Here is a 61,363-nt window from a genome sequence, read left to right as displayed (position 1 = left end):
CCTCCCTAAACAGTGAGGCTGAAACAGTGGAATCCAGGTGCATTTTTGGTTGAAGTTAGTAATCGAGGATTGAAATGATAATACTGTTGTTATTTATTGCTTGTGACACAGTGTTGCCAGACAGCAGCAAAGTCTTTTAGTAATGCTTTCAAAGCAAGTATTGATTTTAATGCCGTTCCGAAAGCTCATGTGTGTTTAACACCTGGGGTGGTGGTGGGGGAGGGGGTAGTTATGTTCACCCAGCCCACATGTACATGGATACACATCAACATTCGCTTCATAGAGAAGCTGCCAGGCTGGAACTATGTACAGTTGTCAAGGTGGGTGGGGGGGTGGTGAGAAGAGAGCTTTCTTTGGGGTGGTGTTGGGGAGAAATGGCCGACTTTGGCCTTTGGGCTCAACATGAGAGCAGCCTTTAGGTGTAAAAGAAAAACCCATTTACTGTGCCCCCTCAACCCCTCCTCAATGGTTTTTATTCTGGTGCTGTTGTGAATCATTGGCAACTCGGGATGGTTACCTGGAGGAAGGTACATGGGCTGTGGTGCTGGCAGAGGGGTCTGTTGTGGACAAGCAGCCCAACTATGCCAGTGTGGTGCACGTATCCCACAGCAACAGATGCCCTCACACCCAGAATCTAGAGCACAAACGAACTTTGTTCCTCTCGCACCTCTCCGGAAAGATGGAGAATTATTTTGAGTTTTCCCAGACAGGAAGAGACGAGGTTTGGTTGCCCTATTCTCCACCTGCTCAGAGCGAGGCCAGCGGGGAGTCTCCAGGCAACAGTACACACCTCCCTCCCATCCATCGCCCGACATCAGGGCAGGGACACCCTGAGGACCACTCAGTCGCCTTCCCCTGACATCGATGGTGACACCGAGGCCCACAGCAGCTCCCACACTCATTGTAATGAGCTGGCGATGGTCTAAATGGTATTAATCACTGGACTGTTATTCCAGAGATGAACAGCGTGGTGCTGCAAAAGCACAGCCGGTCAGGCAGCATCCGAGGACCTGGAGAATCGACATTTCTGGCATTAGCCCTTCACCAGCTTGAAATGTCGATTCTCCTGCTCCTTGGATGCTGCCTGACCGGCTGTGCTTTTCCAGCATCACACTTTTCGGACTCTGATCTCCAGCGCTCACTTTCTCCCTGTCAGTCCAGAGACCCAGGTAACGTCCCAGGGACCCAGGTTCAAATCCTGTCACTGCAGGTGGTGGAATTTTAATATTACATGTGACTCCAGACCCCCAGTGACGTGGGTGACTCAAATGCCTTCTGGGCAATAAATGCCAGCCTAGCCAACTATGTCCATGTCATACAAAATGACTTTTTTTTTTAAAATGCTGGAGCAGCAGGAGCACTGACAGGTTAATTCTCTCCGCACCAGGGGCGGAGAGTAAATAAAGGTGATTCCACCTGAACTGGGCAGAGGTATCAAAGAAATACAATGCGTCAAAGGAGCCCCCAAGAGCACTTACCTCAGATATCCTCTCACACACACACACTGCGAATACAAAATTTTTGCAGATAATACTTGCCTCGATGATTGCATTAAAATAAAATGCAAGAATGAAAACACAGGTAAGGGATTCACTCTACACTGGACGAGAACTGGGACTGCGAAGCAGATAACTGGCAGATTGTGGAACTTTCAGAGGAATTTGGCGGATGGTTCAGAGGTAGTACTGTAGCGTATTCAGGAAGAGCCCCGAAATGGGGAAATCCATGTTTTGGTCAGTGTTGGTTGGCAAGCCGGTGGTCCTCGGGGAGTATGAGTATCGAACAGTGAGGAATAGTCCAGTTGGATGTCCTGTCTCTTTCTCTCTCCCTCTCTGGGTCACATTCATCCTCAGAAGAGCTGGATCATGGATTCCCGGGCCTGGCCTATTCCAATCCATTTAAACTGTCAGGGTAAAAGAGGGGACGGAGGTTAAAACGGGGTTGGGGTAAACACACACAATTCTTCTGACACCAGAGCGAAAATGAGTGGAGAGCGAACCCATGCCCAACAACTCAAACTAATCACCTCAAACACAAGAGAAATCCACATTCTCAAACTGCTTCCCCTCACCACACCCCACAAATCTCTGTAACCAGAAAGAATGCCAGTTAGTGTCTCTCCTTGGCCTCAGAACACCTCCTTGGTGTAACTCAGGCCCCCGGTGAGTCATCAGAGTGTTGGGGGGGAAAAAATAAATCAATCACTCCCTCAGCCCGCACACTCCACCCCGAAACTCACTCGGCACCCCGACATGCTCCTCGATGAAGTGCACGTAACCCCTGGCGTTCTCAGACAGCTCAGTGAAACTCCCCGCCTCCTTCGTGCTGCTCTTCCACCCGGCCAGGGTCACACACTCAACCTGCACTTAGTGCAGCACCTCCTGGTTGGCTGCGGAGAGAAAAACAAGGTGGGAGGTCAGGGAGAGAGCAGCTCAGAGCTTCAGCCAGAAAGAGGACAGTCTCACAGACATCGGTTTCCTCCCACAGTCCAAAGATGTGCAGGTCAGGGTGAATTGGCCATGCTAAATTGCCCGTAGTGTTAGGTAAGGGGTAAATGTAGGGGTATGGGTGGGTTGCGCTTCGGCAGGTCAGTGTGGACTTGTTGGGCCGAAGGGCCTGTTTCCACACTGTAATGTAATCTAATCGCACATAAATACGGTACACACACATGCCATATACCTCCCCTTCACTGACTGACACATACACCCCGCCCCCCCCGCCTCAGACACTGCCTCTCTCCAACACACACACCCCTGTCACAGAGACACACCGGCCCTCCCCTCACAGAGGCCTCCCACTCAGACTCCGCCCCTCCCCTCCCCTCAGACACCCCCTTCCCCACTCAGACTCCGCCCCTCCCCTCCCCTCAGACACCCCCTTCCCCACTCAGACTCCGCCCCTCCCCTCCCCTCAGACACCCCCTTCCCCACTCAGACTCCGCCCCTCCCCTCCCCTCAGACACCCCCTTCCCCACTCAGACTCCGCCCCTCCCCTCCCCTCAGACACCCCCTTCCCCACTCAGACTCCGCCCCTCCCCTCCCCTCAGACACCCCCTTCCCCACTCAGACTCCGCCCCTCCCCTCCCCTCAGACACCCCCTTCCCCACTCAGACTCCGCCCCTCCCCTCCCCTCAGACACCCCCTTCCCCACTCAGACTCCGCCCCTCCCCTCCCCTCAGACACCCCCTTCCCCACTCAGACTCCGCCCCTCCCCTCCCCTCAGACACCCCCTTCCCCACACAGACTCCGCCCCTCCCCTCCCCTCAGACACCCCCTTCCCCACACAGACTCCGCCCCTCCCCTCCCCTCAGACACCCCCTTCCCCACACAGACTCCGCCCCTCCCCTCCCCTCAGACACCCCCTTCCCCACACAGACTCCGCCCCTCCCCTCCCCTCAGACACCCCCTTCCCCACACAGACTCCGCCCCTCCCCTCCCCTCAGACACCCCCTTCCCCACACAGACTCCGCCCCTCCCCTCCCCTCAGACACCCCCTTCCCCACACAGACTCCGCCCCTCCCCTCCCCTCAGACACCCCCTTCCCCACACAGACTCCGCCCCTCCCCTCCCCTCAGACACCCCCTTCCCCACACAGACTCCGCCCCTCCCCTCCCCTCAGACACCCCCTTCCCCACACAGACTCCGCCCCTCCCCTCCCCTCAGACACCCCCTTCCCCACACAGACTCCGCCCCTCCCCTCCCCTCAGACACCCCCTTCCCCACACAGACTCCGCCCCTCCCCTCCCCTCAGACACCCCCTTCCCCACACAGACTCCGCCCCTCCCCTCCCCTCAGACACCCCCTTCCCCACACAGACTCCGCCCCTCCCCTCCCCTCAGACACCCCCTTCCCCACACAGACTCCGCCCCTCCCCTCCCCTCAGACACCCCCTTCCCCACACAGACTCCGCCCCTCCCCTCCCCTCAGACACCCCCTTCCCCACACAGACTCCGCCCCTCCCCTCCCCTCAGACACCCCCTTCCCCACACAGACTCCGCCCCTCCCCTCCCCTCAGACACCCCCTTCCCCACACAGACTCCGCCCCTCCCCTCCCCTCAGACACCCCCTTCCCCACACAGACTCCGCCCCTCCCCTCCCCTCAGACACCCCCTTCCCCACACAGACTCCGCCCCTCCCCTCCCCTCAGACACCCCCGTCCCCACACAGACTCCGCCCCTCCCCTCCCCTCAGACACCCCCGTCCCCACACAGACTCCGCCCCTCCCCTCCCCTCAGACACCCCCTTCCCCACACAGACTCCGCCCCTCCCCTCCCCTCAGACACCCCCTTCCCCACACAGACTCCGCCCCTCCCCTCCCCTCAGACACCCCCTTCCCCACACAGACTCCGCCCCTCCCCTCCCCTCAGACACCCCCTTCCCCACACAGACTCCGCCCCTCCCCTCCCCTCAGACACCCCCTTCCCCACACAGACTCCGCCCCTCCCCTCCCCTCAGACACCCCCTTCCCCACACAGACTCCGCCCCTCCCCTCCCCTCAGACACCCCCTTCCCCACACAGACTCCGCCCCTCCCCTCCCCTCAGACACCCCCTTCCCCACACAGACTCCGCCCCTCCCCTCCCCTCAGACACCCCCTTCCCCACACAGACTCCGCCCCACCCCTCCCCTCAGACACCCCCTTCCCCACACAGACTCCGCCCCACCCCTCCCCTCAGACACCCCCTTCCCCACACAGACTCCGCCCCACCCCTCCCCTCAGACACCCCCTTCCCCACACAGACTCCGCCCCACCCCTCCCCTCAGACACCCCCTTCCCCACACAGACTCCGCCCCACCCCTCCCCTCAGACACCCCCTTCCCCACACAGACTCCGCCCCACCCCTCCCCTCAGACACCCCCTTCCCCACACAGACTCCGCCCCACCCCTCCCCTCAGACACCCCCTTCCCCACACAGACTCCGCCCCACCCCTCCCCTCAGACACCCCCTTCCCCACACAGACTCCGCCCCACCCCTCCCCTCAGACACCCCCTTCCCCACACAGACTCCGCCCCACCCCTCCCCTCAGACACCCCCTTCCCCACTCAGACTCCGCCCCACCCCTCCCCTCACACAGGCCCCACCCCTCCACTCAGACTCCGCCCCACCCCTCCCCTCACACAGGCCCCACCCCTCCCCTCACACAGACTCCACCCCTCCCCTCACACAGACTCCACCCCTCCCCTCACACAGACTCCACCCCTCCCCTCACACAGACTCCACCCCTCCCCTCACACAGACTCCACCCCTCCCCTCACACAGACTCCACCCCTCCCCTCACACAGACTCCACCCCTCCCCTCACACAGACTCCACCCCTCCCCTCACACAGACTCCACCCCTCCCCTCACACAGACTCCACCCCTCCCCTCACACAGACTCCACCCCTCCCCTCACACAGACTCCACCCCTCCCCTCACACAGACTCCACCCCTCCCCTCACACAGACTCCACCCCTCCCCTCAGACACCCCCCTCCCCTCACACAGACTCCTAATTTCAGCTTCTCAAGTATTGAGAACAATACAGTACAGGAACAGGCCCTTCGGCCCTCCAAGCCTGTGCTGACCCATTTTGCCTTTCCATACTGAAACTGTCTTCTCTTACAGGATCCGTATCCCTCTATTCCCTTCCTGTCCATGTATTTATCCAGGTGTTTCCTGAACACTGTTATTGTATCTGCTTCCATCACCGCCCTCTGGCAGCGTGTTCCAGGCACCCACCACCTTTTGTGTGAGAAACCTCGCCTCACACGTCTCCTTTACACCCCACCACCCCCTCACCCCCTGAACCTGTGTCCCCTAGTGAATGACCCCTCCACCCTGGGAAATCGCCTCACACTTTCCACTCTAACCATTGCCGTTCACAATCTTATAAACTTCTACCAGGTCACCCCTCAACCTCCTGTGAGAACTAATCCAGTCTATCTGACCTTGCTACGTCACTTAAAATCCCCCCATATCAGGCAACATCCTGGCAAACCTTATCTGTACGCTCTCCAAAGCATCCACATCCTTCTGGTAGGGTGGTGCCTAGAACAGTACACACTCTGGATCCCCTCTCTGAATACCTCTTACTTCCTTTCTTTAAAACCCTCCCTTACATTTGGTACACATCCCTAATATCTCCTGATGTGGCTTGGGGTCAGATCTTTCTTTTTTTTAAGATTACATTACAGTGTGGAAACAGGCCCTTCGGCCAAACAAGTCCACACCGACCCGCCGAAGCGAAACCCACCCATAACCCTACATTTACCCCTTACCTAACACTATGTGCAATTTAGTATGGCCAATTCACCTGACCCTGCACATCTTTGGACTGTGGGAGGAAACCGGAGCACCCGGAGGAAACCCACGCAGACATGGGGAGGAAGTTAGGAGGACAGAGACCGGGAGGGGGTGACAGAGACTGGGAGGGGGTGTAGGGGCAGCAGGAATTTAGAGTTATAGAAGATACAACCTAAGAGACCAGGGCTGGGCGAGACGGAGGGATGGAGAGGAGAATGAAAAGCAGTCAGGGCCACGCGCTGAACCGAACACCGACGCTGATCTAGCGCGACACAGAGGCCCTGCCAAGTACTCACGCTGTGAAGCCATTAATCATGCAAGCGTATTTCACCAACACCAGATCCAGCTAGCCACATCGCCTCCTCCGGCCCGTGGTGACACCAAACTCATGGCCTCGCCGCTGCAGCAGCTCACCCAGCTCCTGGGAAACAACAGGCAGCACAGTGAGGGGTCAGGGAGTGACAGGGAGGTGGGAGTGAGGAAACCCGGGGTAGCAGGGACACTGACGCGACAGGCCAACCCCAGCTTTCAGTCAGACACGTCCCGGCAATAGGGCAATACACTTCAAACAGCCAGGAGGAGCGACCAGAGGACAGTGGGTACTCACGTTATCCTGTTCTGTGGGAAAGGCACCCACTCCCACCCTGGTGAGATATGCTTTCACAACACCATAAACCTCACCGATGTTGTGAGGGGGTATCCCCAGTCCAGTGCACACCCCACCCACAGTGCAGTTCGAGGAGGTCACAAAAGGATAGGTACCTAGAACAGAATACAGACAATGCATGGCTTGGTCACACCGAACTTAGCAAACCAGTGAAAAACAAGAGATGCCAGGTCGAACAGATCTATCTCACAGGCGTCAGGACTGAGCTGCAAGAAAACCAACTTCAGAAAAATCAAAGAACAATTTAAGTCAGTCAACACAGGGAGTGTATTGACTTTTCCCACTCTTGATGCTGCCTGCCTTGTTGTGTTCCCCCAGCCTCCTGCCTGTCCCTCCTGACACTGCCTGCCTTGCTGTGTTCCTCCAGCCTCCTGCCTGTCCCTCCTGACGCTGCCTGCCTTGTTGTGGTCCCCCAGCCTCCTGACGCTGCCTGCCTTGCTGTGTTCCTCCAGCCTCCTGCCTGTATCTCCTGATGCTGCCTGCCTTGCTGCGTTCCCCCAGCCTCCTGCCTGTCCCTCCTGATGCTGCCTGCCTTGCTGTGTTCCCCCAGCCTCCTGCCTGTCCCTCCTGATGCTGCCTGCCTTGCTGTGTTCCCCCAGCCTCCTGCCTGTCCCTCCTGACGCTGCCTGCCTTGTTGTGGTCCCCCAGCCTCCTGACGCTGCCTGCCTTGCTGTGTTCCCCCAGCCTCCTGCCTGTCCCTCCTGACGCTGCCTGCCTTGCTGTGTTCCCCCAGCCTCCTGCCTGTCCCTCCTGATGCTGCCTGCCTTGCTGTGTTCCCCCAGCCTCCTGCCTGTCCCTCCTGACGCTGCCTGTCTTGCTGCGTTCCCCCAGCCTCCTGCCTGCCTTGCTGCGTTCCCCCAGCCTCCTGCCTGTCTCACCTTGGATTCCAGCATCTGCAGTTATTGCCTCTCTGACCTGGTGACCCAGCAGGAGCTGATAGCCCTCAATCCTGGTTAACTGATTCGATTCACATCAGGTCAGCCAACCCAGACTGGTCAGGGGGCATTGCTGGTGGAGATGCTCAGGAATTGGCTATCTCCATAACTGCGGCCTCAGTGAAAATGATGAAACGTCAGTGGGAGAATGTAATGGTTTTGGAAGGGTTAATGTTGGGAGACTGTGTTAAGCTCCACCCAGTACTGATGACATTGCGAGGGTGGAGAAAAAGAACCAGTTCAGAGTCATAGAGATGTACAGCATGGATCTTAGAGTCAGAGTCATAGAGAGTAGAAACAGGCCCTTTGGCCCATCAGGTATGTCAACCAATAAACACCAAGTTATACTAGTCCCATTTACCTGTACTAGGTCCACAACCGATAGTGCCTTTGTGTTTTAAGTGCTCATCCAGCTGCTTCTTAAATGTTGCAAGTGTAGCTGTTTCCATCGTGCTCTCGGACAGTACGTCTCATATTTCTACTCCCCCCAGATGTCCTCTAAACTTAACCCCCCCCCCACCAACATAAACTTATGCCCTCTGATCTTAGACGTGGGGAAAACAATCTACCCAGTCTATACCTCTTATTATTTTGTATACCTCAGTCAGATGTCCCACACCCCCAACCTCCTCTGCTGCAAGGAAAGCGGCCTATCCAGTCTCAGACTTCCTGGTGAGTCCCCTCTGCATCCTCTCCTGACAGTGTGGTGACCAGCATATCCCATCTGTGGCCTAACCAATCTTGTACGGTCAGGACCCGTTTCCTCATGAGTATCTATCCTGCTCACATAGCTTGTGCCCGATCACTATCGCACAATAAACGACAAAGGTCCCTTCTCTTGAAGGCTCATTGGGTAGGGGAAAAAAACAAAAGCTGACAGTGCTTTGTTGCTTAATCTTAGATCAGAACACAATCCAGGTTTCCAATGAACTCAGGAGCAGAGAATTCCTGTAGACCCAGGAGCAGGAGTGGATACTTGCAGCTCTGAAGAATGTCAAGTTTTAACCAGCTCTCAAACAGTTAGCAGCTGAACAGTCAGTCAAACAGCCTGCAGACAGAGCTGTGGTAAAAATCAACCATGGAGGAACAGCCCTTTCACCTCAGACCTGGTAAGAGAAACGCGGGAGCAAGCGCCAACCAGAGGTCAGTCACACCTGGCAGTTACAGACTCAGTCGGGAAGTGAGAATCTGTAGGAGTAATCCAATTTAGGGGATCAACTAGGAAACAAACAGGCATCAGAGCTCTGTGTAAAGTTAGATATCCCTGTTGGACGAGGGGAAAAATCTCTAAATATTTTGACAAAAATTCATTGACAGGATGAGGGCGTCGTCATCTAGGCCCAGCACTTATTATCCATTCCTATTTGCTCAGGGGGCAGTTAAGACTGAACCACATTGTTGTGGGGGTCTGGAGACCAGGTGAGGGTGGCAGTTTCCTTCCCTAAATGACATTTGTGAATCAGATGGGTTTTCCCAACAATCGACAATGGGTTCATGGTCATCGTTAGATTCTAAATTCCAGCCTTTTTTTTTCCAAACTGAATTCAAAAGTTCATTGCCTGCCATGGTTGGATTTGAACCCGAGGACCCCGGGTCTCTGGATTAACAGTCCAACAGTAATACACTACACCGTCGCCATACTAGGGGCTGAAGTCCAACAATTAAGAAGGAACCCTTGTCACTCACGAACGTTGCCCCCACAGCTAGAGGACACCATGACACGCAGCTACACAGGGTAAGTCAACTGCACAAAAGTAATTTAAACTGAGATTGCAGCACCGGCAAAGTCACCACACCAGAACTGAACAGATTGCAGCACCATTAACAGCACAGAGCCAGAATTAAGCCGCAATTTAGAAGCCCTGAGGGTATCGGGTCCAACAAAAGAATACAGGCAGTTGACTGAGGCCACATTAAGAGGATATCTATAGTTTAAAACCTTGGTTTACTAAGGGAACAGACATCAGGCTTTACTTTGGCAAATCATGCAATGTAATAGGTATTTTTATTAGGCTGTGTAATCCAATTTGCCTGAAAAAAAATCTCAGTTAATCAACACAGATACAGAATCGTATAAACCAGTGGTACTATACTGAAGAGTTTAAAACCCTTCAAAGATAAGGAAAACACTATCTTCGTATTTTAAATACAGCATTATATCCGTGCTGTTTTAAGTACCTATTTAGAAAGAGATTAAAGCAACATCGATATATTGCAATATTAAAAGCCAGATAGAAAAGCAACATTGAGACACTGCAAAATGAAAACACTTTGAAGTGAGAATAATCAATAACGACATTAGGAAGATATGGCAGAAGGAATATTGCCTGGATGATTTAATATCAGGGTCAAAAGAAAACATCTCAGACATCTTGGAGAGAACTGCTCCAAAGATACAGAATTGCTTCCCACGTTTAGACACTAAATCACATGGTTAACAAGTAAGCTCACTATTATATTCAATAATTCCTAGATCTTATCATGTTCTGATGTCAAGACTTTAAAGAAGATACCAATACAGAAGAAAGTGCTTGACCACGGGGGACACATTTGTTCTGAAGAATTAAAGATATCTGTCAATGGATTGGTGTAAGGTGATAATGTGTGTGTGAGAGACACCCAAAACGAGAGCGAGACATTTTGTAGCTCAATGACACTGGGCATGTTAGCAGAGCAAGATTACCTCATGACCTTTTCCACATAGTTTAGACTCGTCTCTTGTCATGATGTACTGTTAAAATGGAAGACTGATGGAAAAAGGTAATTATTGGCCTTGGAATTCTGAATTCCTAACAGAACTGCTGTTGAAATTATTGATGAAGCTTTGTCAGATTTATTACAGTCCAAAGACAAATGTGACTTTGAAGAAAATTATCCAGATTATGAAGAAAGCAAAAACAATCTCGAGAGGAGGTAAACACCTTGGGGTGGGGGTGAGAGGGTGAGGAACTGTGGTCAGCTGCAAGGGGTGGGACTGGCACACAGACGGGGCAGTGACACAGCTTTGCTCTCCTCAGAATAGGAACGGTTGAACGTAGCTCAGAGTTTACTGCGGGCCTGCGGCGCGATTGGAGAGTGCAGCGCCCGCATTTTGGCTTCTTACCGAAGTCGATGTCCGGCAGCGTGGCGTTGGCACCCTCCACAAGGATCTCCTTGGGTGGTCCGCGGAGGGTCTTGTACATGAAATAAACCCCATCCTTCACCAGGGGGCGGATCCGCTCAGAGTATTCCTGCAGAGGAAGTGGGGAGGCACGGTTAATAAAACAACCCGACTCTCCCCTACCCTACGTGGTATAACACTCCGTACTTTCACCCTCTCACCTTCCGCTGCATTTTGGTAACGGAGAGGATTCCACTGGCGTGGAGCATGGCCTCTCCTCAGCTCTGCGCCAAAACATTCCAGCTCCACTTTTCAAAATGATACAACACCCCCTCCCCCCAGCCATGACTCCATTCTCAATCCCCTTTGCTCCCACACCAGCAGCAACCCCTCCCCCAACCCAAGAAATACTCTCTCTAGTTCAAACCCATCAAATCATCTTGATATTTCAAACACTTTGATCGGGTCACAGAGTCATACAGCGTGGAAACAGACCCTTCGGCCCAACCAGTCCATGCTGACCACATTCCCAAACTAAACTAGTCCCAGCTGCCTGCATGTGGCTCATATCCCTCCAAACCTTTCCTACTCGTGTACCTGTCGAAATGTCTTAAGCATTTTAAGTGTACCTGCATCTACCACTTCCTCTGGCAGTTCATTCCATGCACGAAACACTAAAAAAAAAAGTTGCCCCTCATCAATAATGGCCAGGTGCTGGCAAATGGGGTTGGGATATCTGGTCGGCATGGACGGGTTGGACCGAAGGGTCTGTTTCCATGCTGTACGTCTCTATGACTATGTCCTTTATAAAATCTTTCTCCTCTCACCTTAAAAATACATTCCTTCGTCTTGAGCTCCTTTACCAGAGGGAAAAGACCCTCATGAGTCACCTGATCAATGTCCCTCATGATTTTATTAACCTCTAGAAGGTTCTCCGCCCCCCCCCCACCCCGTGATGTAAAGTCCCAGTCTAAATTTTATATCTCAAACCTTCCCTTTTGCAGCAACACTCAGGGTCTTCGAGGTGGGGAATGTAGGTAGGGCAAGTTTAAGCTGTCCAAAGGCCAAATCGAGGGGGAAGGAAGCAAGGTATGAGGGTTACATGGAGGGCCCAGGCCATTCTACACCCCAACGGGAAACTGGGGAAGGAGAAACAGACCTCCAATACGTCCCAGGACTGACCAGGAGCGTGCAACCAACCCAACGAAGCCACAAGTACAAACTAGAGTTGAAACTTTATTGCTGGAACAGCACAGCAGGTCAGGCAGCATCCAGGGAACAGGAGATTCGACGTTTCGGGCACAGGCCCTTCTTCAGGAATCGGGCACAGGCCATTCCTGAAGAAGGGCCTGTGCCCGAAACGTCGAATCTCCTGTTCCCTGGATGCTGCCTGACCTGCTGTGCTGTTCCAGCAATAAAGTTTCAACTTTGATCTCCAGCATCTGCAGACCTCACTTTCTCCAGTACAAACTAGACCCAAGTTACCTTCAGTTTATCCAACTCTCCTTCAATATCGATGTGCAGCATTGGGTACATGCTTTTATATTGACGGGCAAGCCCTCTGAAGCTGGGGTGGAGGGGAAGAAAGGGAATGGAGGGAAGGGAGGGAGGGAGTGTAAGGTGGGGGTAGTGGGGGAGATGGAGGGGAGACAGGAGGTGGTGGGGAAAATGGAGGGAGGGAAAGAGTGGGAGTAAGATGAAAGGGGAAAGATGAGGGGAGGGGGAAAGGTAGGAGAAAGAGTGAGAGAAGTTAATGAGGGTTTAATACTTTGCAACGAATGAGCACATTTGACATAGCAAACCACCCTGAAGACCCTCACAGTTCAACGATTTCCACACCACAACAACCCAGTGAGGTTACCACACCTCTTCCAGACACCACGGGTGTGAGAGAGAGAGAGAGAGAGAGAGAGAGAGCTCCTGAGTGGAGTCTGGATCGTGAAAAGGTCGTGAACGAAACGGAGGAATGTCAGAGAACTCTCTCCCGGGCAGCGGTTCCAATTTAAATGCACCTCGTTACAGGTAGCTACCCCTTCAGTGCCAGGACAGAGATACCCAGAATTTGCTTCAATCCATTCCTGGGGAAGAGGGGGGAAGATCCGGGTCTTTGCGGGAAAGGCCTGGATCGGATTGCTGAGGACTTCCTTTCCGTCTGGTGCAGGACTCGTTGGAATTTTTACACCTTTCCCTCACTTTCTCCCCCACCCCACTTGGGCAGCCAGCTTTCCAAGCCCACCCATAACCATCCCCTGAACGGAGTGGGTCACTTGGGCCATTTTTCAGGGTGGTCGAGAGTCAACCCCGCATTGCTGAGAGTCTGGAGTCACATTGTAGAATAGAATGCCTACAGTGTGTGGAAACAGGCCCTTTGGCCCAACAAGTCCACACTGACCCTCTGAAGAGTAACCCATGCAGACCCATTCCCCTAAATTTATACCTGACTCTTAACCTAGCTATCCCCGAACATTATGAGCAATTTATTACGGCCAATGCTAAATTTAGCATGAACTGCTAATTGTGGGAGGAAACCAGAGCACCCAGAGATTGACGCGAGGAGAATGGGCCAAATCCACACAGTTGCCCGAGACGAGAATCGAACCCGGGTTCCCTGGCGCTGGGAGGCAGCAGCGCTAACCACCGAGCCACGGTGCTGCCCAGGCCAGATCAGGTATGGATGGCGGATTTCCTTCCCCGGATGGGAACGTGTATTCAGTACAGAAAGGAAACCTGTGATGGGTGGATGAACCACTTGAGATGGGTGATGAACCACTGAACATGTTTCAAGGCAGTGAGATCAGCAGTGGAATTACTAAGGTCAGGTGAGAAGGCGGAGTTTGAGGCTGTAACCAGCTCAACCCGGATATTACAGAATGGTGCAGCAGGATTCAGGGGCTGAATGGCCCACTCCAATTTTGCACGCACCTCGAGACATAGATGTTTGGTTTTGCGAGAACAGGTAGGATCTCAGTAACGACACCAGGGTTTTTTTTTAAAAAAACAGAAGGGGATATCCTCCCCTGTTTGTTACCTCTGCTAGAAGGCAGAAAGTAAGCGCTGATTCCTTACCATTTTGAAAACTCTTCAAAGTCCAACAGCAAGTCGCAGATACGGAGGCCGGTGCGAGAGGCTTTCGATGCGTACACTGGTCCGATGCCTTTCCTAGTGGTCCCCAGGCTGACAGGGATGAGAGAGAGAGAGAGAGACAGAGAGAGAGAGAGAGACAGACAGAGAGAGAGAGAGAGAGACAGAGAGAGAGAGAGAGAGACAGAGAGAGAGAGAGAGAGACAGAGAGAGAGAGAGAGAGACAGAGAGAGAGAGAGAGAGACAGAGAGAGAGAGAGAGACAGAGAGAGAGAGAGAGACAGAGAGAGAGAGAGAGACAGAGACAGAGAGAGAGAGAGACAGAGAGAGAGAGAGACAGAGAGAGAGAGAGAGAGAGACAGAGAGAGAGAGAGAGACAGAGAGAGAGAGAGAGAGAGACAGAGAGAGAGAGAGAGAGAGAGAGAGAGAGAGAGAGAGAGAGAGAGAGAGAGAGAGAGACAGAGAGAGAGAGAGAGAGACAGAGAGAGAGAGAGAGAGAGACAGAGAGAGAGAGAGAGAGAGATGAGAACAGGTCAAAGATGGGCCGGTCACCTCTGAACACTGACGCCCCGCAAATACGGCCCACCTCCCTCCAGTCTCAGCGAGGCGTGGTCCGGCACACTCACTTTTTCCCGGCCACCTTCTGACCTTGCTGCTCCTGCACACCATCCACTGCCTGATGGAAATCAAACACTGGAAACAAGAGGAGAACAGTCAAGTAGACTTACTATCAGTGACTACGCAGCACAGAACCAAGCCATTGGGTCCATCAGCTCTATGCCAGGCATCTATGCTTTCTCGTTCTGCTGGAGAAGTACAAGCAGCTGTCTCCCTCAGAAAGTTCAAGACTCTGAAGGGGTTTGACAAAGTAACTGGGGGGGAAAAAAAAGTGAAATCGTCCATTTTGGCAGGGAACGGTAAAATCCAAGGATTTTACGTAAACAGAGAGAGCCGGGTGCTTTAATCGCAAAATATGAGGATTCAGGGACAGAAGTAATTCCGAAAGCTCAGAATATTATGGTTTATTGAGGGGGGAATGGAATGTGAGCAATGTCATGCAGACGCTGGAATCTGTACTGAAAACGTAAAAATGCTGGAAATCACAGCAGGTCAGGCAGCATCCGTGGAGACAATAAGCTAACATTTAGAGTGGAGGTGAGCTCAGACGGCGAGTGGCCTACTCCAGGTTCCATCACTGAAAGGCATGGAGGTAAACACTGTAGCACAATGAGCACCTTACAGACAAAGGACACACTCCTGGAGAGAGACGGGTACACACAGAGGAAGCCAGTCAAGTGCAAGCCATCCCTCACCCTCCAGCATCTCAAACACACCACCAACTCACCGATGTGGGCTCTGTCCGATATCACCGACCGCGACTCCCAGCCTTCCAAACCTGCACGCGCGGGAGAGAGAGAGAGAGACAAGTGACAGAATTTGTCATCACGTTCCACAACGGATGATACTCTGGGCTAACACCACCCCCTCCCAAATAACAGCGGTATAGTCAATTGGGAGGGGGGGAACAAAAGAGGTGAGGAGAGATAGACAGAATGGGGGGGGGGGAGACAGATGAAAAATAGAAAGAGCGAGAGAGACAGACAGACTGGAATTAGTGAGTGCGCACATATATGCAAATTACTGGAGACATGCATACAAAGATAGTGAGAGACTCCGATAGAGCTCCGATTGGGCGGCACGGTGGCACAGTGGTTAGCACTGCTGCCTCACAGCGCCAGGGACCTGGGTTCAATTCCCGCCTCAGGCGACTGACTGTGTGGAGTTTGCACGTTCTCCCCGTGTCTGTGTGGGTTTTCTCCGGGTGCTCCGGTTTCCTCCCACAGTCCAAAGATGTGCAGGTTAGGTGAATTGGCCATGCTAAATTGCCCGTAGTGTTAGGTAAGGGGTAAATATAGGGGTATGGGTGGGTTGCGCTTCGGAGGGGCGGTGTGGACTTGTTGGGCCGAAGGGCCTGTTTCCACACTGTAAGTAATCTAATCTAATCTAATCTAAACTGCAATTCCTCATGACTTCAAAGTGAACAGCAAAGAGGCCTCATTGAAGACCAAGCAACTGCTGGGTTCTCAGAGAAAGCCCATCTGGTTCACTCATATCCTTCAGGGAATCCAGACCCACAATTACGTAGCTGCCTCTGAACTACCCGCTGGAGGGGCCAAACGTGACACTCGGTTGGATTGAATCGCTGGGAGGGTCCCTTCAGCATGTGCTTCAGAGGAGCTCAAAGGCCAGCTCAGGACGGACAATAAAACACTGGGCCAAAGTGAGGGCTGCAGATCAGAGTCGAGAGTGGGGTGCTGGAAAAGCACAGCCGGTCAAGCAGCATCTGAGGAGCAGGAGAATCGACGTTTCGGGCAAAAGCCCTTCATCAGGAAACATTAGACCAGACTCAGCCGGCAGTGCTGACCTCCGAAAAATAAGCAGGGGAGTAAAGGTACATAGAATCCCTACTGTGTGGAAACAGGCCATTTGGCCCAACCCATCCACACTGACCCTCCAAAGGGTGACCCATTCCCTTATCCTATTACTCTACGTTTACTCCCTAATTGATGCACCTAACCGACACATCCCTGGACACTGTGGAGCACTTTAGCACAGCCAATCCACCCTAACCTGCACATCTTTGGACTGTGGGAGGAAACCGGAGCACCCGGAGGAAACTGCACGCAGACACGGGGAGAATGTGCAAACTCCACACAGACAGTCGCCCGAGGGTGGGATCGAACCTGGGTCCCTGGTGTTGGGAGGCAGCAGTGCTCACCACTGAGACGTCCCAGAGCAGGGGCAGAGACCAGGTGGAAGACAACATAGGAGCGTTCAGACAACTGGTCTCCTCCAAACTCTCCAGGATCTCTCGCAAGAACTACAAACATCAGTCCACAGGGAGGTATAGCAGCACAGATAGAGTAGTCTAGGAAGCAGGGGTCGGAGGATAGGCAGGGGTCAGAGGATAGGCAGACATCGCTGGAGGTTAAGAGAACGAAAGACGATTTTACTGACCCATGTCAGCTCCTGAGAGGACTCGACAGGGGGCAAGTGGTAAACAATTTTCTGTTTTGCCGAAGACGGTGAGAGATTGTGGAACATACTCTTCCCCAGACAGCAGAGGAGGCTGGGTCATTAAACTCAGCCTCGAATATAGTCATGGAGAGATTTTCTGGATGGATTGGTGATGGAGTCAAGAGTTATTGCGGGGGGCAGATAGGAAATTGGAGCGGAGACCAGAAGCAGATTGGCTGTGATCTTATTGTATAGTAGCACAGGCTGGAGGGGCTGAATGGCCTACACCTGCTCATCAAGTCTGATGTCCCACTGTTTCCTGCGAGCTGCACAGCCGCACTAGAGGACTCTGTGCAGACACATTTGACATCTGCGTCTAGAAGTCATTCCAGAAACTGCTGACAACCTGGAAATAAAATTAGGGGGAAAAATGCTGCTACCTTCCTTCGGTGAAGGCGGCAAAATAACTACTCAGCAGGTTTAGTCCAGCTAACAATGTCCACCGGTGAACAAACATACAAAGCTGCATTTATATACCGCCTTTCACATTGCAGAATGTAACAAGACACTTTACTGGAACATTAACAAACAGCACATAGGAAGGAAATGCAACCAAACACTGGATTAAAGAGCTCAGTTTTATTGAACGATTTAAAGGAGAGATGACGAGCCAAGGTTTAAGGAGGCAATGGTTGAAGGACTGCAATGATCTTACAGACTTAAGGGATTGGAGGGGGTGATAGAGATAGGGAGGGGGCATAGGTGGTGACAGGGATAGGGAGAGGGCGTAGGGGTTGAAGGTGGTGACAGGGGTAGGAAGGGGTGTTGGGGCTAGAGGGGGTTACAGAGATTGGGGGGGGGGGGGGGGTGTGTGTAGAGTCTGGAGGAGAGACAGATAGGGAGGAGGCGTAGGGTCTGGAGAAGGAGGGGGAGATAGGGAGGGGGCATAGGGTCTGGAGAAGGAGGGGGAGATAGGGAGGGGGCATAGGGTCTGGAGAAGGAGAGGGAGATAGGGAGGGGGCATAGGGTCTGGAGAAGGAGGGGGAGATAGGGAGGGGGCATAGGGTCTGGAGAAGGAGGGGGAGATAGGGAGGGGGCATAGGGTCTGGAGAAGGAGAGGGAGATAGGGAGGGGGCATAGGGTCTGGAGAAGGAGGGGGAGATAGGGAGGGAGCATAGGGTCTGGAGAAGGAGGGGGAGATAGGGAGGGGGAAGATCGTAGAGAGATTTGAAAACAGTAAAGAAACATGTAAATGTGGATAGAGACTGACAGACCGTCTGTGCAGGCTCCCGGTCAGCACCCTCTCAGCTTTCTCGAAGAGTCCTGGGATGTGAATAACCACCCCATTGCCTGGAGATACAAGAGCTGCAGTCAACAGCTGCCTACAAAACCACTCAGCCCATTCAAACCTCACGGGCCTTTCCCACCCCTTTTGTCTCCCACAGGCACTGGCCTAGGTGGACGAAGATGGAGGTGGGGGTGGGCGAGTTTGTAAACTTGCAGACAATGTCAAAGGTTGATGGAGCTGTGGACAGTGTAGAAGGTTGTCAAAGGGTACAGTGGGATATAGATCTGATATGGCCAGAGAAATAGCAGATGGAGTTTAATCCAGGCAAGTGAGAGGAGCTGCACTTTAAACAGTTAAACAAAAGTGTACAATTAATGGCAGTACCCTGAACATACTGACATACAGAGGGACCTTGGGATCAAGTCCATAGCTGCCTGAAAGTGGCCATGCAAACAGATTGAGGTGGGAAAGGCAGCTTGCCTTTATTGGTCAGGGATACAAGAGTCACGATGCCGTGTTGCAGCTTTGCAAGCCTTTGGTTAGGCCGCACTTCGAGTATTGCGTTCAATTCTGGTCACCACGTTACGGGAAGGATGTGGAGGCTTTGGAGAGGGTGCAGAAGAGGTTGACCCGAATGCTGCCTGGATTAGAGGGCGTGAGCTACAAGGAGAGGCTGGAGAGGTTGTTTTCTTTGGAGGCTGAGGGAAGACTTGATAGTGGTCTAGATTAGATTAGATTACTTACAGTGTGGAAACGGGCCCTTCGGCCCAACAAGTCCACACCGACCCGCCGAAGCGCAACCCACCCATAACCCCTACATTTACCCCTTTAACCTAACACTACGGGCAATTTAGCATGGCCAATTCACCTGACCTGCACATCTTTGGACTGTGGGAGGAAACCGGAGCACCCGGAGGAAACCCACGCAGACACAGGGGGAGAATGTGCAAACTCCACACAGTCAGTCGCCTGAGGCGGGAATTGAACCCGGGTCTCTGGCGCTGGGAGGCAACAGTGCTAACCACTGTGCCGCCCAAATTATGAGATCGTAGATCGGGAAAAATATTCTGACCGTCAACCCGGAGTTGAAATGTCTAAACTGGGAGGCATGCATTTAAAGTAAGAGGGGGAAAAGTTCAAAGGAGGTGTGAGGGGGCAATTTTTTTTTTTTGAAAACAATAGAAGAAGTCTGGAATGCGCTGCTGGGGTAGTGTTGGAGGCAGGTATGATTGGGGCATTTAAGGGGCTTTTAGATAAGCACATGAATATGTAAGGAACGGGGGGATACGGAGCAAAGGCAGGCGGAAGATTTTAGTTTAACTTGGCAAAAAACAGAACTGCAGATGCTATAAATCAGAAACAAAAACAAATTACTGGAAAAGCTCCGCAGGTCTGGCAGCACCTGGGGAGAGAAACGAGAGTTAACCGTTTCGGGGTCGAATGACCTTTCCTCAGAAGAACCGCAGTTCTGAGGAAAGATGATTCGACCTGAAATGTTACCTCTGATTTTCTCCACAGTTGAATTTGGCGTCCTAATGGACAACACTGTGGGCTGAAGGGCCTGCTGCTGGACTGTTCAGTGACCGTCTTGGGCGGGGGGGGGGGGGGCGGGGGGGGGGGGGGGGGGGGGGGGGGGGAGGGTGTCAAACCCCAGACAGCTCACTGACATTGGCTGATCAACACCTCCTCTCCCCCCCCTCCCCCACACGGCCTGCATCCTTATCACCAGTTAGCAGATTGTAGACAAATACCCATATGTGAGTCCAGATATTATCATCTCAGAGACCTTGTATTTAAAAAGGCTGATCCTGAGAAACAGACAGACACAGTCAGGACCAGGCTCCTTGCACAGATTGTTAACTCAATCCCCGGCCAGAATGAATTTCTTCCTGAAAGCCACATTTTGGAAACGTGCGCAGTTTGACTAACAGCTGCCAAGCTGAGCGGATTGTCCAGCAGTCTCAGAGAGCACAGTTCCTCACACAGAGGAACTTAAATCTAAATCTCGTTTCCCCCCACCCGCAAGGAAGCTGCTGAGACTGCATGGGAGCACAGAGCGGGGGGATAACTGAGGGCAAAATAAAAATCAGTTGAAACAACAAAAAAAAAGGCAAGAACAGCCTGTACAAGGGGATAGCATGAATGTAAAGGGTGAAAGCCGAATAGCCCACAGTTTGGAAAATTGAGAGACTGCAAACACACACATAGGACAGGTGTCTGAGAGCAGGAACTGGAACGCCAAAAGAACAGGCTTTTCCCCTCTGATAAAGTGACCAGCAGTGAAGGAAAAGGAGAACCTGACTCTGTAATTTGTTGAGATAAGGTGCAATCAGGTGTACGGGATTCACAAAGATAAGGTGGCGTCTCCACGTGGCTTTGGGTCAGAAATCAAAACCAGTTACGGTTTTGTTGCAAGGGATCTTTGTACCTTGCTTTAAGGACTGTAATGCTGACCTTTACTTTTCCATTCTTCTGATCTATACCTAGGATTTCTTCTCGATGTATCTTTGTGCCTAAGATGGTGCCAGAAATGGCGATTTTCTACAGTTTTTGCTGTACTTACGTACTGCAACAATAAACTCAAATATGCAGCTCCAGGTCACTGACTGAGATAACTCTGGTCAAATCCCTGAGGTGGGGGGGTGGGGTCAAGTATACATCTACTAACCAATCAGGGTATTACATGGGTGGTACAGTAACTCAGTGGTTTGCACTGCTGCCGCACAGCGCCAGGGACTCGGGTTTGATTCCACCCTCAGGTGATTGTCTGTGTGGAGTTTGCACATTCTCCCCCGCGTCTGCGTGGGTTTGCTCTGGGCGCTCCGCTTTCCTCCCACAGTCCAAAGATGTGTCGGTTTGGATGGATTTAGTGCCCAGGTTAGGATGGATTGGCCGTGCTAAATTGCCCCACAGTGCCCAGGGATGGATAGGAGACAGCAGATAACACTTCAAGTTCGGGGATGACCGTCATTCAGAATTGCAGATCTGAAGAGTCATCCCAGACGTGAAGCATTAGTGCTGCTCCTGTCTCCACAGATGCTGCCCAGTTTCTTCAGCATTCTCAGTGTTTGTTTCTGGGGGGGGGGCGGTGTCAGCAGTGAGGTAGCAGCGACTCATGGCTCTGGGAACGGAGGCCCACGTACCTTATGGAGACGTGGCTTTAAGACACAGACGTTTCCCTTCCTTCTTCACTCGGTTCCTTCTATTTCCGCTTTCTATATATTTTTTTAAAATTCTGCTTTTTGTAGCTAAACTAGTTGTTTTGGTTTTGTTTCTATCTGTTACTATAGATTCTGGTTTTTTGCACCAGAGACTGAGCCAGGGAACAGAGGAACCTCGATTATCCGAAGGACGCGGGCGGGGAGTTATTTAGTTTGGTTAAATCGAATTTCGGATAATCGAATGCCAGATAACAGCTCAGCCAAGCGTCAGGACCTTATGATCTTGCCAGATAATCTGATATTCGGACAAATGAATGCAGATAATCGAGATTCCTCTGTACGCTTTTCACTTACTTTTGTTCCCTTGTACTCGAATACGTCTGACAATAAAATCTAACTAGGAGAAAGTGAGGACTGCAGATGCTGGAGATCAGAGCTGAAAATGTGTTGCTGGAAAAGCGCAGCAGGTCAGGCAGCATCCAAGGAGCAGGAGAATCGACGTTTCGGGCATGAGCCCTTCTTCAGGAATGAGGAGAGTGTGCCAAGCAGGCTAAGATAAAAGGTAGGGAGGAGGGACTTGGGGGAGGGGTGTTGGAAATGCGATAGGTGGAAGGAGGTTAAGGTGAGGGTGATAGGCCGGAGTGGGGGCGGGGAGGTCAGGAAGAAGATTGCAGGTTAGGAAGGTGGTGCTGAGTTCGAGCGTTGGGACTTTCTTGGCAGAGGAGATGACCTGGGGTGTGCAGTGAGAGAGGGACTCGCTGAAATCCTTATAGAGGGAGGAAGAGAGCTTCTTCAAGTCTTTTTCTGGGCAGAGGAGATGACCTGGGGTGTGTTTTTTCTAACTCTAACTCTAATTCTAAGTTGGAAAAGTGGGAGATTTGTTTGAGCTGGCACAAATGCCAGTGGAAAAGCTGTAAAGATTGTGCCTTTTTACTTTTTGTTATTTTACAACTATAGACTGAAATGAAAACAAACAGTTCTCTGTTTGTTTGAAAGGATGGTTGCTAGGTTTGAAAGTACATAACCTGAAACTTGTGGCAAGCATCATTAGTAGCTGTTTGAACAAGCAAATTGAAGTGGTTGCAGATAAACCAGAACTGAGGGATTTTTTTTATTCTGATGCAGATTTGGTTGGCAACATAAATTCAACCGGTCTACGGACTAGTGACCAGTTATCGATGACAAAGGCCTCCTGCCGGCTGAAACCTGTGATTGGTTCTCAGGTAAGTGAACGCCTTGGGGCTGACCACAAGATATGACGGGGAGGGGGGGTGGGGAGAAAAAAAAAAGTGTTTTGCTCTCCACCTGCACAGTCTCTGTTCTCTGCAGAGAAAATCTACTTTAATCACCTTCCCTTGGGTAGTTGTTCTAGGCTGAGGGTACAAGCAAACTAGCCACCTTGTATTTCTTGCAAAAAAGTGGCAGCATCTGGAAAAAGCAACTAAAAAGCAACATTCTGACCAGCAAAAGGGTCATCTCAGCAACCCGTGAATACAAACAACTGATGCCGCTCCAGCTTTTCTGCAAACATAACACTTTTCCTGTTTCCTTGTCTAAGAGTGTGTGTATGTTTAGGTTTATAAGGGGATTAGACTTTTAATTGGTACTGTTATATGGTTGGTACATGTAGGTACAGTCTAATTCCTTGTAATAAACAGTAATTCTTGTTAAATAGAGAAACCTGGTCCATGCTCTCTGTCACCCTCAGTCTGAGTCTAGAGTCAAATTAGGAAATTCTAAGTACTTACTTAAAAATCTCGAATCTTTGTGACATCACTAGGAATAATGGGGCTCAATTTTCGATGTGCCGCCCAGTGAGGTGTAACAGAGCCAATGGCGTTAACACAGGGCCCTGCAGGCAACTACTACCCACTTGTAATCCTGCAATAATCTCTCTCCAGAACTACAATGCCAGTACCCTGTTGTGGATACACAAGCAGCATTGGGAGCTGCACAGGTCAAGTGAAGAGAGTGGGGATAGCGTCCAAACATCTGTACTTCATTGTCTGCCATTTCATAATGGATGCCTTTGTGCTTTAAAGGGTATAACTTCAGTCAGATAAACGCAATTTTTTTTGCTGATTGGTTTAGAAAGCTCTGCTTACAGTAAATACAGTATTCTTACAGGTGAAGTTACTTCCGTCCTAAACAGCAGGAAAGAAGATTATCTCAGTGGTTTCAACACAGTGGTACCACCCCAGGGGTAATTGGTCTTTTGAAGCAGTTTATGGATTAATGTGGCTTGGTTATCAGGTTGCACACCAACAGTTTGCAATTGTTTTACCTGTGACTGAAATCTACTCATTTATAACAAAGGTTCTGCCAACTAACAATTTTTACAAATTGAGACAGGGCACCCAAGGAAGGATCTATTTGTCTTGGAGGGAGTACAGTGGAGCTTCACCAGACTGATCCATGGGATGACAGGACTATCCCTTGACGAGAGACCGAGACTGGGCTTGTATTTCCTGCAGTTTAAGCATGAGAGCTAATGCAACTGAAGAATAGAGAATTCTTACAGGGCTCGATATGTTGAAACACAGAAAGGAAGCTTCCCCCAAGAGTGTGTGTGGTGGAGGTAAGGAACTAGCACAGAGTGTCTCAGGATAAGAGGCTGGCCCTTCAGGACTCTCAGAAGGAGGTATTTCTTCACTCAGAGCATGGGAAATCTTTGGAATTCTCTACCCCAGAGGGCAATGGAAGCTCAGTCAGTACGTTCAAGACAGAGATTGCCAGATAAGAAAGATATCAAGGAATAGAGTGAGAAAACGGTATTGAGGTAATGATCAGCAATGGTCCTGCAGAATGGCAGAGCAGAGACTGAATGGATTATTCTTGCTCCCAGTTCCTGTTCAAGAAAGCTCACCTCAAACTGTTAACGTCTCAATGTTACAAACTGTTTTACAAATCAGTGTGCTGCACCACGAAGGGCACTCACCAATGAAGGATGTGGCATTCTTTGTTGATTACTCCACTGGGCAAGAGGTGGAAGTTGTACTCGACAGAATCCACCACAACGGTGTGCCCTGCATTGTTCCCACCCTGGGAAGGGGACAAAGCAGAAGAGAATTTTTATAGTCAGACAGGAGTTATCACATCTGGGAATAGGGAGTGATCACTCATCCTACAGCAAGATTCCTGTATTTCATATAAGTTAGTTTAAGGAGCACTGGTTGTTCGATCACCCTAATCTCTTCCCCTCCCTCTCTGCAGCCACTTACTTGATCCTTCTCCAGGTTGAGGGTTTCAGCATGGAATGGTGACGTCCCAACAGGAGCTGTTACCAATTCTGCTCTGGGGAGCAACACTGGATAGTTACAGACAAAGTACATATACATCATTCTCACAACTGATGATGCGTCGATGAGATCTGCTCCAGCTCTTTAGTCGGATCACCACTGACAGGGCCACTGCCTGCCCTCCCAGACCAGGAGAATATCCCCAGAGTTGCTGAACTAGGCACTGCTCAGGCAAAGTGTTTGGGGGGGGGAGGTTTCCCAGGTGGCAAATGCTACCAGTGCACAGACACATGGGGAATGACCTATCATTGGCAGTGAATCAACCATGAGCAATATTGCAGCCAGATTCTAACCCTGCTGCTCTGATCCCCTTCTAATACAAGAGTACCCAGGTGATCTCTTTTTTGATGAGGTGGTCTGAGGGAGAGAGGTGACAAACCCTGCTGCTCAACATCCCTGACAAAGAGCCTGTCCGTGGGATTAACTGTGACCAGACAAGACAAGGCCCCATCACCCAAAAGGGAGAAGGGCTGCCTTGTATAGACGATGCAAAGGACGTAATGACCTTGCAATACTTTCTACATATATTATGCAAAGGAGGTGATGACCTTCAATGCCCTCTGCATAAATTACACAAATAAGGTGACCTCACAACATCACTACATATATTATACAAATTAGGCAATAACCTCACAATGCATTCTACATAACTTATGCAAAGACGGTATCGTACTGACAGATCTTTTATGCAAATTTATGATTCCTCACAATGCTTTCTGCATACATTATGCAAACAAGGTGACCACTTGACAATACAAAAACTACAAGATGCTGCAAATCAGAAACAAAAACAGGAATTGCTTTGAAAACCCAGCGGGTCGGGAAGCGTCTGCGGACAGAAAGCAGAGTAAGTGAAGTAAATGCTTAAAAATGTGTTGCTGGAAAAGCGCAGCAGGTCAGGCAGCATCAAAGGAGCAGGAGAGTCGACGCTGCCTGACCTGCTGCGCTTTTCCAGCAACACATATTTAAGCTCTGATCTCCAGCATCTGCAGTCCTCACTTTCTCCTAAGTGAAGTAAACGGCCTTACAAAACCCTCTGTGCGTATTAGGACACTTTCAAAGTTGCAGCTCAGGGCGCACCAGGCACTGCTGCTGCAAAGACGCTTCAAGTTAGAGCATGTTGCAGAGCAGTGCAGCACAGGAACGTGCCCTTCGGCCCATCACGTGTGCGCAGACCATTCTAATGGACCGGCCTGCACATGGTGTGGGGGAGGGTTCTGCACCGCCCTCTATTCCCTGCCCATTGAGGTGTCTGTATAAATGCGTCTGGGTCCAGCTTCCCCCCCGTCTCACCTGGCAGCGGCAAACCAGCTCGGCGTCCTGCGCCAGCAGATCCACCACCTTCCCCTTGCCCTCATCCCCCCACTGGGCGCCCAGCACCACCGTCACCCGGTTACCGAGCGGCTCGGGACTCGGCGGAGCCACCGGCCATCAGCGCCATTCATCGCCTGGGGAGGTAGGTGGTAGAAGCGAGTCAGTGCGCATGCTCCATCCGAACCCCCGCCCCTCTACAGGTGTCGAAGTCAGTGCGCATGCTCCATCCGAACCCCCCCGCCCCTCTACAGGTGTCGAAGAGTCAGTGCGCATGCTCCATCCGACCTCCCCGCCCCTCTACAGGTGTCGAAGAGTCAGTGCGCATGCTCAATCCGACCCGGTCAAAAGCCCCGCCCCTCTACAGGTGGCGAAGGGAGTCGGTGCGCATGCTCCATCCGACCCGGTCAAAAGCCCCGCCCCTCTACAGGTGGCGAAGGGAGTCGGTGCGCATGCTCCATCCGACCCGGTCAAAAGCCCGGCCCCTCCTTCCCCACGGCTCTTGCCGAAGAGAGTCAGTGCGCATGTTCCGTCACCTTCCCGGCCGGGAAGCCCCCGCCCTTCCTTTTCCAGAGCGGCGGTCGATGTGAATCAGTGCGCATGCTCCGCCAAGACCAAGCAAGCCCCGTCCCTCGACTCACGGCGAGAGACGAAGGGACTCAGTGCGCAGACTCGGCCGCGGACACGGGAACCCCGCCCTCTCCCTTGACACCGGCGGCGGTCGAAGAGACTCCGCCTCCCCCTCGAATCACGTGCATGGTGGAGGAGTGAGTCAGTGCGCATGCCACGCCCCACCCTTTGCACCGCGGCAGCCGAAGGGAGTCAATGCGCATGCTCCACCAGGGGCCGAGACAGCCCGCCCCTCCCTTTAGACAGAGGGAGTCAGGGCTGGGGTTTATCGATTGCTCTCCCTGCAGTGTGGGAACAGGCTCTCGGCCCAACTAGTCTACCCCTACTCTATATTTACCCCTGACTAATACACCCCTGACCTGCACATCCCTGGGCACTATGGGACAATTTAGCACGGCCAACCCACCCTAACCTGCACATCCCTGGGCACTATGGGACAATTTAGCACGGCCAATCCACCCTAACCTGCACATCCCTGGGCACTATGGGACAATTTAGCACGGCCAATCCACCCTAACCCGCACATCCCTGGGCACTATGGGACAATTTAGCACGGCCAACCCACCCTAACCTGCACATCCCTGGGCACTATGGGACAATTTCCCACGGCCAAACCACCCTAACCTGCACATCCCTGGGCACTATGGGACAATTTAGCACGGCCATTCCACCCTAACCTGCACATCCCTGGACACTATGGGACAATTTAGCACGGCCAATCCACCCTAACCTGCACATCCCCGGGCACTATGGGACAATTTAGCACGACCAATCCACCCTAACCTGCACATCTCTGGGCACTATGGGACAATTTAGCACGGCCAATCCACCCTAACCTGCACATCCCTGGGCACTACGGGACAATTTCCCACGGCCAAACCACCCTAACCTGCACATCCCTGGACACTATGGGACAATTTAGCACGGCCAATCCACCCTAACCTGCACATCCCCGGGCACTATGGGACAATTTAGCACGACCAATCCACCCTAACCTGCACATCCCTGGGCACTATGGGACAATTTAGCACGGCCAATCCACCCTAACCTGCACATCCCTGGGCACTACGGGACAATTTAGCACGGCCAATCCACCCTAACCTGCACATCCCTGGGCACTATGGGACAATTTAGCACGGCCAATCCACCCTTCCCTGCACATCCCTGGGCACTATGGGGCAATTTAGCACGGCCAATCCACCCTAACCTGCACATCCCTGGGCACTATGGGGCAATTTAGCACGGCCAATCCACCCTAACGTGCACATCCCTGGGCACTATGGGACAATTTAGCACGGCCAATCCACCCTAACGTGCACATCCCTGGGCACTATGGGACAATTTAGCACGGCCAATCCACCCTAACCTGCACATCCCTGGGCACTATGGGACAATTTAGCACGGCCAATCCACCCTAACCTGCACATCCCCGGACACTGTGGGGCAATTTAGCATGGCCAATCCACCCTAACCTGCACATCCCCGGGCACTATAGGACAGTTTAGCACAGCCAATCCACCCTAACCTGCACATCCCTGGGCACTATGGGACAATTTAGCACGGCCAATCCACCCTAACCTGCACATCCCTGGGCACTATGGGACAATTTAGCATGGCCAATCCACCCTAACCTGCACATCCCTGGGCACTATGGGACAATTTAGCATGTTCAATCCACCCTAACCTGCACATCCCTGGGCACTATGGGACAATTTAGCACGGCCAATCCACCCTAACCTACACATCCCTGGGCACTATGGGACAATTTAGCACGGCCAATCCACCCTAACCTGCACATTCCTGGGCACTATAGGACAATTTAGCACGGCCTATCCATCCTAACCTACACATCCCTGGGCACTATGGGACAATTTAGCACGGCCAATCCACCCTAACCTGCGCATCCCTGGGCACTATGGGACAATTTAGCACGGCCAATCCACCCTAACCTGCACACCCCTGGACACTATGGGACAATTTAGCACGGCCAATCCATCCTAACCTACACATCCCTGGGCACTATGGGACAATTTAGCACGGTCAATCCACCCTAACCTGCACATCCCTGGACACTATGGTGCAATTTATCATAGCCATTCCATTCTAACCTGCACATCCCTGGGCACTACGGGACAATTTAGCACGGCCAATCCACCCTAACCTGCAAATCTTTAGACTATGGTAGGAAACCCATGCAGATACAGGGAGAATGTGCAAACTCCATACAGACAGTTGCCTGAGGCTGGAATCAAAGCAGAGTCTCCGGTGCTGGGAGACAGTAGTGCTAACCACTGAGCCACCATTTATTTGATTTATTGACCGTCCTCCTGAAGGGGGTGGTGGTATATGCTGAGTGTTTTGGTTGTGGGCCCTCCTTGGCTACAACTAACTGTCAGTTCACCACTTCCTTGCCTGGTGGGTGGGGCCCGGGGGTAGAAGTGTCTCTAAATCACCCCCCAAAAAGAAAGAATTCTTCCTCTCTCCCTCAGAGGACACACAGTTGACATGACTGTCCCATAAAACGTACACAAAGACAGATTAGGCTGTGGGAATGTCGTGCCTGAAGATATGGGGCGGGGGTGTTTGGGGGTAAGTTCAATTAGACATTCAAGATGGTTATTTAGATAGAAACTGGGTGTGTGTGCAAGGAGATTTTGGCTGTGGGCAACAATAAATGTTTGAAGAGCTGGTGCCAAGGGGGTCAACTTCCCAGGGTTTCCCTACCACACCCTTCATCCTCCTTTACAACCTTCTGCACTTGAAATAACTGCAAAGAGGCTGGTATCCCACCACCAAGTCACCCTTTATTTACTTGTACGCACTGGCCATAGCTATCTTGCTGGGAGTCAGGTCCCTGAACTGAGGAGATTCTAAATTTTCTGGTTGTATTTTATTAAGTCATTTATTGCCATTCCACACTTTATTGAAGGTTGCAACATCAACAGATTGTACATAATCCTCAAATGCAACAACAGATTCTTCCAGCCTATCTGTGCCCACATTGTCACCTTCAACTACACATTGCATCTGTAGCTCTTTGATTTTTTTTTTCCCCAGCACCCATGGTGTGTGTGTGTGCAGGTGTGGGACACAGTGAAAGACACAAAGTGCACGAATCTTTATTCAAATTTCCACCACCAGGATGATAGGAAAACACCCGGGTGGCCAGTGACAAGCACTGCCCTTCACATCAGAGGGCAGTGCTGTGTGATCAAAACAGTGAAGGGGAGGGTAGGGACTAAATCAAAATAGAGTTGGAGGGAGAAATGATGCACTCCACTCCCTGCGGCGCCCACCTCTCCCTGAACAACTCCAGGGTGTTGGTGGACACCGCGTGCTCCTTCTCCAAGGACACCCGGGCTCTAACGTAACCGCGGAAGAGGGGCAGGCAGTCGGCCCTAACGACGCCCTCCACGGCCCGCTGCCTGGACCTGTTGATGGCCAGTTTGGCCAGGCCCAGGAGCAGAACCACGAGGAGATCTTCAGACCTGCCCTCCTTCCTCCGTACCGGGTGCCCAAAGATCAGGAGCGTGGGACTGAAGTGCAGCCAGAAACAGAGGAGAAGGTTTTTCAGGAAATCAAAAAGGGAGTGCAAACGCCCACACCCAATATACACGTGGTCCACGGACTCCACAGCCTGTAGCTCTTTGATTTTTTTTTTTTTATATATTTTTTTTTTAACCCCCCCCACACTACCACCTAAGTGCGGTAGTGTTTATTTTTTTCCCCAGCACCCATGGTGTGTGTGTGCAGGTGTGGGACACAGTGAAAGACACAAAGTGCACGAATCTGTATTCAAATTCCACCACCAGGAAGATAGGAAAACACCCGGGTGGCCAGTGACAAACACTGCCCTTCACATCAAAGGGCAGTGTTGTGTGATCAAAACAGTGAAGGGGAGGGTAGGGACTAAATCAAAATAGAGTTGGAGGGAGAAATGATGCACTCCACTCCCTGCGGCGCCCACCTCTCCCTGAACAACTCCAGGGTGTTGGTGGACACCGCGTGCTCCTTCTCCAAGGACACCCGGGCCCTAACGTAACTGCGGAAGAGGAGCAGGCAGTCGGCTGTAGCTCTTTGATTTTTTTTTCTCTCTCTTTTTTTTGTTTCTTTTTTTTCTCTTTTTTTTCCCCCTTTTTAACCCCCACACTACCACCTAAGTGCGGTAGTGCTTATTTTATTCCCAGCACCCATGGTGTGTGTGCGTGTGTGCAGGTGTGAGACACAGTGAAAGACACAAAGTGCACCAATCTTTATTCAATTTCCACCACCAGGAAGATAGGAAAACACCCGGGTGGCCAGTGACAAACACTGCCCTTCACATCAAGGGACAGTGCTGTGTGATCAAAACAGTGAAGGGGAGGGTAGGGACTAAATCAAAATAGAATTGGAGGGAGAAATGATGCACTCCACTCCCTGCGGCGCCCACCTCTCCCTGAACAACTCCAGGGTGTTGGTCGACACCGCGTGCTCCTTCTCCAAGGACACCCGGGCCCTAACGGAAGAGGGGCAGGCAGTCGGCCCTAACGACCCCCTCCACGGCCCGCTGCCTGGACCTGTTGATGGCCAGTTTGGCCAGGCCCAGGAGCAGACCCACGAGGAGGTCTTCAGACCTGCCGTCCTTCCTCCGTACTGGGTGCCCAAAGATCAGGAGCGTGGGACTGAAGTGCAGCCAAAAACAGAGGAGAAGGTTTTTCAGGAAATCAGAAAGGGAGTGCAAACGCCCACACCCAATATATACATGGTCCACGGACTCCACAGCGCCACAGAACAAGCAGTTGGCTGTATCTCTTTGATTTTTTTTTTATTTTATTAAACAAATTACAAAACAGTTTACAAAAAACATTGACAGCTGTACACAAAAGACAGCAATTTTACAAGGGAGAGGAGCAGCAAAGCTAGGCCCCGAACCATACCGTTCAACCATTTTACAGGGAGAGGAGGACAAACCTCAAATCCCAGTTCCACGTATGACAAGACAGTGACAATGACATTTGTACATTAGACAATACCGTTACATACAAAAGTGCAGACAATACAGACCCAGCAAGCCCCCGCCCCTCCCACCTTCCGACCACTAAGGCAGCCCGCCCCTACCCACCTTCCGGTTCTCGGTCCACCCCATGCCCCTTCCAGTTCTCGGTCCGCCCTGACACACCTTTCGACCACCTCTAGGACAGCCCGCCCTGGTACCCGCCCAGGGTGACAGCAGTCAGGACGGCCTATCCCTGTAGCTCTTTGATTTTTTTTTTCCACGGACTGTATTCACATTTCATTTTTTTTTTCTTTTTTTTTCTTTTTAACCCCCACACTACCACCTAAGTGCGGTAGTGCTTATTTTCCTGTAGCTCTTTGATCAAAATAGAGTTGGAGGGAGGAATGATGCACTCCACTCCTGTTTATTTTTTTTTTATTTTTTTTTAAACCCCCACACTACCACCTAAGTGCAGTAGTGTTTATTTTAATCTCCTGTTAATTTTTTTCTTTTTTTTCTTGTTTATATTTTTTTTCCAATTTTTTTTTCCTTATTCCCTGACAACTACCTTAGTCCCCGTTTTTTCTTTTTTTTCTTTTTTTTCCCCCACACTACCACCTAAGTGCAGTCGTGTTTATTTTAATCTCCTGTTAATTTTTTCTTTTTTTTTCATTTTTTTAAACTGTTGTTTATTTTTTTTTGTTTTTTTGCACACATTGCTGCAAAGGGCTGGAGAGCCCAAGGCACTGAGTGTATTTAATTTTTTTTTTTTCTTTTTAACCCCCACACTACCACCTAAGTGCGGTAGTGCTTATTTTCCTGTAGCTCTTTGATTTTTTTTTATTTTATTAAACAAGTTACAAAACAGTTTACAAAAAACATTGACAGCTGTACACAAAAGACAGCAGTTTTACAAGGGAGGGGAGCAGCAAAGCTAGGCCCCGAACCCTACCGTTCAACCATTTTACAGGGAGAGGAGGACAAACCTCAAATCCCAGTTCCACGTGTGACAAGACAGTGACAATGACATTTATACATTAGACATACAAAAGTGCAGACAATATTGACCCAGCAAGCCCCCGCCCCTCCCACCTTCCGACCGCTCTAAGGCAGCCCGCCCCTACCCACCTTCCGGTTCTCGGTCCACCCCATGCCCCTTCCAGTTCTCGGTCCGCCCTGACACACCTTTCGACCACCTCTAGGACAGCCCGCCCTGGTACCCGCCCAGGGTGACAGCAGTCAGGACGGCCTATCCCTGTAGCTCTTTGATTTTTTTTTTCCACGGACTGTATTCACATTTCATTTTTTTTTTCTTTTTAACCCCCACACTACCACCTAAGTGCGGTAGTGCTTATTTTCCTGTAGCTCTTTGATCAAAATAGAGTTGGAGGGAGGAATGATGCACTCCACTCCTGTTTATTTTTTTTTTATTATTTTTTTAAACCCCCACACTACCACCTAAGTGCAGTAGTGTTTATTTTAATCTCCTGTTAATTTTTTTTCTTTTTTTTCTTGTTTATATTTTTTTTCCAATTTTTTTTTTCCTTATTCCCTGACAACTACCTTAGTCCCCGTTTTTTCTATTTTTTCTTTTTTTCCCCCACACTACCACCTAAGTGCAGTCGTGTTTATTTTAATCTCCTGTTAATTTTTTCTTTTTTTTCATTTTTTTAAACTGTTGTTTATTTTTTTTTGTTTTTTTGCACACATTGCTGCAAAGGGCTGGAGAGCCCAAGGCACTGAGTGTATTTAATTTTTTTTTTTTTTCTTTTTAACCCCCACACTACCACCTAAGTGCGGTAGTGCTTATTTTCCTGTAGCTCTTTGATTTTTTTTTTTTTTTTTCCCCTTTAACCCCCACACTACCACCTAAGTGCGGTAGTGCTTATTTTCCTGTAGCTCTTTGATGCCATAGCCAGGGCTTTCCTGATTGGTCCAGGCTTAAAACCCCAAACAAGGATCTCGTAGTCAACAAGATCCACCTGATTCCAATCACTACACTGCCATAACTTGATTAGTAAGGGGATCAAGGTTAACGGGGGAAGCAAGCAAATGGGGTTGAGAAACATCAACGGTTGGTGGGGGCGGGGAAGGAGTTGAGTTATGACAGTGCATTAAGTATAGGAGTTGGAACATCATGTTGCAGCTGAACTGGACATTGGTTAGGCCACTTTTAGAATACTGCATTCAGTTCTGGTCTCCTTGCTTTAGGAAGGATGTCGTGACATTTGAAAGGGTTCAGAAAAGATTTACAAGTACGTTGCCAGAGTTGGAGGTTTAAGCTATAGGGAGAGGCTGAATAAGCTGGGGGTGCTTTTCCCTGGAGCTTTGGAGGCTGAGGGGTGACCCTGTAGAATTTTCTTTAAAAGTACAGGACATTGGTTAGGCTATTGTTGGAATATTGCGTGCAATTCTGGTCTCCTCCCTATCGGAAAGATGTTGAGAAACTTGAAAGGGTTCAGAAAAGATATACAAGGATGTTGCCAGGGTTGGAGGGTTTGAGCTATAGGGAGAGGCTGAACAGGCTGGGGCTGTTTTCCCTGGAGTGTCGGAGGCTGAGCGGTGACCTTATAGAGGTTTACAAAATTATGAGGGGCATGGATATGATAAATAGACAAAGTCTTTTCCCTGGGATCAGGGAGTCCAGAACTAGAGGGGCATAGGTTTAGGGTGAGAGGGGAAAGATATAAAAGAGACCTAAGGGGCAACTTTTTCCTGCAGAGGGGGGTACGAGTATGGCATGAGCTGCCAGAGGAAGTGGTGGAGGCTGGTACAATTGCAACATTGAAGAGGCATTTGGATGGGTATATGAATAGGAAGGGTTTGGAGGGATATGGGCCGGGTGCTGGTGGGACTAGATTGGGTTAGGATATCTGGTCGGCATAGACAGGTTGGACCGAAGGGTCTGTTTCCATGCTGTACATCTCTATGACCTGTGGGGCATGGATAGGGTGAATAGCCAAGGTCTTTTCCCCAAGATAGGGGAGTCCAAAATTAGGGGGCATAGGAAAGATTTGAAAGGGATCTAAGAGGAAACTTTTTCATGCAGAGGGTGATGCATGTATGGATTGAACTGCCAGAGGAAATGGTGGAGGCTGGTATAATTACATCTAAAAGGCATCTGGATGGGTATATGAATAGGAAGGGTTTAGTGGGATGGGGGCCAAATGCTGGCAAATGGGACTAGATTAGGCTATCTGGTCAGCATGGAAGGGTTTGTTTCCATGTTGTACAATGGCAGAGCAGACTTGCTGGGCAAAATGGCCTAATTCTGCTCCTAAGTGTTATTGTCTAACACTTGTGTCATTCTAGGTTAATTACCAAGGTAAAAAAAACAATGACTACAGATGCTGGAAACCAGAGTCCAGATTAGAATGGTGCTGGAAAAGCACAGCAGTTCAGGCAGCATCCGAGGCTGCCTGAACTGCTGTGCTTTTCCAGCACCATTCTAATCTAGGTTAATTACCAGCATGGGTGGCACAGTGGTTAGCACTGCAGCCTCACAGCGCCAGAGACCCGGGTTCAATTCCCACCTCAGGTAACTGTCTGTGTGGAGTTTGCACATTCTCCCCGTGTCTGCGTGGGTTTCCTCCCACAGTCCAAAATTGTGCAGGTTAGGTGAATTGGCCAGGCTAAATTGCCTGTAGTGGTAGGTGAAGGGGTAAACGTAGGGGAATGGGTCTGGGTGGGTTGCTCTTCGGAGGATCGGTGTGGACTTGGTGGGCCGAAGAGCCTGTTTCCACACTGTAAGTAATCTAATCATGAGATAAACTGCTCTGCTTGCCAGGACGTAAAGAACTTTCCCAGAGAAGAGTTCACCTTTCCTCTACACACGTCCACATTGGTGCATATATGGGAACAGACTCCACCCTTTCAGCCTGCTCCACCATACAGTAAGGTCACAGCTGATGGTTTAACTCTGGCACGCACAGCCCAAGAGTTGGTTGGGTGGTTGGGGGAGAGCGGTTCATCTGGGGCTTTCCAGAATGGGCAGCTGGAACAGCTAAGTCATTCTTGCAGAGAGCCAGCAAGTACGTGTTTAAAAACAATCGCCTCCTTCTACAGGGCAACGATTCTGTGAGGAGCACTTCCAGTCTTTAAATATGTTCCCGGGCAATATGTCTCCTCTTCCAACAGCAGTCAACAACTCCCTCAAACCCAGTCTTTGCTTTGTCTGATCGCCCCTGTTGTAGGAAGGCTATTGTTAAACAGGAGAGGGTTCAGAAGAGATTTACCAAGATGTTGACGGGTACGGAGTGTTTGAGTTATAAGGAGAGGCTGGGGACCTTTTTCACTGGAGCGCAGGAGGTTGAGGGGTGACCGTATTGAGGTTTATAAAATAATGAGGGGGGTATAGGTCAGGTGAGTCTTTTCCCTAGGGTGGGGGATTTCAAGACGAGGGGAAATATTTTTAAAGTGAGAGGGGAAGATTTAAAGAAGACGTGAGGGGTGGTTCATGTGTGGAACAAATATAACGTTGAAAAGATATTTGGATAAGTACTCAAGTAAGAAGTGTTTGGAGAGATATGGGGCAAGGCGTAGGCAGAGAGGACTAGTTTTGTTTGGGAATTAGGGTCTGTTTGTGTGCTGTATGTTTCTATAATTCCATAGGAGCTGGTTATAAAAACCACCATGGAAACTAGGGAAGGATTTTTTTTAAAAATCAGAAGGGGACCATTCTGCGCCAGTGTGCCTATGTAGCGACAAGTTCCTACTTCTGGTAGGAACCTTTTGGTTTTTACTAACAGTGTCACGTCTCTCAGAAATGACTCACTTTAATCACAGATCTGTTGCTGTGCAGAGTCAGAAGTAAAAATGATAACCATTTAGTACAACAATCAGAACTTGTATTTGCATAGCACCCTAAATGTAGCAAAACCATCCAAAGGCCCTTCACAGAGCATAATAAAACAAAGTGTGACATCGAGACCCCTCAGAAAATATGAGAAAGAGGTGGGTCGTAAGAGGTATCTGAAACGAGACCCAACAAGGTGGAGAGGTATGGGGAGGAATTCCAGAGCTCAAGGCCCCAGGCAGGAGGTTACAGAGATAAGGAAGAGTGGTAGGGGCTAGCAGAGGTTAATGTAGGGCCTGGAAGAAGTTACAGAGATGAGGAGGGTTTGTAGGATCTGGAAGAGGATATGAGGATAAGGAGGGTCCAGAGGGTGAAGGAGGTTACAAAGAGAGTGGGGACCAGGGGCTGACAGAGGTTGCATAGATAGGGATAGGTGGAGGGGCTGGCAGAGGTCACAGAGATAAGTCTGTAGGGTTGAAGAGCTTTGAAAAATAGGGAGGGCTAATCCCAATGATGGTCACCGTGACAATTGTCATCAATTGTAATTAGACTTCTCTGGTACACTAATGTCCTTTAGGGAAGAAAATCTGTTGTCTTTACCCAGTCTGGCATACCAGCGATCGCAGGCTCAGAATAACGTGTTGAAGTTTTAACTGGCTTATGAAATGGCCCTTGTGAGACATTCTGTTCAAGGGCAATTAGGGATGGGCGATATCCCCTGCCAGCGAATCCTACCTCATTCAATGTATAAATAAAATAAAAAGGCTGAATAAAGATTCGTGCACTTTGTGTCTCTCACTGTGTCTCCCACCTGCACACACACACACCATGGGTGCTGGGGATAAAATAAGCACTACCGCACTTAGGTGGTAGTGTGGGGGTTAAATTTAAACAAAAAATGAAAGTAAAAAAAAAAGAAAAATTAAAAAAAAAATAAACAGGGGATTGCCTGCCCAGGAAAAAAAAGGGAAAAAAAAAATAAAAAGGCTACCTGAAAGAATGCAAAGCAAGGGAGGTGATTGTTTGATTCTTAATGTCTCATGGTGTTGCCATGTATCTGCTACTGTCGTTCTTGACGGTGGAGGTCCGGCTGTCTAAGGAGCCTGGGCGAGTTGCTACAGTGCATCTTGTAAATGGTAGGCACTGCCACAACTGAATAACAGTGGTGGATGGACAGTCGGGCTGCTTTGTCCTGGACGGTGTTGAGATTCTTCAGTGTTGTGGGATCCGTCCTCCTCCAGGCCAGTGCAGAGCATTCCATCACACTGCTGCATACATGATGGACAGGCTTCGGGGAGTCAGTACTCACTGCAGGCTTCCCAGCCTCAGACCTGCTCTTGCAGCCACTGTACTCACATGACTGTTATCTTTTGTAATTTAAATAAAACTCAATTCCACTTCCTCTTAGAGTCTTCTGTTTTAATGGAACCATTCCCAGTCTCTGAGGAGTAGACGAATGACTCTACTTCCCCTAGACCCCAGTGGGATGTGACATGTAAAATACTCTCTCCTGTTTTGACTCCTGCCAGTGAAAATTTGCATCGTATTACTTCTTTCACTGCTCTAAAACATCCGAAAGTGCTTCTTGAAGTGATCACAGCAGCCAATTCATGCGAAGCAAGGTCCCCACAAGCAGCATTTGCAATAATGACTCAGGTCACCTGCTTGTGGTGGTGTTGGTCGATATAAATATTGGTGTCAAGGAACCGGGAGAACTCCTCCGCCACCCATCACCTTCTTTCAACAGCGCCACGGGGTCTTTCACACTCACTTGGTAAAGGAATTCGGTCAGCCTTGGTCTAATATCTCACCTGAACTGAACGACAGCACCTCCGGCAGTGCCTCACCACCGGCATCAGCCTCGGTGCCCCTTCAGTGATCAAAGTGTCCCATGAGAGTGTGGGAGCATCGGGGTGTAGCTGGGGAAATGGCCAAGGTGAACTGTGAGGCCACCCTCAGTCGCACAGCAGTGGGATGTGAACCCTGCAGTGTTCAGGACCAGAATGCTTTATTAAAATAGGAAACCGGGCGTTGCTACCTCGCAACTGAATGCTCATAGTTACATCTGATTTACAGTATAGCAGCAGGCCATTCAGCCCATCACCTCTGTGCCATACTCCTACCAGGACTTCACCCTACTCTCTATTCCTTTCTCCCTCGTGTCGAATCCAACTTGACCCTTAAATGCATCCACACTGTTCCCCTCAACCCCTCTCTGTGGGGACAAGTCTCACATTCTCCTCATTGTCTGCCGGAAGACTTTTCTCCTGAATTCCCCATTCGATTTATTAGGGGCAGTCTCACATTCATGGATCACCCCAGACTGATCTCAACTGTAATTGGAAATATCTTCACTACATCGATCCTGTCCCCTTCCTCATTTTTTTGAAGGTCTCACCCTACGCCAGCCTTCCCTCTTGGAGAGAAAAGAGCCTGGTTTGTTCAGTCTTTCCTGACGGGGTATAACCTCCCAGGTCTGGGATCTTCCCTGACAATTTGATGGAGATGATTGGGAAGGGTCAGGAGTCAAAGGCCGCCGAATGAGAAGTGTTTCGCTGAAGAAGCAAAGGGTGACATGAGAAAGAACGTTTGTCACTCAGCCAGTGGCTCGGGTCTGGGATAAATTGCCTGAGTGTGTCAAGGGTGGTTTTCAGAAGAGAAAATAATCAGAGAGGCTGCAGGGAAAACGTGGGGGGAGCAGGACTGGGTGAGGCGCTCATGAAGAGGGGCTAGCACAGTCAAAGGGGAGCTGAATGGCCTCCTGTGTTACTGTAACCGTTCGCAGTCTTAATTTCAGTACCTCCACAAAGTGGAGTCTAAGCAAGGGACCTTCAGGGAGGCAGTGCGTTCTGAAGGGCTGGGGGACATCTGTTAAATACAATGTGCCACTTGACTTCTTGAAGGGAGACAAAGGGTTAAAGACCCAGTCAGCAGATGTGGGCCAGACTGTGGGGAGAGGGAACACCCAGCTGAGAATTGAATCTTTGCCTGTCAGTGTTGTAGACGAGATTGGGGAAGGGAGGGAGACAGAGTGAGAGAGAGAGAGAGAGAGAGAGAGAACGATGGAGATTTCAAATAAACTGCTTTCCACACAGTGCTGCTCCTACGTACTGGCTCTGCTCTTCTCCCTGTTTGTGGTGGTGCCCCTGGCAGAGAATGGACGAGAATTCAAAGGGAGGTGCCTGCTCTTCAGCCGGGCCTTCTGGAGGGAGGAGAACAGCACTGGCTCACTCATCAATCGCTTCGTGGTGGAGGAGTGGGGGCCTACGGCTGCCTGTCAGTTCTGCACCTTTGTGGGATTCTTCACCCTCATCTTCTGCGCTGTGCAGGCCTGGCGGACCCTGTTCTACCTCTGCAAGGGGCACGATGAGTAAGTCTGAGCCCTCTCCCACTTTGGGTATGGTTCTTGCTCTCCTCCCCCCCCCCCCCCCCATCTCTTCCCCCCACCCCCTTCCCTAGCCCATGCTCCCTCCTTCCCCCCACCGCTACCATCTCTCCTTCCTTCCCCACCTCTTTCCTATTGTCTCTCCCCCTCCCCCTGTCTGTCTCTTGCCCCTCTCTTGTCCTCCTTCACACTCTCTATTCATTCCTCCCCTTCACTCTCTACCTCCCAATCTCTGTTTCACCATCCTTCCTGCCCTCTCTCCTTTCGTGCTCTCTCTCTCTCCCCCTCCTTCCCTCCCACCCTTCCCTCTCTTTCCCTTCTGCTCTCTCACATCCACCATACCCCCCTCCTGTTCTCTCCCTCCACCCTTCCTCACATTTCTCTTACACTTTCTTTCTCTCTCCCTCCTTTCTTCTTTTTGTATCCCTCCTTCCTTCTCTCTCTACCCCTCTTGCCTTCTCTCTATTCTCTGCCCTCGCCCCTCTCTCTGTCTCTCCATCCCTTCTCCTCCTCTCTTTCTCTCTCTCCTCCTTCTCGCTAACCCTCTCCCCTTCTCTCTTTCTCCATCTCTTTCTCCCTCACTCTCTCTCTCCATCCCTCCTCCTCCTCCTCTCTTTCTCTCGCTCTCTGTCCCTCCTCCTCCGTCTGCCACTCCTTCCCTATCTCCATCCTCCCAGATTTTCTTGGGTGTGAGCCCAGTGTGCTGTGATTGCCCCCATACCCAGGGCCTGACAGTGCTCTACCAGCCAGGTGCATCCATCAGGTAAAGGCAAACTCACAGTCAAGTCCGATCCTAGCCACTGCGTTTCCTCATCGGACACTCGCCTTTTCCGGGGAAGGTAGTCAGAGAGGGGAAGGAATGGGGATAGAGTGTGATACCTCCCAACTAGCCCCAGATCAACTAACCCAGTCAGGGCCGGATTGGAGAGGGCATTAGAAGCCCAGTCTCTGTGACCTGACCTCCCACAGTGACATTCGGAATGATTTTATTTCCATTTGTTCTGGAGGTCATTCAGCCCCCTCAGACTTCATTCAGCCAGATTAGACTACCTCTCGGTTAAAACCTCATGTTGCCCTTAACCCAAATCTAACCGGCTCCATCTTTAAAGCTCCGATTGAGCTACCTCTGTGTGCTTCCCAGTCTCGACTGCTTATTTTCATTGGGGGAAGGAGGTGGATGTCGAGATTCAAGATTTCTGCTCCTCCTTGACATGAGGAAGTGCCTCTGGGACTTTACCTCTGAATGGCCTGACTCAGCTTCTTCCCTTCCCTGCCCTCCTTTTGGTCCAGGATCCTAGCTGTCAACAAGAGAAACAGCTTCTCTATCTCTCTCTCTATCTCTGTCTATCTCTTTCTGTTTCTCTGTCTCTCTCTATGTCACTGTCTATCTCTCTCTCTCTATCTATGTCTCCATGTCTCTGTCTCTCTCTCTGTCTCTATCTCTCTGTGTGTCTCTCTCTTTCTATGTTTATCTCTCTATCTCCTTATCTCTCTCTCTATCTATGTCTCCATGTCTGTCTATCTCTCTCTCTCTTTATGTGTGTCTCTCTCTTTCTATGTTTATCTCTCTATCTCTATCTCCTTATCTCTCTCTCTATCCATGTCTCCATGTCTCTGTCTATCTCTCTCTGTATCTCTATCTCTCTCTATGTCTCTATCTCTGTCTGTCTCTCTTTCTATGTATATCTCTCTCTTTCTCTCTCTCTATCTCTCTCTTCCTCTATCCCTCTCTCTCTGTCTCTCTCTATATCTCTCTTTCTCTATCCCTCTATCCTTCTATCCCTCTATCCTTCTATCTCTCTGTCTGTCTGTCTGTCTCTCTCTCTCTCTTTGCCTTCCATTTCAAATCCTTTTCAAGGCCAGGGATGTAGTGATCAGATGGTCACATGAAATAGGATCAGGAGTAAGTTTTGTCACCCAGTAAGATCTGAGTCTGTGTTAAATTCCTCGTTTCCCCAATGACCTGTGATGACCCCCTGCCTAGCACAAATCTATATACCTTGTTTTAAAAAATATTCAGTGCCCCCCACCCCCCACACCACCGGCAGCATCTTCCGAGACAGAGAGTTTCAAAGTAAAACTGTCATCTGAGAGAAAATGGGAAAAAAAAACGTTCTGTCTGTCCTGAAAGGGAGACGGCTAATTTTAATACATTGTCCCTTTATTCTGGACTGACCCAGGTCTTGTCAAGATCGTTCAGAATCTAATGCTCTTCCATGAAGTCACCCCTCACTCCATTGGGAGCAAGCCCAATTGGTCCAATCCATCCTCATAAGACAACCCATTCATTCCAGGTATCGATCCAGTACACCACCTCTGAACTTGATTGCACTAACATCTTGCAATGTCACTGTGCTGGTAATCGGGAGTCCCGGGGGGGGGGGGGGGGGGGGGGCCGAACACAGGTTCAAATCTCATAACGGGCAGACGACAGAATCTTAATTTAATGAATCAAATTTGGAAGTGGAAGCTTGTAATACAGACTGTGAAAATTATCGTCAATTGCTTTTAAAAAAAAAACTCCATCTGGTTCCCTAATGCCCTTTACAGAAAGAAATCTGCTGTCTTCACGGGATCTGACCTACACGTGACTCCAATCCCACTGTAATGTGATTGGCTCTCAATTGCCCATCTGAACGCTCCATGATAGGTGATTAAGAAGGTACATGGGTCACTTGCCCTTATTAGTCGAGAGTGCGGTGCTGGAAAAGCACAGCAGGTCAGGCAGCATCCGAGGAGCAGGGAAAATCGACCTGTCGTGCATAAGCTGTTTTCCTGATGAAGACCGTATGATCAAAACGTCGACTCTCCTGCTCCTCGGATGCTGCCTGACCTGCTGTGCTTTTCCGGCACCACACTCTTCAAGCGAGGAGGCTAAGACGGAACACGCAAAAACAGAAATTGCTGGAGAAACTCAGCAGGTCTGGCAGCATCTGTAGAGAGAGAAACAGGGACGTTTCGACCACAGCGACACTCCCCCTCTCCCCCTCCCCCCCCTCCCCGCAACGCCTTTTCACGGACTTCAAACATTATCTCTGTTTCTTCTTCCAGAGATGCTTCCAGACCTGCTGAGTTTCTCCAGCGATTTCTGTTTCTGTGTGTTTCAGATCTCCAGCATCCACAGTTCCTTGATCTAATTGAGAGGTTGGTTAGAGTGGAGTTGTGAATAACATTTAGTTAGGCCAGGGCAGCAATATTGTGTGCAGTGCTGGTCACCTCACTATCAAAAGGATGCAATTGCACGAGAGAGGGTGCAGAAGCGACAGGTGATCATACCGGACCCAGCCAAATATGCCTGTGTCCCATAGTTGGATAGAATAAAATCTTTCATCCCGAGACTTACAAATTCCTTCATGGGAGTTGGGTATCACAAGCTATCCAGGTATTTGATTCCACATTTATTTCATTGAATTTGTATTCAAATCCATGTCCATGAGAGTATCATCTAGTGCCTCTGAATGACTAGTCCAGTGACATTACCACTACACCAACAAGGCACCTCAGTGACAAAGAGTTATCTAGTCTCGAAGCATTAGCCTGCCATCTCTCCACGGAAGCTGCCTGACTCACTGTGACTCCAGCATTTGTTGTTTTCACCTCAATGACAGCACTGAGGCGTTCCCACGTCAGCAACAGGGAAGATGGGAGACAATCGGTAAAAGGTGACAGGGCTACACAAATTATCCTTAGCTGCGTCGCGCAGTTCCTATCAGATCACCTAGGACTGCCAACTACCTGTCCCATCTTCATTCAAGCCCTGGTGAACATTGACAGGGAGTATGCAACATCCATCAATGCTCTTGATGCCTTTAGGCTGAGCTGGGCGCTGTGGGGATCCAGCGCTTTCAGGCCCCCTCCAGCTCCATTTTCATTGAGTCCCTTCCCTCTCATCTTTGATGGTTTGGATTCCCTGAAAAATGTGTTGCTGGAAAAGCGCAGCAGGTCAGGCAACATCCAAGGAGCAGGAGAATCGACGTTTCGGGCATAAGTGGATTCCCCACAACGGACTTTGCTTGTACATATTCAGTTGGCTACTGGCAGTGGTTACGAGTTTTAAAAGAAGCAGAAAAAAAAAAGAAAATCACGGTGATTTTGGTGGTGGGAAAGTCGTTAGGTTGTGCGTAGAGGAAAAGCGAAAAGTAGAATCATCCAGGGAGGGTGCTTGTGGTAGTGTTCCCACCTCTGAGACAGGATTTCAAGTCCCACCTGCTCCAGAGGTGTGTGTCGTAACATCCCTGATCAGGTTAGAATCATAGAGTCCTACAGCTTGGAGACTGGCCCTTCGGCCCAAACTGGTCCATGCTGACCACAATGTCCATCCACACTAACCCCATCTCCCTGCACTTGGGCCTACATCCTTCTAAACCTTTCCTAGCCGTATGTTGATTAGGAAAATAGCTGGAATTATCTGTGCCAGAGGTCACTACATCAAACCTGAGCTGGTCGCTTTGCCAAACTGTCCACCCCCCACAAACTCTGTGGTCTTGCCCTGCAAAGTGCTGATCCTGGGAGCACAGACGTTCCAGAATAAGAGAGTCCTTGTTTAAGGAGGACTCTCATCTCTCAGAGAGCCAGAGGGAATTCTCCCTCCCCTGAGAGAGCAATAGAGGCTGGGCTATTGAATGTACTCAAGCTTGTGTTAGACAATTATAAAAGGCGTTGGGGGTGAGACCACAGCTGGGGTGTTGCGTCCAGTCTTGATCTCCGCACTTGAGGGGGGATGTGGTGGCAGTTGAGAGGAGGTTCCCAAGGTTGATACCAGAGCTGGCGTACGAGGAGCAGTTGGATAGTTTGCGTTTGTACTCATTGGAGTTCCGAAGAATGAGGGGGAGACCTGACTGACGTGTATAAAATGCGAAAGGGGATTGATAAAGTGGACGTTGTTCCCTCACGTGGGACAGTCTCAAAGAAGAGGTCATGCATGTAGAGGCAGAGGAGGTAGGTTCAAAACCGAGGAGAGGAGCAACTATTTCTCTCAGAGGGTTGTGAATCTGCGAGTCACTGCCCCCCAGGGTGCAGCAGAGGCAGAATCAATCAATAGATTCAGGAAATAGATATGGCAGCAAGGTGGCTCAGTGGTTAGCCCTGCTGCCTCACAGCTCCAGGGACCAGGGTTCGATTCCAGCCTTGGATGACTGTCTATCTGTGTGGAGTTTGCATGTTCTCCCCGTGTCTGCGTGGGTTTCCTCCGGGTGCTCCGGTTTCCTCCCACAATCCAAAGATGTGCAGGTGAGGGTGAATTGGCCATGCTAAGTTGTCCCATGTGTCCTAGGGTGTGTAGGTTAGGTGCATTAGTCAGAGATAAATGTAGGATAATAGGGTGGGGGAATGGGTCTGGCTGGGTTACTCTTCGGAGGGCCAGTGTGGACTTGTTGGGCCGAAGGGCCTGTTTCCACACTGTAGGGATTCTATGTGTTTCTGGTGAAAAGCAGGATAAAGGGCAATGGGGAGCAGGCAGGAGAGTGGAGTTGAGACCAGGGTAAGATCAGCCATGGTCATGTTAAATGGCGGAATGGGCTCAAAGGGCTGAATTGCCTACTCCCCCCACCTCTTAATTCCTACGACAAGAGCTTTGGCCGATGAGGGGCTGGAGGGCTACTGGGGAAGGGGCCAAGGGAACTGAGATCCCAGTCTATTTTGGGTATGATTGAATTGACTGGCGGGGAGCAGGTTTGAGGCATCCTCACATGACGTGCTCCCTCTGGGGTTAAGGGTGGGAGACTGTAGGCAGAGACTGCTTGTTCCCACCCAGGAAGGGTGAGTGTTTGGGGCAGCTGCTTAATGACTGCAGGGATCTCCGCTGCCTGATCTATTGGATTATCATGACTTGCATACAGGCACAGCTGATTAAATCACAGGCTCAGCCGAATTGTCTGCCTGGACATAAATTCTCATTCCAACCAGGAAGTGAGTGGCTTATTAATGAGCCTGTTCCCCTCCCTCCCTCAGAGTCTGGTTTTTTTTTTATTGTTTTGGCTTCTGTCGCATCTCCTTTGGCCTCATCCACCATTTGTTGTCAATACAGGTCGGTACTACCCATAGCACCAGCTCTCTCGATCTCTCCGATACCTGGTGACTGACCCAGTCGTACAGGATAGAATGGACTGTCCCTCGGGAACAATGGGAAGACATTGGATTCGGTCCCTGCTCCAAACCCACTCCCCGCTCCCTGGTAACAGTCTGAGGTTGAATTGTTTGTTCACAACCTCCAGGTCACTATCCAGCCCAAGATCAGCTACCAACCTCATATTCACACCGTCTCCAACCCCTACACCCCCTCTCTATTCCTGTATCCTGCTCCATTCCCTGCACTCCCCCCTATCTCTGGAACCCCTTCCAGCCCCTACACCCCTCCCTATCTCTGTCACCCCCTCCAGCCCCTACACCCCCTCCCTATCTCTGTCACCCCCTCCATATCTCTGTCACCCCCTCCAGCCCCTACACCCCCTCCCTATCTCTGTCACCCCCTCCAGCCCCTACACCCCCTCCCTATCTCTGTAACCCCCTCCAGCCCCTACATCCCCTCCCTATCTCTGTAACCTTCTCCAGCCCCTACATCCCCTCCCTATCTCTGTAATCCCCTCCTGATCTCTGCAACTCCCCTCCAGCCCCTACACCTTCTCCCTATCTCTATAACCCCCTCCAACCCCTACATCCCCTCCCTATCTCTGTAACCTCCTCCAGCCCCTACACCCCCTCCCTATCTCTGTAACCCCCTCCAACCCCTCCCTATCTCTGTAACCTCCTCCAGCCCCTACACCCTCTCCCTATCTCTATAACCCCCTTCAACCCCTACATCCCCTCCCTATCTCTGTAACCTCCTCCAGCCACTACATCCCCTCCCTATCTCTGTAATCCCCTCCTGATCTCTGTAACCCCCCTCCAGCCCCTACACCTTCTCCCTATCTCTATAACCCCCTCCAGCCCATACACCCCCTCCCTATCTCTGTAACCCCCTCCAGCCCCTACACCCCCTCCCTATCTCTGTAACCCCCTCCAGCCCCTACATCCCCTCCCTATCTCTGTAACCTTCTCCAGCCCCTACATCCCCTCCCTATCTCTGTAATCCCCTCCTGATCTCTGCAACTCCCCTCCAGCCCCTACACCTTCTCCCTATCTCTATAACCCCCTCCAACCCCTACATCCCCTCCCTATCTCTGTAACCTCCTCCAGCCCCTACACCCCCTCCCTATCTCTGTAGCCCCCTCCAACCCCTCCCTATCTCTGTAACCTCCTCCAGCCCCTACACCCTCTCCCTATCTCTATAACCCCCTTCAACCCCTACATCCCCTCCCTATCTCTGTAACCTCCTCCAGCCACTACATCCCCTCCCTATCTCTGTAATCCCCTCCTGATCTCTGTAACCCCCCTCCAGCCCCTACACCTTCTCCCTATCTCTATAACCCCCTCCAGCCCATACACCCCCTCCCTATCTCTGTAACCCCCTCCAGCCCCTACACCCCCTCCCTATCTCTGTAACCTCCTCCAGCCCCTACACCCTCTCCCTATCTCTATAACCCCCTTCAACCCCTACACCCCCTCCCTATCTCTGTAACCCCCTCCAGCCCCTACACCCCCTCCCTATCTCTGTAACCCCCTCCGGCCCCTACACCCTCTCCCTATCTCTGTAACCCCCTCCAGCCCCTACACCCCCTCCCTATCTCTGTAACTCCCTCCAGGCCCTACACCCCCTCCCTATATCTGTCACCTCCTCCAGCCCCTACATCCCCTCCCTGCATCTATCGGAGAGTGGTGAGCTCGCCACTTTGGCCTATCGGGGTGGAGGTGTTGGAATTGGTAATGGGTGGGCCCGGTTAGCACCAGACTGGGAGGGGGACCGGGGTCCAGTCTTTGGTCTGCACAGGGGAGAGGGTCTGCTCTGTGTCGGGGAGAGGCTTCACCACGATGGTAATGACAGAGTGCCTGTGCTTTTGTCTGCTCTTTCAGTACGTTCTTCTCCGCCTTCCTGAACCTGGTGCTGAGCTGCTCGGTGTTGTTCCTCACCATCGTCGCCTGTGTGATGATCAGCGTGGGCTTCAACATCTGGTGTGATGTGGTCACTGACCATGGCAACATGCCCATGAGGTGAGTCTGTGATTTGAAATCCAGGTTTACCGTCAAAGTTCCCACACCGCCAATGACCAGCAGCGACTAGCCTCCTCCTCCCCACAGAACAGGAAGAGGCCATTCAGCCCTCGTGTCTGCGCTATGTAAAACAGTCCCATTTCCCAGCAGCCCAGGCTCCATAGCCTTGCAGGCTCCAGCTTTTCGGGGACAGACTCATTTTAAATGAGTCGAGGGGTTCCTTGCCTCCAATACCAGTTGCAGGTACCCACCAGCCTCTGGGTGAAAAAGCTTTTCCCTCATATCCCTTCTTGTCCTTCTGCCGGCCATTGCAAATGGCCTCTCTGCTTGAAGAACAGGTCTCCCCTGTTTGCACCACCCAAGCCCCTCATTATTTCTTGATTAAGCCACCTTTCGGCCTCCTCTGTTCGAAGAAGACAATCCGAACCTATCCAATCTTTCCTCATAGCTTCGGTTTTCAAACCCTGGCAACAGGAGGGGAGACAACGGCCTAGTGATGTCCGAACCGGGCTTGTCAATCTGGGGAGAAAGTGAGCCCTGCAGATGCTGGAGATCAGAGTTGAGAGCGTGGTGCTGGAAAAGCACAGCAGGTCAGGCAGCATCCGAGGAGCAGGAGAGTCGACGTTTTGGGCAAGAGCTCTTCATCAGGAATCCAGGCTCTTGCCCGAAACGTCTATTCTCCTGCTCCTTGAATGCTGACTGACCTGCTGTGTCTTTCCAGCACCGCACTCTTGTCAATCTGGGGACCCCAGGTAATGCTCTGGGATCTCTTTGTAATCTCAGATAACCTCCTTCACTGTCCACTATCCCACCAATTTTGGTGTCATCCTCAAACGGACTAACCATGCTTTCTATATTCTCATCTCAATCATTTATATAAATGACAAACAAAAAATGGACGCAGCACTGATACCTTTGGAAAACTGCTGATCACAGGCCTCTGATCCGGAAAACAACCACTCTCTTGTCGCCCGCTGTTGAGCCAATTTTGTATCCATTTGGCAAGCTCATTCTGAATCCCACAGTAAGCCTTCTTTGGATTGTTTCCAATGCAGTTACATCACAAGGAGATGATCCCCTTGAACCAACTCTACCATTCTCTCCCTCGCGAACACTGTGCAGTCTGTGTGAGCTTGCTGTTCACAAACAGCTGCAACCTTTGCAACATCACGACTGTAAAGAAAAAAATATTTCCTGTCGACTGAAAATCGTTTTGTGTGTGTGTGTGTGTGTGAGAGAGGCATGATGACTCAGTAGTTAGCACTGCTGCCTCGCAGCGTCAGGGACCCAGGTTTGATTCCAGCCTCGGGCGGCTGTCTGTGTGGAGTTTGCACGTTTTCCCTGTGTCGGTGTGGATTTCCTCCGGGTGCTCCGGTTTCTTCCCACAGTCCAGGGATGTGCGGGTTAGGGTGGATTGGCCATGCTAAATTGCCCCATAGTATCCAGGGATGTGCAGGTGAGGGTGGATTGGCCGTGCTAAATTGTCCCATAGTGCCCAGGGATGTGCAGGTTAGGGTGGATTGGCCGTACTAAATTGTCCCATAGTGCCCAGGGATGTGCAGGTTAGGGTGGATTGGCCATGCTAAATTGTCCCATAGTGTCCAGGGATGTGCAGGTGAGGGTGGATTGACAATGGGAAATTGTCCCATAGTGTCCAGGGATGTGCAGGTCAGGGTGGATTGGCCATGCTAAATTGTCCCATAGTGCCCAGGGATGTGTAGGTTAGGGTAGATTGGCCGTGCTAAATTGTCCCATAGTGCCCAGGGATGTGCAGGTCAGGGTGGATTGGCCGTGCTAAATTGTCCCATAGTGCCCAGGGATGTGTAGGTTAGGGTGGATTGGCCATGGGAAATTGTCCCATAGTGTCCAGGGATGTGCAGGTCAGGGTGGATTGGCCATGCTAAATTGTCCCATAGTGCCCAGGGATGTGTAGGTTAGGGTGGATTGGCCATGCTAAATTGTCCCATAGTGCCCAAGGACGTGCAGGTCAGGGTGGATTGGCTGTGGGAAATTGTCCCATAGTGCCCAGGGATGTGCAGGTCAGGGTGGATTGGCTGTGCTAAATTGTCCCATAGTGTCCAGGGATGTGCAGGTCAGGGTGGATTGGCCATGCTAAATTGTCCCATAGTGCCCAGGGATGTGTAGGTTAGGGTGGATTGGCCGTGCTAAATTGTCCCATAGTGCCTAGGGATGTGCAGGTTAGGGTGGATTGGCTGTGCTAAATTGTCCCATAGTGCCCAGGGACGTGCAGGTTAGGGTGGATTGGCCATGCTAAATTGTCCCATAGTGCCCAGGGATGTGCAGGTTAGGGTGGATTGGCCGTGCTAAATTGTCCCATAGTGCCCAGGGATGTGCAGGTTAGGGTGGATTGGTCGTGCTAAATTGTCCCATAGTGCCCAGGGATGTGCAGGTTAGGGTGGATTGGCCGTGCTAAATTGTCCCATAGTGCCCAGGAATGTGCAGGTTAGGGTGGATTGGCCGTGCTAAATTGTCCCATAGTGCCCAGGGATGTGCAGGTTAGGGTGGATTGACCGTGCTAAATTGTCCCATAGTGCCCAGGGATGTGCAGGTTAGGGTGGATTGGCCGTGCTAAATTGTCCCATAGTGCCCAGGGATGTGCAGGTTAGGGTGGATTGACCGTGCTAAATTGTCCCATAGTGCCCAGGGATGTGCAGGTTAGGGTGGATTGGCCGTGCTAAATTGTCCCATAGTGCCCAGGGATGTGCAGGTTAGGGTGGATTGGCCGTGCTAAATTGTCCCATAGTGCCCAGGGATGTGCAGGTTAGGGTGGATTGGCCGTGCTAAATTGTCCCATAGTGCCCAGGGATGTGCAGGTTAGGGTGGATTGGCCGTGCTAAATTGTCCCATAGTGCCCAGGGATGTGCAGGTTAGGTGGGTTATCCACATTAAAACCATTAATGGGGTGACGGGGTGCTGGATGCTGCTCGGAGGGTCGGTGCAGATTCAGTGGGCTGAATGGCCTGTTCCTGCATTGAACAGACTCTTTGAATCACTTTGGTGGGAAAAGGCGGTTGGGGGGGGTTACAGCCTTGAACGGAACAGAGAAATCAGGACAGGTCTTCTCACAGGACAGCAAGGATTCTGGAACATTCTTTCTCAAGAAACAAGGCTGGTGCTTGAGCAAGGTTTCACCAACTGAGGGTGGGAATGGTGCAGCAGCGATGGCCTACAGGGCAGGCTCAGATTCTCAATGCTTCCAGCCACACACCCACCCCCATTGCTCCCAGAATTTAATTTGAGCTCTTCCCCTTTCTCCGCTTGGCAGCTGTGAGGAGATCCAGTCGGTGAACCTGCACCTCGACGTAGACACATCCACCTTTTATGTCCACTTCAGGATTGCACAGGTGAGCGTCACCGAGAGATACCACCAGGGAATGCGCGGCGGTGAGAGGAGGGTTCGGCCTACCCGCCACATACCGCTAGCCCTGTACCCAGATACGGCTCACTGCCGGGTGAAAGAGTGCGGTCAGGTGGACTCAGGTCTAGCGCATGTGGCTCAGAACCAATGATGGGTCAGCACTGAGGAGACTCATTACTGAGGGTGCGCCGCACTGTCGGAGGGTCAGTACTGAGGGAGTGGGCACTGTTGGAGGGTCAGTGCTGAGGGAGCACTGCACTGTCGGAGGGTCAGTGCTGAGGGAGTGGGCACTGTCGGAGGGTCAGCGCTGAGAGAGTGGACACGGTCGGAGGGTCAGCGCTGAGGGAGTGGGCACTGTCGGAGGGTCAGTGCTGAGGGAGTGGGCACTGTCGGAGGGTCAGTGCTGAGGGAGTGGGCACGGTCGGAGGGTCAGTGCTGAGGGAGTGGGCACTGTCGGAGGGTCAGTGCTGAGGGAGCGCCGCACAGTTGGAGGGTCAGTGCTGAGGGAGTGCCGCACTGTCGGAGGGTCAGTGCTGAGGGAGGGTGTCACTGTGGGAGGGTCAGTGCTGAGGGAGGGGGCACTGTCGGAGGGTCAGTGCTGAGGGAGGGGGCACTGTCGAAGGGTCAGTGCTGAGGGAGTGCCGCACTGTCGGAGGGTCAGTGCTGAGGGAGTGCCGCACTGTCAGAGGGTCAGTGCTGAGGGAGGGGGCACTGTCGGAGGGTCAGTCCTGAGGGAGGGGGCACTGTCGGAGGGGCAGTGCTGAGGGAGCGCGCACTGTCGGAGGGTCAGTGCTGAGGGAGCGGGCACTGTCGGAGGGTCACTGCTGAGGGAGTGCCGCACTGTCAGTGTCTGTCAAAGACCAGATGGTGATTATTGGCAGGGCAGGGAGGATCTTTCCACTATTGACATGTGGGAGCTTGCTGTGCGTTTGCGTTTGTGACATTGAAACGTGACGAGAAGTTTATGCGCCGTCCCCGTAATAAGTTGGGGTTCCGGGAATTGCGAGTCTTACCCAGGCGGGACAGAAGAGGTGCCCTCTCCTTGAATCTGTGGTTGAATTCTCTGCCTGACTTTTGTCTGTAGTTCGGCCTGTGGAGTATTTGGACCATTTGGGTGCTGCTGGGCGTGCTTGCCTTCCTGAAGGTTTACCGAAATTACAAACGCAAAGAGCTGGCTCGCTGCCTGTCCCGGGAAAAGGAGCTCCTGCTTGACCGTTCGCTGCACAGCCGGCCCTTGTCCGAGGAGCAGGCCGACCTCCCCAGCGTCTTCATCTGAGGTGACCGCTCCCCCGTGGGTCAATACCGGGCACAGATGCAAACTCTGCAGACCAATGCACCCCTAGGCGAGCCTGGAGCCTCGGGCCTATATAAATAGCCTTTAGTGGGAATAGACAAGTCAGTGACCCCTGCCCTGTTCAGGCACGAGGGGTCTGGGAGTTAACCACTCAGATATTTTTGTTTGGAGTTTGCTTCGTGGGCCGCTCCAGAATTCTGCCTTGCCTGGCCCCTACACTGTATCAGCTTGTCATCAGCAGTTTGGTTTCATCACCTTCCGATTTTATTACCCCCATCCCACGGCCTCTCTGTGCTCCCACCGCCCGTGAGGTCAGGTCAGTGATTGTGAAGTTCGACCGTGAACGGCGTCACGGTTTCTGACCCCCCCCCCCACTTTCTCTGGTAGAAAGTGAGGACTGCAGACGCTGGAGATCAGAGTCGAAAGAGCGGTGCTGGAAAAGCACAGCAGGTCAGGCAGCATCAGAGGAGCTGGAGAGTCGACGTTTCGGGCATGAGCCCATCTTCGTTTCTCCTGCTCCTCGGCTGCTGCCCGACCTGCTGCGCTTTTCCAGCACTACAACCCCCCCTCCCCCCCCCTCAGTCTGGGTTTGGCAGGGGGAGGTGTTGGCTTTGTCATCTTAAATCCCCAGGGCCAGGACAACTTGTAGCTCCACCACTTCTCCCTTTCCCACACCAATGCCCCTCAGGGCCTGATGGGGTGAAGGGAGGAACGGGAGGGAGGGGGCAATCGTGGGGCAGGAGGCAGTCCAAGGGTGTGCCCAATCCAGTGAACCCCACCCCAGGACAGACCTGCGCCTGGGCTGTGGAACAGGGTTCGCAGTCAAGCGATTGATGCCATAGCTGAACCGCCCCAGGCTGGGTCCCTGGAACCTTTGGCCTGGGAAGGGAGGGGCGGTAGTTTGTGGTTCGGACAGGGACAGATATCCTGCTTTCAACCTCTGATTGGATTCGGAGCTTATTTAGGAAAACAACGAGGGTGTGTGGGAATAAAATTCAGGAGAGATGCAAAACTAACTCCCTGTAGCAGGCTCATGGATAAAAGTCCAGCTCTATCCTGTGTGTTATTCACTTGAGTTTTTTTAAGTTATTTTCATTGTAAACAGTATTCCAGTATTTGTTCATCAATCTATTACCGATCTGTTTGTATTTATTAAGCAACAATAAATATGAGACTGTGTTCTGTGGTTATTTCTTCAACTTTTCTACATTATTACACCTTCAAAGTCTCTCCTGTGGTTCTGAGAAGCCCATCTCTATCTATTTTTCGATCTCACTTTCCAATCTTTCTCTGTACTCACTCCTCACCCTCCATCCCTTCTCCCTCTTTCTGTCTTCCCTTTTTTTGTCTCAGTGCCTCCCCTCTCTCTCTCTGTTCCTCTTTCTCTCACTGTTTCTATTTCTCTTTGCCTCTCTGTCTCCCTCCCTCAACCCTGGCCTCAACCCTTCTCTCTTTCTACCCCTCTCTTTCTGCTTCTCACTTCTCTCTGCCTCTCTCCCTTTCTCCCGCTGCCCCCCTCTCTCTCTCTGTACCCCTCCCTCTCTTTCTCCCTATTTCTCTGTCCTTGTCCCTCCCTCTCTTTCTCCCACTGTCTCTCTCTCCCTATCCCTCTCTGTCCTTCTCTCCCTGCCCCTCTCTTCATAACCCTCCCTCTCTCTGTGTCCTCTCTCTCCCTGTCTCTCTCTCTGTCTTGATCCCTTCCTTTTTCTCCCTCTGTCTCTCTCTCTCCCTTTTTCTCCCTCTATCCCTCTCTCACTGTCCTCTTTCTCTTTGCCCTCTCCTTCTCTCTCTTTCTCCCTCTCTGCCCTCTCTTTCTCTCTGCCCTCTTTATTCAGCCTCCTTCCCTCCCCCACCCCACCTCTCTCTGTCTCGGTGACCTTCCAGGCCCCAGGGGACTGAAGAGAAAACCCAAACTCAGGCAGTGGCTGGGAGTCCATCTGGGGGTTTCCTTGACAACTGAGGCCCAGGAGAGCCAGGCCTCATCTGTTAAAGTGTGAGGGCCCGAGGTGGGGGCTGGGTCGTAGAGCATTCGGGAAAACCGTGTGGAATTTAATGAAGGACCCCTTTGACTGACAAGCTGTCAGAGGTCAACCTGCCTGAGCAGCTGTTTATCGGGGACGGAGTAGCAATTAACATCCCTGCTCTCCTTTCCAGGGAGACTTCCTTGGGGAATGGGTCAGACGGGTGTTCTTGCCAGCTCTCCCATTACCGATCTCTCGGCAGGAATCCTCCTGCCCACGGGCCCCCCCCCCGCCCAACCTGTGTCCTCTGTCCCTGACACCTTCACGTTTTACTGGGGATGGACTGTCCAGACCCGAGATGGTGTCACTACCTATTCCTCCCCTCCAAAACTAAAACAAAGATGCTGAGGACAACTACACTGCCCCACACTCTACCTCCCTGTTTGAGAGAGAGAGACAGAGCTGAACGCAGAATGTAGGAGGGAAAGGACAGTGAGCTGCGGTGAAGTCAGAATGTTATATGTTCAAGCTCTGCTCCAGACAGTTGGACACAAAATCCAGGCTGATTCTCACAGCCCCATTACTGTAGGCGCACAGTGCTCTACCCATCATGAGCAAGTGAAGGAATAAGTTCAAATTAAAACCAGGGTGGCACAGTGGCTCAGTGGTTCACACTGCTGCCTCACAGCACCAGGGACCTGGGTTTGACACCTTCAGGCAACTGTCCGTGTGCAGTTTATACATTTTCACTGTGTTTGCGTGGGCTTCCTCCGGGTGCTCTGGTTGCCTCCCACAGCCCACAGATGTGCAGGCTGGATGGTTTAGTCATGGGGAATGTAGGGTTACCGGTGGATGGGGCTGGGTGAGATGTTCTTCGGAGGGTCAGTGTGGGCTCGATGGGCAGAATGGCCTGGTTCCGCACTGTCGGGATTCTATTCTACTCCTGGCAGCATCTGTGGGGAGAAATCAAAGTTAACGTTTCGAGTCCAGTGACCCTTCTTCAGCTCTGGATCCAAGACATTGACTCTGCTTTCTCTCCGCAGATGCTGCCAGACCTGTTGAGTTTCTCCAGCAGTTTCTGTTTTAGTTGACGGATTTTTTTTATTTGCTTGTGGGATGTGGGTGTTGCTGCATTGCTCGGCCCTAGTTGCTCCCCTTGAGAAGGTGGGGGGAGCTGCCTTCTTGAACCGCTGCAGTCTATGTGCTGTGGGTAGGCTCCAGGGTATGTTGTTTTACATATAACATTGGCACCTAAATTCAGGCCTAACTGTGCTGAATTATGGTTGTCAGAACACCCTTGTGGACCTATATTTTGTTCCTGATTCCCTTTCGATCCTATCAGTTCAATTCTGGTCTCCCTGCTATAGGAAAGATGGTGTGAAACTTGAAAGGGTTCAGAAAAGATTTACAAGGATGTTGCCGGGAGTTAGAAGATTTGAGCTATAGGGAGAGGCTGAACAGGCGTCGGAGGCTGAGGGATGACCTTGTAGAAGTTTATAAAATCATGAGGGACATGGGGAGGGGAGTCCAGAACTAGAGGGGATGGGTTTAAGGTGCGAGGAGAAAGATTTGATTCCCTACAGTGTGGAAACAGGCCCTTCAGCCCAACAAGTCCACACTGATCCTCCAAAGAGTAACCCACCCAGGCCCATTTCCCTCTGACGAATGCACCTAACACTGTGGGTAATTTAGCATGGCCAATCCACCTGACCTGCACATCTTTGGACTGTGGGAGGAAACCCACGCAGACACAGGGAGAATGTGCAAAATCAAACCTGGGACCGTGAGGCAGCAGTGCTAACCACTGAGCCATCGTGCCACCCTAATTAAAAGGGACCTAAGGGACAACTTTTTCACACAGAGGGTGGTGTGTGTATGGAATGAGCTGCCAGAGGAGTTGGTGTTGGCTGGTACAATGACAACATTTAAAAGGCATCTGGATGGATATATGAATAGGAAGGGTTTGGAAGGATATGGGCCGGATGCTGGCAAATGGGACTAGGTTAATTTAGGATATCTGGTCGGCATGGATGCATTGGACCGAAGGGTCTGTTTCTGTGCTGTATAATCTCTAATACCTCTTTGTGAATCGATTATTTTAAAGAAAATTTTGATTAAATCTCTTCCTCGCCTTCTGTACTCCAGTCAGATGGCTGTGTCACATATCCATGACTTTTGCTTTGAAATCTTTGACTGATTTTGGAGTAGAAGAATGTATCTCTCCTTTGTGTTGTGATGTTAGAGAGAAAAACGAGCCGTGCTCTTTGGTGACCTGAACCAGACATGTGGCGTTCCTGACCGAAACATTGTGCTGCAGGCTACACAGGTGGGTGTGCCAAACGTCACCCCAATTTCTATTGAACAAAGTCAGCAGGCCTTGAAGTTTCATCTCAGGTTTGAGAGATAATACCTGGAGTTCAGAGTACCACCCTTCCTCGGGGTAGTGCAACTACTGGGTTAGTTGGGGAAAATCAGGTCCCATTATTCTTGAAGTTGTCTCAGATGTGAGAATTTGATTAAATTACCAAATTGTCCACCACAGTTTAAAGATATGAGCACACCAGGTTCTCGTTAGTCATTGAGAAGAATATCACTATTTATTGTCATCAAACTGTTCTTGCTGGAAAAGCGCAGCAGGTCAGGCAGCATCCAAGGAACAGGAGAATCGATGTTTCACGCATAAGCCCTTCTTCAGCTCTGATCTCCAGCATCTGCAGTCCTCACTTTCTCATCAAACTGTTCTTGACCAAGTTAAAAATCACACAACACCAGGTTATAGTCCAACAGGTTTAATTGGAAGCACACTAGCTTTCGGAGCGACGCTCCTTCATCAGGTGGTTGTGATGAAGGAGCGACGCTCCGAAAGCTAGTGTGCTTCCAATTAAACCTGTTGGACTATAACCTGGTGTTGTGTGATTTTTAACTTGGTCCACCCCCAGTGCAACACCGGCCTCTCCGAATCACGTTTTAACCAACAGCAAGAAGGAAACATGAATCGCTAACTTATACTAACTTGAACACTACCTAACATTTCAGAACAAATAGACATGTAAAGAGACAAGACAAAAATATTGTAGGCAGGGAAGAAGAAAAGTAACGCCAGAGAAACACAGAAATAAAACAAAGGACTGTGGTTGTTCGAGATCTGAAATAAAAACAAACATTGGCGGATAAATTTGGGCAGCATCTTGTGGAGGAGCCACAGAAAATGGGGGAGATACTAAATGAATATTTTGCATCAGTATTTATTGTGGAAAAGGTTATGGAAGATATAGACTGTAGGGAAATAGATGGTGACATCTTGCAAAATGTCCAGATTACAGAGGAGGAGGTGCTGGGTGTCTCGAAACGGTTAAAGGTGGATAAATCCCCAGGACCTGATCAGGTGTACCCAAGAACTCCGTGGGAAGCTAGGGAAGTGATTGCTGGGCCTCTTGCTGAGATATTTGTATCATCGATAGTCACAGGTGAGGTGCTGGAAGACTGGAGGCTGGCAAACGTGGTGCCACTGTTTAAGAAGGGTGGTAAAGACAAGCCAGGAAACTATAGACCGGTGAGCCTGACCTCAGTGGTGGGCAAGTTGTTGGAGGGAATCCTGAGGGACACGATGTACATGAATTTGGAAAGGCAGGGACTGATTCGGGATAGTCAACATGGCTTTGTGCGTGGGAAATCATGTCTCACAAACTTGATTGAGTTTTTTGAAGAAATAACAAATAAGATTGATGAGGGCAGAGTAGTAGATGTGATCTATATAGACTTCAGTAAGGCGTTCGGCAAGGTCCCCCATGGGAAACTGATTAGCAAGGTTAGATTTCATGGAATCCAGGGAGAACTAGCCATTTGGATACAGAACTGGCTCAAAGGTAGAAGACAGAGGGTGGTGGTGGAGGGTTGTTTTTCAGACTGAAGGCCTGTGACCAGTGGCGTGCCACAAGGATCGGTGCTGGGCCCTCTACTTTTTGTCATTTACATAAATTATTTGGATGCGAGCATAAAAGATACAGTTAGTAAGTTTGCAGATGACACCAAAATTGGAGGTGTAGTGGACAGCGAAGAGGGTTACCTCAGATTACAACAGGATCTGGACCAGATGAGCCAATGGGCTGAGACGTGGCAGATGGAGTTTAATTCAGATAAATGTGAGGTGCTGCATTTTGGGAAAGCAAATCTTAGCAGGACTTATACACTTAATGGGAAGGTCCTAGGGAGTGTAGCTGAACAAAGAGACCTTGGAGTGCAGGTTCATAGCTCCTTGAAAGTGGAGTCGCAGGTAGATAGGATAGTGAAGAAGGCGTTTGGTATGCTTTCCTTTATTGGTCAGAGTATTGAGTACAGGAGTTGGGAGGTCATGTTGCAGCTGTACAGGACATTGGTTAGGCCACTGTTGGAATTTTGCGTGCAATTCTGGTCTCCTTCCTATCTGAAAGATGTTGTGAAACTTGAAAGGGTTCAGAAAAGATTTACAAGGAAGTTGCCAGGGTTGGGGAATTTGAGCTACAGGGAGAGGCTGAACAGGCTGGGGCTGTTTTCCGTGGAGCGTCAAAGGTGACATTATAGAAGTTTATGAAAGCATGAGAGGCATAGATAGGGTCAATAGACAAAGTCTTTTCCCTGGGGCAGGGGGTCCAAAACTAGAGGGCATAGGTTTAGGGTGAGAGGGGAAAGACATAAAAGAGACCTAAGGGGCAACTTTTTCACGCAGAGGGTGGTACGTGTATGGAATGAGCTGCCAGGGGATGTGGTGGAGGCTGGTACAATGACAACATTTAAGAAGCATTTGGATGGGTATATGAATAGGAAGGGTTTGGAGGGGATATGGGCCTGGTGCTGGCAGGTGGGACTAGATTGGGTCGGGATATCTGGTCGGCATGGACGGGTTGGGCCGAAGGGTCTGTTTCCGTGCTGTACGTCTCTATGAGAGAAAACAGAGTTGACATTTCGAGTCCAGTGACTGTTCTCTCTCCACAGCTGCTGCCAGAGCTGCTGAGTTTCTTCAGCAATTTCTGTTTGTTTCAAGGAAGCAGGGTCCTGGCACCAATTTGCAACACATTTGTTGACTCTTTTGGTTTTCTGTCGACTGTTTCCGAATGACGTGAGATTGTGGATACGTTGGTTTTCAGTCTCTCATCCACCGGTTTGTGGACTTGAAGAAATTGTTCCCCTCTTTTTCCTTTTAACGAGGGAATTTGCAGAGAGAGTACTTCACAAGAAGATGGCGAGCGAGACCAGCCACCAGGCAGTACGGTGGCTCAGTGGTTAGCACTGCTGTCTCACAGCACTAGGGTCCCAGGTTCGGTTCCACCTTTTGGTGACGGTCTGTGTGGAGTTTGCACGTTCTCCCTAAGTCTGTGCGGGTTTGCTCCAGTTTCCTCCCACGGTCCAAAGACCTGCAGGTCAGGTGAATTGCCCATAGTGTTAGGTGCATTAGTCAGAGGGAAATGGGTCTGGGTGGGTTAATCTTCAGAGGGTAGATGTGGACTTGTTGGGCCGAAGGGCCTGTTTCCACCCTGTAGGGAATCTAATCATTTTCTGTTGACGTCTGCACCACAGGAGGGATAACAAGGTCACGGTGCTTTCTCTTTGTATTCTAGAAGCTTCCCCTGTACTGTGCATATTCAAAGTTGTAGCCAGGAATCAACCAACTGAAACCAATCAAAAGACTGGGCAAAGTTGCTCTGAACACACCCACAGGGGGGCTGATGCATCTAGCATTCTCCTCCAGTGCTTAAATAAGATAACTTTGTAGATGCAACTCACGATGAGTTCCATGAATGTTTTTTTTTAGATTACTTACAGTGTGGAAACAGGCCCTTCGGCCCAACAAGTCCACACCGACCCGCCGAAGCGCAACCCACCCATGCCCCTACATTTACCCCTTACCTAACACTACGGGCAATTTAGCACGGCCAATTCACCTGACCCTGCACATCTTTGGACTGTGGGAGAAAACCGGAGCAAACCCACGCAGACACGGGGAGAACGTGCAAACTCCACACAGACAGTCGCCTGAGGATGGCCGTGTTGGAACAGACCCTTCAGTCCCATCAGTTCATGCCGACCATATTCCCAAACCGAATGAGTCCCACACTTGCCTGCACCTGGCCCATATCCCTCCAAATATTTTTTATTCATGTACTTATCCAAATCTCTTTTAAATGTTGTGACTGTACCTGCGTCCACCGGTTTTTCTGGAAATTCATTCCACACACAAACTACACTGTGTTAAAAAATAACTCGTCCTCATGTCTTTTTTTAAAATCTTTCTCCTCTAGCCTTAAAAATACACCCTGTGGTCTTGAAATCCCACATCCTAGGGAAATGACACCTGCCATTCACCTTATCTATCCCCCTCGTGATCTTATGGACCTCAATAAGGTCACATCTCAACCTCTTACATTCCAGTGAAAAAGGTCCCAGCCTATCCAGTTCTCCTTATAACCCAAACCCCCCCCAATCCCAGTAACATCCCGGTAAATCTCTTCTGAACCCTCTCCAGCTTAATAATATTCTTCCTGTAACTGGGCGATCAGAACTGGACACAGTATTCCAGAAGAGGCCGCACCAACATCCTGTACAAAGGCATAGCTGCCAAATGACATGAATTGGGCTCTGCAACCACCTCCTTCCACAGTTTCCTTGGCTTAAAGCCATATCTTTTCCCGTTTCCAGGCTATAGACTGAAAAAAAAAACCCAGTCTGTAGAAGAGTGAAATGA

The 61,363-nt window shown here is 50.8% G+C and overlaps 1 protein-coding gene and 1 pseudogene across 2 annotated transcripts; one reads left to right on the top strand and one right to left on the bottom strand.

Moving 5' to 3' along the window:
• Window positions 1–1,084: 1,084 nt before the first annotated feature.
• LOC122543824 (adenylosuccinate synthetase isozyme 2-like) lies at window positions 1,085–26,667 on the bottom strand (annotated as a pseudogene). Its single transcript, XR_015754551.1, has 11 exons — window positions 26,570–26,667; window positions 26,124–26,241; window positions 24,470–24,573; window positions 18,357–18,432; window positions 15,410–15,460; window positions 14,051–14,158; window positions 12,470–12,551; window positions 10,988–11,114; window positions 6,579–6,703; window positions 2,240–2,389; window positions 1,085–1,903 (listed from the first exon to the last, which is right to left on the bottom strand). The product of XR_015754551.1 is annotated as an adenylosuccinate synthetase isozyme 2-like (transcript).
• A 12,817-nt stretch (window positions 26,668–39,484) lies between these two features.
• LOC122543827 (transmembrane protein 179-like) lies at window positions 39,485–53,863 on the top strand. The gene is made up of 4 exons (XM_043682630.2): window positions 39,485–39,911; window positions 47,874–48,011; window positions 51,298–51,376; window positions 52,475–53,863. The coding sequence occupies exons 1-4, from the start codon at window positions 39,604–39,606 to the stop codon at window positions 52,664–52,666; spliced, it is 717 nt and encodes a 238-aa protein (XP_043538565.1). The 5' UTR covers window positions 39,485–39,603; the 3' UTR covers window positions 52,667–53,863.
• Window positions 53,864–61,363: the final 7,500 nt, after the last annotated feature.

This window comes from Chiloscyllium plagiosum, unplaced genomic scaffold (genome assembly GCF_037043375.1).
Source record: "Chiloscyllium plagiosum isolate Xiang-an unplaced genomic scaffold, Cpla_swu_hap1 HiC_scaffold_46, whole genome shotgun sequence".
NCBI classification, from domain to species: domain Eukaryota; kingdom Metazoa; phylum Chordata; class Chondrichthyes; order Orectolobiformes; family Hemiscylliidae; genus Chiloscyllium; species Chiloscyllium plagiosum.
This window is presented reverse-complemented; position numbering and strand designations above follow the sequence as displayed.

Bases quoted from the DNA above. Each gene is read 5' to 3' on its own strand.
- LOC122543827 (XM_043682630.2), top strand. From the start codon at position 39,604: ATGGAGATTTCAAATAAACTGCTTTCCACACAGTGCTGCTCCTACGTA. The intron at 48,012-51,297 runs GTGAGTCTGTGA...TCCGCTTGGCAG, and splicing joins CATGGCAACATGCCCATGAG to CTGTGAGGAGATCCAGTCGG. The intron at 51,377-52,474 runs GTGAGCGTCACC...TTTTGTCTGTAG, and splicing joins TCCACTTCAGGATTGCACAG to TTCGGCCTGTGGAGTATTTG.